We start from the raw sequence: 72,089 nt of genomic DNA, 5'->3' as shown, positions 1-72,089 counted from the left end.
TTCAGTGCACAAACACAGTTTAAATATGTGTGTGTTAGCTAGCAAAACATAGTTTAAGTATAGATGCTGTCAGAAGATTTGAATGTGTTAGGTAAATTATGTAAATGCTGTTGCTATCTGTTAGAATAGTGATGGTGACCATATGTGGAATTAACAGGAAACACAAGCTTGTAACCTGCCAAGATTATCTTTGATATGAGGACATGCCACCTTTTGAAGGATGGCTTGTTGTTTGCAGACCTACTACCTTGTTTTCCTTTTTGGGCTATTTAATATTATCACAAATTGATTTCTGAGTCATGCAAGTGTACCACATTTAAAGTATCCATTACATGCCATGAGTTCAAAGTCTCAAAAGAAATGAAACATGCACAGTGATCAAATTGGGCCTTGTTTCGTGGGCTGTTATGAATCTGTCGCAACCTCCCGAGTGAAAGATGGCTGCTTGAATTATTCATAAATGTGTTTAAATGCTTATCTCAGCACATCTCTATCGCAGCGCAAATCAAATGGCACAAAGAACGTAAAGCTCTTAATATATAATTAGTGAAAATAACATTCACTGAGAAGAATTTTAACGATTGAAGAGGTGAAGGTCCTGGAAGAAGAATTGAAGAAGCCACCAAACATCATTTGCTAGCATGTGACTAAAGTGCTTTCCCAACTGGTGAATTCTAACTTTGTTAGTGCATGGTTTCAAGGAAATGTCTCACTAAAACTATTTATTTGTCCACGTTTGAGTGAGCTCTTTCATCTTGTTCTCCTTATCTTCTATATAGTTTGCTGACATGATGCGCCTGCAGTCATATACTACGTTTTCTCCCATATTCTACCAACCAAACCTGGTTCTGTGAGCTGTAGCTATTGGTTTTGAGAGTGATATGTTCTGTCAGTATGTTAGAATCTTGTCACTTGATTTGCTGATGTTCCTTAGTCTTTTTGTTTACCCCCACCCTGTCAGTCTGAGAAGTCTGGCAAAGTAGGGAGCAGGTGACAGCAAATAGTGTCACTGATTTTCAATGGAGCATTGCAGATATTCATTCTTCCCTCCAGAATACTTTAAGCCCATGTTGATCTCGCAAAGTCAATCAAGGAAACCTAAATCATATTTCTGGGCCTACATGAAGAGTTCGGTCAGTTTCCTTTCTCCAAATGCGGGCGTCCAGATTAATTAAATAGTTGCTGTACCAAGTCATCCGGGTCAATCAGAGTGTTGTGATTCCAAACAAATATACCTGAGGTATTAGAGAGAATTTTGTAGAGATGCAGTCATCAATGCACAAATTTCTTCAAAAGCAAAGGCCATAAATGCAGCATTCATCACATGACATTGGCATACTAAATATTGTGGTGACAGAGATAAGATAGTTGACCACAGTAACTAAATGGTATAAGCATGGCTGATTACATGAGGCATTGAAATGATTAATGATAAGAGGTTGACTAACTATTGCATGTTCCTGGTGCCCCACATGTATATTAACCCAAATAACTTGATTTTGTCTTGAGTTGTGTTGATACCATCCCTATTTTCATTGTTGGAAATTAGATGGAGTGAATTGGATTACCAATAATGCCTATACAGGTACATACTTTTTATTGTAGATTTCCCAGTGGCAAATGATTGGTTACTAACTGACATCCCCATTGCTTAAAAGTGCATAGTGTTTTCACATTGTCAATTTGGTTCAGTTGCTAGCACTCTTACCTCTGACTCAGAGGTAATTGTGGGTTCAAGTCATTCCAGTTCATTATCAGATGCGTTGGCCTTTAGATGTTAAGTTGGGAATCCATCTACCTGTTCAGGTGGACATTAAAGATCCCATCAAACAAGTCCAGGGAGTTTCTGCCATTGTCCTGGCCAGCATGCTTCCTACGATAAATATATCACCAGAAAACAGATTAATTGTCAATCATCTCACTGTTTGTGGGACAACATTTACACACTTTTCAGAAGTATTTCACTGTGTGAAGTACCTGTGGCAATATGATAAGCTGCTATATCAATATAAGGCTATTATTCATACATTAGGTAACATAGCAAGAGGACGAAGCTGAATGCAACTGTCACAAATTTGAGCCAAGTAACTGCTGACAACACAAAGATGTGCTGAATTGTTCTGAAGTAGTACTGAGCGAGGCAGATCTTTCCCATAGCCTAGCATATTCTGAGTAGTGATGCATATCTCTACATTGAAATTATGTAGACACAGAACAGAATTGCAGGTAGGAGGATATTCCATGGGTGGTGGTAAGTGAGGCTTTGCTGCTGTTATTCCTTGGTGGTTGATTCTTAATTGCCCTCTGAAATGGCCTAGCAAGCCACTCAGTTGTAAAATCTCGCTACGAAAAGTCATAATAAGAATAAAACCGGACGGACCACCCGGCATCGGACCACTAGGCACCGGACACGACAACGGCAAAACACCTAGCCCAGTCGACCCTGCAAGGTCCTCCTTATTAACATCTGGGGACTTGTGCCAAAATTGGGAGAGCTGTCCCACAGACTAGTCAAGCAACAGCCTGACATAGCCATACTCACAGAATCATATCTTTCAGCCAACGTCCCAGACTCTTCCATCACCATCCCTGGGTATGTCCTGTCCCACCGGCAGGACAGACCCACCAGAGGTGGCGGTACAGTGATATACAGTCAGGAGGGAGTGGCCCTGGGAGTCCTCAACATTGACTCTGGACCCCATGAAATCTCATGGCATCAGGTCAAACATGGGCAAGGAAACCTCCTGCTGATTACCACCTACCGTCCTCCCTCAGCTGATGAATCAGTCCTCCTCCATGTTGAACACCACTTGGAGGAAGCACTGAGGGTAGCAAGGGCACAAAATGTACTCTGGGTGGGGGACTTCAATGTCCATCACCAAGAGTGGCTCGGTAGCACCACTACTGACCGAGCTGGCCGAGTCCTGAAGGACATAGCTGCTAGACTGGGCCTGCGGCAGGTGGTGAGCGAACCAACATGAGGGAAAAACTTACTTGACCTCGTCCTCACCAATCTACCTGTCGCAAATGCATCTGTCCATGACAGTATTGGTAGGAGTGACCACCGCACAGTCCTCGTGGAGATGAAATCCCGTCTTCGCACTGAGGACACCATCCAACGTGTTGTGTGGCACTACCACCGTGCTAAATGGGATAGATTCAGAACAGATCTAGCAGCTCAAAACTGGGCATCCATGAGGCGCTGTGGGCCATCAGCAGCAGCAGAATTGTATTCCAGCACAATCTGTAACCTCATGGCCCGGCATATTCCTCACTCTACCATTACCAACAAGCCAGGGGATCAACTCTGGTTCAATGAGGAGTGTAGAAGAGCATGCCAGGAGCAGCACCAGGCGTACCTAAAAATGAGGTGCCAACCTGGTGAAGCTACAACTCAGGACTACATGCATGCTAAACAGCGGAAGCAACATGCTATATACAGAGCTAAGCGATTCCACAACCAACGGATCAGATCAAAGCTCTGCAGTCCTGCCACATCCAGTCGTAAATGGTGGTGGACAATTAAACAACTAACGGGAGGAGGAGGCTCTGCAAACATCCCCATTCTCAATGATGGCGGAGTCCAGCACGTGAGTGCAAAAGACAAGGCTGAAGCGTTTGCAACCATCTTCAGCCAGCCGAGTGGATAATCCATCTCAGCCTCCTCCCGATATCCCCACCATCACGGAAGCCAGTCTTCGGCCAATTCGATTCACTCCACGTGATATCAAGAAACGGCTGAGTGCACTGGATACAGCAAAGGCTATGGGCTCCGACAACATCCCAGCTGTAGTGCTGAAGACTTGTGCTCCAGAACTAGCTGCGCCTCTAGCCAAGCTGTTCCAGTACAGCTACAACACTGGCATCCACCCGACAATGTGGAAAATTGCCCAGGTATGTCCTGTCCACAAAAAGCAGGACAAATCCAATCCGGCCAATTACCGCCCCATCAGTCTACTCTCAATCATCAGCAAAGTGATGGAAGGTGTCGTCGACAGTGCTATCAAGCGGCACTTACTCACCAATAACCTGCTCACCGATGCTCAGTTTGGGTTCCGCCAGGACCACTCGGCTCCAGACCTCATTACAGCCTTGGTCCAAACATGGACAAAAGAGCTGAATTCCAGAGGTGAGGTGAGAGTGACTGCCCTTGACATCAAGGCAGCATTTGACCGAGTGTGGCACCAAGGAGCCCTAGTAAAATTGAAGTCAATGGGAATCAGGGGGAAAACTCTCCAGTGGCTGGAGTCATACCTAGCACAAAGGAAGATGGTAGTGGTTGTTGGAGGCCAATCATCTCAGCCCCAGGGCATTGCTGCAGGAGTTCCTCAGGACAGTGTCCTAGGCCCAACCATCTTCAGCTGCTTCATCAATGACCTTCCCTCCATCATAAGGTCAGAAATGGGGATGTTTGCTGATGACTGCACAGTGTTCAGTTCCATTCGCAACCCCTCAGATAATGAAGCAGTCCGAGCCTGCATGCAGCAAGACCTGGACAACATCCAGGCTTGGGCTCATAAGTGGCAAGTAACATTCGCGCCAGATAAGTGCCAGGCAATGACCATCTCCAACAAGAGAGAGTCTAACCACCTCCCCTTGACATTCAACGGCATTACCATCGCCGAATCCCCCACCATCAACATCCTGGGGGTCACCATTGACCAGAAACTTAACTGGACCAGCCATATAAATACCGTGGCTACGAGAGCAGGTCAGAGGCTGGGTATTCTGCGGCGAGTGACTCACCTCCTGACTCCCCAAAGCCTTTCCACCATCTACAAGGCACAAGTCAGGAGTGTGATGGAATACTCTCCACTTGCCTGGATGAGTGCAGCTCCAACAACACTCAAGAAGCTCGACACCATCCAAGATGAAGCAGCCCGCTTGATTGGCACCCCATCCACCACCCTAAACATTCACTCCCTTCACCACCGGCGCACTGTGGCTGCAGTGTGCACCATCCACAGGATGCACTGCAGCAACTCGCCAAGGCTTCTTCGACAGCACCTCCCAAACCCGCGACCTCTACCACCTAGAAGGACAAGGGCAGCAGGCGCATGGGAACAACACCACCTGCACGTTCCCCTCCAAGTCACACACCATCCCGACTTGGAAATATATCGCCGTTCCTTCATTGTCGCTGGGTCAAAATCCTGGAACTCCCTTCCTAACAGCACTGTGGGAGAACCTTCACCGCACGGACTGCAGCGGTTCAAGAAGGCGGCTCACCACCACCTTCTCGAGGGCAATTAGGGATGGGCAATAAATGCCGGCCTTGCCAGCGACGCCCACATCCCGTGAACGAATAAAAAAATTTTTTTTTTAAATTCCTTGGTGACCTTTTGGGTTGGTACAAACTGTTGAGGTACAACTCAAACAGCTCTCATGTTCATGACATAGTTGTTGTGATGGTGACTTAAGTCCTTGGGAGACTTCTTTCATCATAACTTTGTGGTTAACTGACAGCCCAAATATTGTAGAGCATGGAAGTTTGGTTCTGGCATGGAGTGGGCCATCTTTATCTAATCATATATTTGCATTGCACTGAGTTTCGGATCATTGCAATGGTATTTCACTGAAAGCAAACTCTGGATTCCTTACAATTCCTTATGTAATCTGGGTGGAGACTATTTAGTGTTGTGTTGAATTTAATTATCATAGATTTTGTTGTTTTTTACATTAAAATTTTACTGTGCTATTGAATCAATTTGAAATTTAATTGGCTGTAGGGAACATTAAGTAATTGAGTACATTGAGACACTTAAAAGGGTAGATTTTAACTCGAGGGATGGAATGCCCGGCTGTTCCTGGCAGCAGGAGATCCAGTTTAGTTTGAGGGCCTGGCCTCATTACCATGCTGCTGGTGAGCTGAATGCCCGGCTGTTCCTGGCAGCAGGAGATCCAGTTCAGTTTGAGGGCCTGGTCTCATTACCATGCTGCTGGTGAGCTGAACGCCCCAAATGGATGTCCGGACCATCACAATATCGGGATGTCGGGCAGCAGCAGGCAGGAGGGGGTTCGGGAAGGCCAGGCAGACCGGAAAGTTGGGGGAGTGGTGGGGGGGGAGAAGGCAGGGACCAGGGGATGTCTAAGGTTTCATTGTGGGGCCCTCTTGCTCCACAAGGAAACTAGAACAAAATAAAACCACTTACCTCTTTGGGTGTCTTCTAGCCCCGTCTCTTCTTGCCACCAGGTTGCCCTAGCAGGGAAGCCACAATGGTAGGCTTCCAGTTAAAATGTTAGTTGGGCCTTGATAACATCATCGGAGCTTGATCTGCATATTTAAAGAAGGACGTCCGTTGGCTTCTGGTGGGTGTCCGTCTCGCCTACTCAGAACAGCAGATTAAGATCGAAATCTGTGAGAAGGCAGTCGGATCAATTTCAGTTAAGTCCCATGGGTCATTTTAACTGCCCAGCTGCCCCCAGGCAGGCGGGGTTAAAATCGGCCCTGATGCCTCTTGCACAAATTAAAACACTGCTGCAGAGAGGGAACTCACAGGGACTCATTTTACTGGCACTGATGTCAGGATTTGAATCAAAAAAAACATTAACCAAATATTTTAAGTAAAATCAGTATCTCATCAAAGTAAATTCTCTGATTTTCTTGCTGCTGCTTCTGTAAGCAATTAAGTTTTTATTGCACAACTAGCAAGGCGTGGGAGCCAAGCAGACCCATAGCAATATGGAAGAATTTGTGAGTAAATTCACTGTATGCTTGTAATGAAATTAGTGTTTAAATAATATATTTGCACTATAGCTCCAAGTCTAAATTTATCCTACATCCTTCCTCTGGCTCACTCATCAATTATACAAGTTTTTTTAAATTGTAATTAAGATCCTGTATGTCTTTTCTCTGCCTTCCTTACTCCTTTCACTCTTTGATAGCATTGGTTTCATTCTGGAAGCTTTAAAGGTTGACTGAAAAATGTTATTTGCCATGTTGAAAAATAGAACACTAATTGAAATTTGAACCGTTTTTCTCTGTTTATTCTGTCCATTTTTCCTTCTGTATTTCAGTTTCACATTCCAAATTTGATAGGGTGGCAATTTCTGTATTTCACAAATGACTTTACAAATATTTTAAGTTCACTAAACACCGTTTGATTAACTTTACAGGATCTAAAATGTCAAGTCAAGATCTGGATGGTTGCAACTGTGAGGAAATGAGAAACCCATGTGAAAATTGTTACCTTGAGTCATTGGAGAGTGTGTTTCAGTAATAAATCGGTTAACAGAAGTTTGAATAAAGAGGACCATCTGATTAGTAATCTTACAAGGTTGACGCAATATTCTTAAAAAAAAACAAAACCGGCACGAATGTTTCCAAAACATAAACCAAAACTAAGAACAAATGAAACACCAGAAATAAATGTGTTGCTGAGCAATGCTTTCTATTATAAGTATGTAATTGTACTGCTGGAAACTTAAGTTACACACGCTGTTTATTTGCTGCCAAATAAAATTTCTCCATTCCCTCCATCTTGGAATTTAGGGATTTTCTAACCTGAGAAGTTGATTCACTGATTGGACATCCTCTTGCTTCTCTGTGTCTGGAAATTCTAACTGCCTCACTGATAATAAACAGTTGAATAATGTGCATAACTATACTGAAAACACGATAAAACTAGTCAAAACATGTTGCCGTGTCTGAGTTGTTTTTAGCCTCCAGCCATATTTATTTTGTTTACTGTCTTATGAAGTTATATTTTTCTCTGCTTTACCATTGCATTGCTCTTCAGTTATGTCATGAACCAATCGCAAAACCTTTACCGGCTGAGAGCATTGAGGCAACCTGGGCTGCTGACTTCTCCTGGGGCTGTTGGCAATGCCACTCTGCGATCACTCAAAAATAGTGGTGATTCAGCCAGATGAGTTGGCTTTTCCATCTTCCCGTGAGATGGAGTGCCATAAGGTGAAGCATCTCATCGGCCTGACAGAGAACTAAGAGAACTCACCCAACTGAGCTGGAGAGACAAGCAAATCCTTGTAATTAGGAATGGTGACTCAGTGTTATAAGATTCCTTTTATATCATTGTGGTAATGGGCTCAATGACAAAAATTGCCAGTCACATATGCAATCAATTTTAGCACTTCTTGACAAGGATGCGAGATGGATGCTTCATTGAGCTGGAATGTATCCCATTAAGGGGAAGAACAATCGATTGGGCCCAATTTTCATAAAACTCATTAAATTAAAAAAAGGAATTTGCATTTATTCATGTAGTATCCTCATTACATGCCCTATTGATCCATAAGGCTAAACATATCACTCAAGACTTGAATGGTACAGGTTAAAACTACTATTCCAATTTATTTACAAATTAATAATTTATGATAACAAATAAAGCAGCACGATAAAGTCCAACAAAACATCTCACAGCCTTTCTTATGTTGTTAGAGGTGGAACAATTTATAAGGTTGAAATAGTTAAGTTTTCTCTTGGTATTTGATAAGCAGAATGGAGTCTCAAGATTATTTCCTTCAGACAGGGGAGTACAAATCAAACATGTGAGCCCCAAATGTTCACAGAATTCAGCCACTATACCTAAACTGCTGAACACCATAAACTTTTGTATCTTATGGCCTTTATTCTTTGACAAGGCTATCCAATCAATAATGATGAAACGCACAATAGCGCAGATTCCCATAATAAATTGCAATATGCAATGACTACGACGTGGACTCATGAGAAGCTAAACACATGGGGCCTGATTTTAGCAGGCCTGCGGGTTTCCGGCGGGTTGGGTTTCGGGTGCGTGGCCTCCGCGCCCGGTGAAATTAGTGGGTTGCCCGCGCGATCGTAGCAGGCAATCCACTAATAGGAATCACTTACCTACTCCTCCGGGGTCCGCGCTGCTGGTCTGCGCGTCGGGCGGGCTGCGCATGCGCAGTACGATCTGTCAGCTGGAGGCTCTCTCGTTAAAGGGGCAGTCCTCCACTGACAGATACTGCAACCAATGGAACAAATTACAGCATGGAGCAGCCCAGGGGTAGGCTGCTCCCAGTTTAATGATGCCTCACCCCAGGTATCATCAGATGGGGTGAGGGGGAGGACAGAGATCTTCCACCCGGCGGGCGGGAGGAAGCGGCCTGCCTCTGCCACCAAGAAGGCCTGGCTCGAGGTGGCAGAGGGGGTCACCTGCACCACCAACATATCGCCCACCTGCATACAGTGCAGGAGGCGCTCCAATGACCGCAGTAGGTCAGCCACAGTGAGAACACTTACTCTTTCCCCTACACTCCGTCTGCCACAACACCGCCCCCACCCCACATCTCCTTCGGCACCGCCAACACTACTCTGTCACATCACCCCTCATACCCACTCAAACCCCATCCTCATCTTACCTGCACCTACTCACCTCGCCAGTACTCATCCCGCCACTACCACTCAACCCAATCCTCATACAATCTCATGGCTCTATCTCATACTCACCCTCTCGTGCATCTCTTTCACGGCCAGCCTCACTCAACCTGCCACTACCTGTGCTGCAGCCACAGGACATGCATCACATATGTGCAGTAGGCAGCGTAAGGCAAACGTGTCATGAGCATGAAGGGGATGCACAAGGGTGTTTGAGGGTTTGTCATAGTTGTTACTTATATTGAATTTCTGACCAACGCACATTACATATATTGGCACCACTACTGCCATGTCTCCGCGAATCCTGTCTGTTGTGTGCAATAATGCCCGCTCCTGGGTATCACTATGAGGACCCACCACTGATGCCACCCATTGTGTTACTGCAGAGTAGGTGCAGGTGTATTTGCAGGGCTCTTCCGCGCAGATGAATGAGAGACATCGGCGGTGTACCCGGCTGCACCCTGGAAGGATGCGGTGGAGAAGTTGTGGAGGGCAGTGGTGACTTTGGCAGCGACAGGTAAGCAGATGGTGCTGGGGCCAGCCAGGAGCAGCTCGGCATGAAAGAGCCTGCAGATCTCCACGACAACATGTCGAGTGAATCTGCGCCTCCGTGTGCACTGCTGCTCGGAGAGGTCCGGGGAGCTGCGCCTCGGTCTGTGGACCCTGTGGTGAGGGTAGTGCCCTCTGCGACGCGTCTCTCTCTGCGGTAGCCCTCCCTCCTGCTGTACAGGTGGATGTGTCACAGCACTCTGTTGTGGAGCTCCACGTGTCAGAGGTGGACGGCGTGGATGGCGAGGCTGGTGATGTTGTTCGCCCTCCGAGGGGGTCATGACTGCAGCTATGGCGGCCCCCATCCGCAAGATGTACATCTGAGGGGGTCCGCAAGGTAGGCACATGTCTCCGGACCCCGGGGTGAGTGTGCAGGTTGGTCACTTTGACCGTCCGGAGGGGGGTGGTGGAGGCCACACTTTGTCCCAAGTTACAGAGCGGCCTCCTGCAATGGGTGAGGGTCTCCCCCCCCCACCCCCCCCCCCCCCCACCTGTCAAATGAACCTTTGCAGCTGCCACAGGCTGACAGCTGCAACACGTCCAGTTCAACTCGGACTGTTTCCCCCAGTGTGGGAAACAGTCCCATGTTTCCCCAAAATCACACACAGTCCCTTAATCAGGTCAGTTAATGACCTGAACAAGCGAAATAAATAACCTCAAGTGGCATCCCGCTGGCTTTAATTGCCTGCGGGATTCCCACCAGCGGGGGCCACGCACGCACCCCCGCACGTCATCGGGGAACCCGGAAGTGGGCGGGATCGTGGCGCGATCCGGTCACGTGACTGGATATCGGGATTTTCGGGGCCCCCCTGCTGGAAACCCACAGGAAACCCGACGGTAAAATCGAGCCCATGCTGTCTGGATTCCAAGCACCCTATCACCTCTTCCATTTCCAATTCACCTACAGTACACAATCTAATTCACATCTACATTAAAAGGTTCTGTGGTTGTAAGTCAGGAAAAGTGTCTCTGAGCAGTCATTTTTAAAATGTAATGGGGGCCATTTTTGAGGAGTGCCCAAAATGGGCCTAACAGTCGGTGTGAGGTGCAGGCCATCTTGAGGCTCGGGCCACATTGGCATGCTGCCGGCGAGCAATCCTGCTCCTCCTGGCTCCACATTCAGGACCTTTAAGGATCTTCACTTAGGCCGCGCGTAGACTTGGTTTTCCTGAAGACAGCCTGCCTAGTGCCGGCTACGTTCGTGCGAAACCAATTTTGGGGGGCCTCAAACAGGCGTTAGGCCCCTCATTTGCATATGTAAAAGGCCTAACCCCTGGACGCCTATCTTGTTGCGTATACCAATATGGCGGGCAGCTCACTTCTGGCATGTGTTTCCTGCCCGCCATTTTGGAGGTTTAGGCGCCCATTTAGCGCCCAAAAAACGGGTGTGGCACCATCAAATTTCTACACCATTATATTTTATTATAGTCTTTTTAAAATTTGGATCCAAGTATAACTCACCCTTTGTTTCTCTGATACCTTTTCATATCCCCAGTACTATACACAGTGCCCTAAACCTCATTCCTTCATTTTAAAATCTATTAATAAAATATTGAACCCATTTGGTCCTTCTTTGTGAAAGTACTTAGCAGATCTGAACTCTACCTGCTGGTCTCCCTCTGACCATCCCACTTTAATGAACGGTCCTACCAAAAACACTCAACTATTTCCTTTCAGATGCTGATTGACCTGCCTTGCATTTCCAGAATTCCTGACTTCTTCTTGTTTCCAATTTGAGAGGCTGCGTTTCCATGAAGATTTACCCTGAATGTCAAAGATTTTTGGCTACAGTTATAAGAACTAATCAGGTATGTGACAAGCCCATACAATTAAACCTAGCTTCGCATTTATTTTAATTAAGACCACTAAAATCAGACACCGGTCGCTAGGTTGTCAACATAGATTACTGAAAAAGTATTGATGAAATACATAACCCTCATGGATTCTTGATTTCTCTCGCAGGCACTGGAAAGAAATGATTAAACCTTTGATCTGTTATGTTGATTATTGATAAAAGCCTTAGAACCAGTACATCTCAAAGTCTTTTCAAAATCATTAATAAAATGACATGTACTTCAAAAGATTCAACCCCACAACAAGCTTACATTTTGAAGAATAATTTTACCCTGAGAGTAGATACCTTTTATAGTAACAGAAATAGTAATGAAATATCACAAAGTAGAATCTGACTCCACAGTTCCTGCTGTAGTTTTAAATGACTAGATATTTTTTGTCTAATGGACGCTTCTCCGGATATTTAGATCAAGCAGGCTGATAAGTCATTGCCAGCAACTATGAATGGAAATCATTGGTGCCTCAGAATAACTGTGTCCAAACATGAACTGATTAATCACTCCACATAAACAGCATGCGAAAATAGTATGTAACCTCGCCCTTTTAGCTACTGTAGAGTCTTGCATCGATATCCAACTCTAACCCTTGCTACAGATTAGGAATCAAAACTCATACTATTCAGGAGCAAAGTAATCAATACACTTAAACTGAAATCATTTATTAAATCAAGTTTTATCAGAAATAATACCAATAACAAACTTATTTGAAAGAGCAGGGGAGTGGGACTAATTCGATAACTCTTTCAAAGAGCCAGCACGGGCATGATGGGCCGAATGGTTTCCTTCTGTGCTGTAAGATTCTATGATAAAGCTAAATCAATGACAAACATTTTTCATAAGTTATAATTTAATATCAGGCTAGTTAAGTTTATTGCTGGATTGGGAAAAATGGAAACTTTCAGTTTAAAAACTTGATAAATTGTCACAATGTCACAGCAAAAACAAAATGGAATCTCTGCTGGTGGAAAGCATCTTTGGCTTTTGGACTAAGTGCAGATTTTACACGTGGACTCTAATGTCAAGGTGAAATACTCAGTCGCTCTCTCCTTCCCACTCTTCAGCAACCATCCTGTTGTCCCACACACTAATTTTAATTGCTGTTATCTGTAATTAACTATCTTCTCTGGTCAGTTAACAATTGGCTGAGAAACAGGTGAAAATATATCCCGGTGTAGGCCTTTTTTTGGGGGTGGGGGTGGGGGTGGTAGGTTTGGGAGCAGGACCTTGCTCTTCACTTCCTCCTCCGTCTCCACCTGGGAAGGAGGAACCTCGAGAGCAGAACCACTTAATACATATCCTGGGCCACAAGCAAGCCTCGCAATTACTTTTGACAATATTAGCATGAAAGCTCAATGGGTTTTTGCCTCTCTCTCTGCGTTTTTAACAGGGGCATTAATCCATTTATTTCCAAATCTCCAGCTCGCAGAATTCCAACAGAACAACAACAACTTGACTTTATACAAGAACATAAGAAATAGGAGCAGGAGTAGGCCACATGGGCACTCTAGCCTGCTTCGCCATTCAATAAGATCACGGCTGATCTTCGACCTCAACTCCGCTTTCCCGCTCCATCCCCATAATATAGCATCTTTAACGTAGTAAAAAAATCCCAAGACGCTTCACAAGAGCGTTATCAGACACAATTTGACACCGAGCCACATAGAGATATTAGGATAGATGACCAAAAGCTTGGTCAAAGAGGTAGGTCTTAAGGAACATCTTAAAGGAGGAGGAGAAAGAGACGGAGAGAAACCAGTAAGTAGGAAATATGGGGTAGATTTTTACAAATGAGCACTCTGGGAATGTGGCTTACCACGACCGGACTGTGTATCAAGAAATTGGACACACGGACCAGCGTGCTCCATGTGGCTTTCCGCTCATTAAAGATGGAAAATCATACAAGGCACATTGACCTCCACACCTGAATCCCCAGTATATGCGCTGCCGTTATGTGGAGCCCTGTGCTGGGGAAGCAAATTTGTAAAACCTGCCCTTAAAAGTGCAACTAGAAACAAAACCAGAAAATACTAGAAATATGCAGTAGGTCAGACAACATCTGTGAAGAGAAAAGAAGGGTTAATTTTTTAGGCATGTGCCCTTCATCAGAACTGAAAATGAAATGATAAGCTTGCGTTTTGGTAAGGTTGAAAAAAAAATAGAAAGAGAAAAGGGCTGGAAGGAGAAAGAACAGATATACCAATCACAGAGAGGGAGTTAATGGGTCAAATGACTATAAACTCGTTAATAGAAAACCGTTAGATCATTATAAAAGATCATGGCCTCGATTTTAACTCCCCCTGCCCAGAGGAAACCTTTTAAAATTTATCGACTTGGAGTGGGCGTGTGTCAGCATGCACATGTAGAGCTCTCTGATGGCAGCCGGAATGTACTTCACAGAGCCGAGCAACCAGCAGGATGACTGTGTCTTACCAGCTGTGAACTGCACTTAACAGCCTTTAGTTATAGACCAGTAATGCGAGGACCAAAGGTATCTAGATCTATAGTGAGGTGATTACGAATTGGGATTCATACTTGGTGGCTCTGGCATTTGTTGTCTTTAAAAGCTTCAAATAAATTATAAAAATGATTAGCAAGCCCCAACAACAACAATAATAATACACTGAGAGAGTCCTTCAAAAGAAAATGTTAAATGTGTATAATTTTATGTAAATCTTGAAAGCTGGCTACCAAAAGCTGGAATGCCAACTGATTGCTTCATTCAATGGTTCATTGCAACAATAAAATAATAATTCTGATAAGGACCTTCCACAATTCAGAAACAAGTCCCATGCTAAATTTCACAACTTTTGAGTGCGGCTCCTCTCCCACTGTGCATCTCAGTTGTATAAAATGGATGCACAACAGTTCAACGGGTCTAGCTTGCGTTAGCCCAATCCACTGACACTTTGGTGCAATACCCAAAAATCAGGTGTGCCATCCTATCTACCAAATTTTCCTCTCCTGTCACTCCGCTGTGCCGTTGCTTAACACCCGGGTAAAAAGACAAAAATCTACCGCTTTGGATATAATTCACTTACTGAGCAAGGTTAGTCCCTGGCATGAGGATTAATAAAGTAAGCCAGTGTTGGAAGTATATTAAAAATGGAGGAACACTTGCTGGATTGTACACTGCACCTCCAAACCTGCCCTCACCATTCTCCTCCACAGATGCACTGCCACCTCCTCCTAATTAAGACAGCTAACTCGACAAGTCTGGTCCACAGCAAGTCCTAGTTCGCCCTCTGTGGTTGTGTACTGCTTTAGCCTGTCAGCAGAATATGAAGATGTCAGCAACTACCCGAGTGCCCCAAACAGCACTGCTGTGCCCCAATCCACCTTTTGCCATGCCAGGCCATTGCAAAGTAGTTTGCATGCCATTACTGCTAGCATTGCTATAGGTGAGCTGAACTTTGAACTAGGAATTATTGTGCTCCACTAGAATTGTGCCCTACTTCTATTATGTCCAAAAAGGATTCATGTTCTCTGCATGTTATCTGCCTAGCATTTCAATGAATGTAGGCAGGAGATGAACAGTTAGATTGACTCTATCCATTCTATGGACAAGGTAAAATGGGTTCACTTAACCTTGGCACTTCATGATGCCACTGAACTTCTTATGCATTTGCTTGGACTTGGAAAACTGCAGTCACTTGCTCTACAGCCTCCATCTTCACTGCTTGGACCTTTGCTTTAACAAGTCAATAGCCTTCGGTTCTAAAGAGGGTTACTACAAACACTAGTAGAGAACTCCCTTTAATGGCGAGCAGCAGCCCTTTAAGAGCTGGTCAATTTTGTCACTGCCAGTCAATAGGCATACATGCCTGGCTCTTTGCATGGGGAGCATATTGAAATTAAGAGTAGGGACTTGCCCTGCAAAATTCAGCCAGCTCTCCCCAGAGTCTGCACCATGGGCCCGATTTGTCCTTCTCACAAAATTGGGGCTGATCGAATAAATTTTAACTATCATATGTAAATGTTTGAATATTCAAATATGACCATTTCATCCAGGTTTAGGTATTATTTACCGAGATACTATTTTTTTATGTAGTTATTGTTTCCACTTAATAAAAGGTTAATGATGGTTCTGTCTTGCTTGATTAGCAGATCAATCTACTCTCACTCACTTGCAGTGAGATGCACTCATTTTGGATTAAAATGGAAAGATTGGAGGAGCTGAGAAGGTTAAGGAGAGACCTAATAGAGGTATTTGAAATGATGAGGGGTTTTGATAGAGCAAGTAGGGAGAAACTGTTTCCTCTGGCAAGTGGGTCGGTAACCAGAGGTCATGGATTTAAAATAATTGGCAAAAGAACTAGAGGGGAAATGAGTAAATTTTTTTTCACAGGGTTGTTAAGATCAGGAATGCACTACCTGAAGGGTGGTGGAAATAGATTCCATCGGAACTTTCAAAAGGCAATTGGACATGTACTTGAAGAGGACTAATTTGCAGGGTTATGGGGGAAAAGCTGGTGTGTGGGACTAAATTGGATAACTCTTTCAAAGAGCCGGCATAGTCATGATGGGCTGAATGGCCACTGTGCTGTAAGAGTCTATGATTTTAATGTGTCTCACTCTTAAAAACAAACACAGCTCTATTTAGTTAAATTGCTCCACAATCTGTCTCACTCACTTTTATCATAAATCTCATTCCTACTATTTCTACCATGTTAACAGCCCTGTTTATTGCTTTCCTTGTTATGCCGATTACAATGCTCTGTGGAAATCAGTCATTATTTTCATCTGCATGGCTGCTTATAATTAAATTGCAAGATTTCAATGCAATATTTTACAGAAACAGTTTGGAAGCTATTCCGAAGTTGAAGTTTGTAGTAAGGTGCGTTGTGTGGTGTTGCATTCTTGACAGTATTCACCCAAGACGAGGTAGGCCCTACAAAAGTCAATTTTGTCTTTTTTAAGGACATAAGAACATTAACTGACCAAAAAATACAATTTAAAAAAAAAATGTTTTTCCAAACATTTCAGAGGAAAAACAGAACAGCAAGGTTCCACCTCAGCACACCCTAGGGCTGCACATTTTAAGTACCAGCTCAGGCCATAAAATTTACTCTTGGCCTTGGTACAGCATTTATCACTTCCATATGATTAGAGGCACTGTTATTTAGTGAGCCAGCTCCACACAAGTTGAGTTTGTGAGAATAAAGACCCTGCAAGGCTTTGTTTTTCTCTTACCTTCACTGGACTAGGAAGAACCTTGGTCCCTAAACCTCTCCTGAATGGACTAAATCTACAGACTTGATCTAATCCATAAACCTGACATTCTGAAGATCAAATCTCAGACAACAGGTATGGAACATCATTTGTATTCATCTACTGATAGGTGAAGGTACTTTATTTATGCCAGCAACTAGTCTATACCAGTCTTCTAGAAACTGCAGTGATACTTATGCTCAACCAAAAATATTTCTCTGTGCAATTGGGTGCTACCTAATTTTGCTATTGCATAATTTTAACATAAATAGGCAGTTGTAGTCATGGTTACTTCTCATTCACAAAAATTCTTCAAGCAGGGAGAAACTGTTTCCACTGGCAGGAGGGTCGGTAACCAAAGGACACAGATTTAAGTTAATTGGCAAAAAAGCCAGGGGGGGAGATGAGGAGATATTTTTTGCTCAGCGAGTTGTTATGATCTGGAATGCACTGCCTGAAAGGGTGGTGGAAGCAGATTCAATAGTAACTTTCAAAAGGGAATTGGATAAATACTTAAAAAGGAAAAATTTGCAGGGGGCTATGGGGAAAGAGCCAGGGAGTGGGTCTAATTGGTAGCTCTTTCAGAGAGCAGATACAGGCACAATGGGTTGAATGGTCTCTTTCTGCACTGTATGATTCTATGAGCAACGAATTAGACAATTAAACAATGAATGGCCCATGATTGACTTTTGAGGGTAGTTAGGATGCCTTGTTTCCATATGTGTTATCCAAATTTGTTGCAATATACTGGCTGTAGCTCTCCATTTATGATGTTCCACCTGGTCCCCAGATATCTAGATGTTCACACACTAAAATATTAGAGATGTTCTTGTCCTTTTTCTAAATTTTCAAGTTCATTGTAACATATTAAAAGAGCAACATCTATTACAATTAATAATGGAAGGTGAGGAACAAGTTAACTTATAGTCAGTAGGATCATAAGAAACACTGTAACGTGTCTTTGAGCAAAGATTTCCTCTGTGAATTAGGTGTAGCAAAATCATAAATCTGTACCTTTTTATAAACACATTTGATTTTACTACACAGCACACAGAAGAAATCTTAGCTGAATACAAGGAGTATATTTATAATATTTGGCCTGACTTTACATTTCATTATTTCTTGTTTTTTTTGTCTCGTGCTCGCTCTTGTGTACACACATAGCTTTTTTAAAAAAAAACTTCTTAATCAAATCAGTCCAAAAATAAAGTCGAGCCTGCTAAGGTGTCTCTCGCTGGAACTGCCGCAATCAGATAGCTGTTGGAGCGGTGTGACATGTTCGAGCGATGTCTTATCACTCCATCTCTGGCGTTGCTCACAATATTCAGTTTTGAAGTTAGCTTCAAGCCTCTTGCAACTTAATGATGCACAGAAACACATGGCAGATGGATGAGACAGAGCTTTCACAGTACAGGGACTCCAGGTCGGATATTTGGATACTGTTTTGATTAGGTTCAGGTTCCTAAACAATTCCTCTGACTCACTGATATCTTTTGCTGTTTGCTATTTCTGTCCCAGGAAACTGTTGTTAACCAGAGTCCAAATTCCTATCTGCTGCGCGTGTTCAGAAAATAAATGAACAAAAGCATTTGATTCTGGAGAAGCAATGGAACCCCATGTGCAATAGGTCAGGATAAGCAAAAGAATTAAGATATAAGTTTATATAGAAAAGGTGCAGATGCTGAGACCGTTTCCCCTGGCTGGAAAGTCTGGAACTAGGGGTTATAATCTCAAGATAAGGGCTCGGCCATTTAGGACCAAGATGAGGAAAAATTTCTTCATTGAGAGGGTTGTGAATCTTTGGAATTCTCTACCTCCCCCACATCCAGAGGGCTGTGGATGCTCAGTCGTTGAGTATATTCACGACTGAGATCGATAGATTTTTGGACTGTAAGGGAATCAGGGGATATGGGGATAGGGCAGGAAAGTGGAGTTGAGGTAGAAAATCAGCCATGATCTTATTGAACGGCAGAACAAGCTCGAGGGGCTGTATGGCCTTTCTTATGTTCTTATGCTCTTAAAAGGAAGATTGAAACATGGAGGTAATGAGTGGAGATCTGCCACTTCCCACAGGTGATAGAGAGTCAGGCTGGGTCAATCATACACCCCTCCTAGCAGCCAACCTGACTTGTAGCACTGGGAAAATGGCTGAACACAAACAAGCAGGAGAACCCCCACAGAAATTCATCCCCCAAGACTTTTTCTTAAAGGGGTACATATTCTAAAAACTTCCTCTTAAAGACGTATTTCATATCCAACCGAATTATTGACTCCTAAATAGTTTAAATATTTCTTATGGTCACCTGGAGATATCTTGTTCATATTTATACCATGTGTGGACTGTAAGATGCTTGTAACATGAGAAAGATCCTACATTCACGTCAACTTTTTATTTTGAAACATTCATGTAACAAATTTTAAAATTCAACAACTTTTAAACCAGAATAAAGAATTTTTTTTATCAAATGAACACCGACTGCACTGCTATATAGGACAGCCTCTATTATTTAAAAAACACACACATTTTAATGAGCCAGCTTTGAGCTACAGAAGGATGTTTGAATGTTATAGTATGAGAGCATAATCCAAATAATCGGCCTGTTATGAGTTCTTCATGTGGGCAGAAATAGGCACACTGCCGAATGCTTTGTGGTGAAAACATACCTTTGCTGTCTAGACTGCACACTTGATTACTATTTGATGCTTTGACTAAGAAAGTAGTTATTTTTAGTGAAACAATTCTTCAGGATACTGAGTGGAACAATTCTCAACTGTGAGGTGGATGGACAAACCAAACACTGCCGAGAAACTGAAGACTTTCGCAACCAGTTTAACAAAGGTTGCTACGCTGCTACTGCTCCAGATTAATACTTAGCATGATCATGTGTTGTTTCTGGGTGTTATTTTCTCTCCTTTCCCTGTTGGGTTCTCTGTGCAGTGATGATCAAAGAATCCGGGAATTGACTTACATGTTGACTAAATTGGATAGCTCTTTCAAAAACCTGGTACAGGCATGATGGGCTGAATGGCCTCCTTCTGTGCTATAATATTCTATGTTAAACTTGTATAGAACCTTGGTTAGACCACACTTGGAGAACTGTGCACAGTTCTGGTATCTATATTATAAAAAGAATATTGAGGCGTTTGGAGAAGGTGCAAAAAGATTCACTGGGATTATATCAGAACTGAGAGAATATACTTATCAGGAAAGGCTGAACAGGCTGGGGCTCTTCTAGAAAAGAGAAGACTGAGGGGTGACCTGATAGAGGTAATTAAGCTAATGAAAGGGTTTGATAAGGTAGACGTAGAGAAAATGTTTCCACTTGTGGGGTAATCCAAAACTTGAGTTCATAAACATAAGATAGTCACTAATAAATCCAATAGGGAATTCAGGAGAAACTTCTTTACCCAAAGATTGGTAAGAATGTGGAATGTGCTACTACAAGGAGTAGTTGAAACAAATAGCATAGATGCATTTAAGGGGGAGCTAGATAAGCACATGAGGGAGGGAGGAAGGAATAGAAGGATATGCTGATAAGGTGAGATGAACAGTGGTGGGAGGAGGTTCATGTGGAGCAAAAATGCCGGCATAGACCAGTTGGGCCGAATGGCCTGTTTCTATGCTGTAGACTATGTAACTCTGGTTTTATGTGATTTTGCCAATGCTTCTCTGATGCCAGCACTGAAGAGGCACATGAGACTATGCCAGGGAAGAATCTCCATCTGATTTCCACCTATCTCCCTTACATTCAGTGCTTTCTCAAAGTGACATGGCTGAAATTGGGAATTCCACAGTCTGGAGGTTCCTGAGTACAGATCCAATCACTACTCTGTGGAACGTATGCTGGGACTTCAACTTCTCACCCCACTTTATTCCCTTTCATAGATTCTTTGTGTTAAATGTTAAATATTTCACTGCACAATACATTGGCTTTGCCCCACAATGACACTGCAACACAAGTTACAAGCTGGTATGCAATTTTGTATAATCTGATTTCAATTGCCACAAATTCAACAAAAGTTCCCTATATGGAGTGGATATAGCAACATGTCAAGAAAAATAAAGCTGAGTCCGTTGCATATTCTAGAAAGGGCCTTGTACATCAGTGAGTTCTTTTGGCCCTTTTGGCTCCCTTTTGCTATTGAACTAGTTATAATAACACTCCTCTGTGACGTGATATTGTTTTGCAGTGTATAAAGAATGTAAAGGCGTTGATAGGTTCACATTCTTCTTAAAACTACGTTTCTTTCTGGTGAAGGGATTAAACCTAAAAGCTCTGGCCCCGGCAATTGTTATGCTTCCCATATGGGGTCAGGTTTCTAGTCTGTCCTGCAGTTACGAAGACTGATGCTAAAAAAAACACAAAGCCCAGGCTTTCCTTTGAAAAAGAAGCTTGTTTTTTCAGTGTGTTGAATTTCTTAAATGCAAATTCTTGGATTCCAAAATACAAAAAAAAATTCCAAAATATAAGGACCATGAGTATTACTAATAATCCATGGGTGGCCCAGTATTGGAGCTCGTATATTGCCTACATATCAAGCATCTGGTCATGGTATTAAATTTCAAGGCTTCCAGCCACTGTTGGCCATGAATTCTGTCAATCTTTAATTTGGTTGCTCGAGGGAGCATCTTGCCATCTGAATGTTCTGTTTGTTTTTTTGAGAGGGAGGAAGAGGCTTAAGTCAGCAATGTCTTATTCTCTGCCAATATCACAGCAAAAGATTTTAAACATGTCTCTTCCAAGTTCTTTGTCAGAGAATTTGAAGAGAACCCAAAACAGTGAACACATCAATTTGGATGAATGTAACCTACAAAAAACGTAAACAGTAGGAAAAAAATCGGCTGGTCCTTCCGTACCAAATGATTACATAGAATGACATGGAATGTACAGCACAAAAACAAGCCATTCGGCCCAAATGATTCATGCTGGTGTTTATACTCCACATGAGCCTCCTCCCGCCCCTCTCATCAGACAGATCAAAGTTTAGGTCAGCGTCTAGTGATGCCTTGTGATTCCTGATTAGAAAAATACAGCTGGATCTCATCAGTGAAAGCTCCCAGGGACGAGGGAAAAGCTCAGTTTGCTATGTAGGGTTCATATTATCCCAGGTTCCGAAGTACAAAATCTGTTAAAGTTCAAAATTGTACAAAATCATATTTATATTAATTGAGTTCAAAATATTAAAGTTCTTATCAATGAGCTTTACTCAATTTCGAAGCAGATGCATTCTCAACTTTGAACTCTCATTCATGAATCTAATGTGATTTTAGAAGGAAAACCACATCCAATAAAGTTAATTAAGTAAAACTATTTATTTTCCTGCAGCTTTATTTGTCCTATAAGAGACTAGATTTTCTTTATGGTTGACAAACTTTTTTTTGAGTTTTTTTTGCTTACTCACAGGATTTCAATTGTGCACAAAGTTTAAGCTGATGTTAAGCTAATTAATCAAAAGCAAAATCATTTCATTATTCTGCTCCTGTGTCATGCCTCTTCTGTTCATGCAGCATCGCATACATGTGAAGGTTCATTGAATAAGGGACACATTTGTCACACCAGTACTGCAGCACTGCTGGGTTTACGAAACAGACGCATAGAAAAGCCCTGTGATTCCCATGAACTGTATACTCTTTCTCACAAGTTAAATGAACCCAATAATGCGCCGCTCTGGGGCGATAGTCTGCTTATTTCGTGGAGATTAAAGTTTGTTAAAAATATGGGAAATAAAACAATAAGTGGTTTTTGGACTAGAAACCCCATTGAGTTGATCTGTGGTAATGACTTTCACACAGGTATAACTTAATTTTCACTTAACATACATAAAATGTTGATGTAATGGACAGCAAAACATTAACATGGCCATCCAAAGGGTAAGATAGCTCACTGAAACAAGGGCTGGTGCCATTCAGGAAGCATTTTATTGTAGCCTGGGTTTATCCAAGTGAGAAGGCCAAGGTCAAATCTTGAATGGTATATGGCTTCATTCCAGGATAAAGCCCAACAATTATATTATCCTTCAGCATTCCTTATCAAAACATATTTCTGTATGTCATTTAGCCTGGAATGTACATTTATCAGACAAATATTGACTTACAATACTTATCTCAAGATAATTCCATGCCCATTCTTGATAACCCATCACCCTCCCCACCAGTGGCCAACGAAGGGACAGTCTAGACATGCAGATAAGCACAGTATTCACTGCAGATTGTATTTTATACAGAAAAAAAACGTAAGATTATATTTTCCTCTCTGATTTTTAAAAAATATGTGCTCAATGTCCTAACACTTAAATATAAAATGGTTTCATTAGGATGTTTTCCAGGCCTTGAAATTCCACTTCGCTATACCTAGCCTTGGAACCTGTGTATGTTTTTGCCAGTGGTGCCTGATGTTATGTGATCTCTCTCTTTTGTGTAATGCAAAAAAATAAGCTGCCACCCTGCCATAAATATACATTTTTTTTAATATGCCAAAGGCTGCACAGATACACCAAGGTCAAGTAGCAGTTTATATCAAGTGAAAAAATAACAAAGTTCATGGGTTTTTTCCTATCTTGCTGCTCTGATTCCCCTTATGGTTCAGCGAATTTACTTAGTGAGTAGCTGAGCTGTACAGAACAGGAAAGAGCCCAAGTTTGATCCCTTATGTGTGCTGTGCTAGCTAATTGCAGCTGGGGCTGTGGTAGGGATGGTATAATTAGCTTCAATGTCCCTAGTTTAGTGAGCGTATAATCAGTTAGGGTTTCCTAATCATTATCCAACGCCCCTTGGTTTAGTTGTGGTGCCCTCTGCTCATGCTTATTGGCGGCCTCACATGAATAATGGTCAGATTGCCAAAGTACTGAAGGACATCCAACAACATTAGAACTGAATTCCAGCGAGAAATCTCCTCAGAAAAAGAGAGGAGGCAAAGGGAGAAAAATTCAGGAGAGAAAATATAGACTTGCTCCCTTATTGGCTTCTGGCTTTTCGGTCTGTTAGTAATTTTTTATTTTACCCGATCAGTTCCTCCCTTTCCTTGCCCCCCTCATCACTGCTGTGTTCCAGCCTCTTTCTCCATGCTTCCTGTATCTCGGAGTCCAAGAGGTGGATGTTCACTTTCAATGGGGGTGGATGACTGCCGGTAGCAGATTGGCTGCCCGCTATACCAGCCGAAGATTTTCCCTTTCATAGAATCATAGAAGTTACAACATGGAAACAGGCCCTTCGGCCCAACATGTCCATGTCGCCCAGTTTATACCACTAAGCTAGTCCCAATTGCCTGCACTTGGCCCATATCCCTCTATACCCATCTTACCCATGTAACTGTCCAAATGCTTTTAAAAGACAAAATTGTACACGCCTCTACTACTGCCTCTGGCAGCTCGTTCCAGACACTCACCACCCTTTGAGTGAAAAAATTGCCCCTCTGGACCCTTTTGTATCTCTCCCCTCTCACCTTAAATCTATGCTCCCTCGTTATAGACTCCCCTACCTTTGGGAAAAGATTTTGACTATCTACCTTATCTACGCCCCTCATTATTTTATAAGCTGCCACCCTGCCATAAATATACTTTTTTTTTTAATATGCCAAAGGCTGCACAGATACACCAAGGTCAAGTAGCCTTGGTGTATCTGTGCAGCCATAAGATCATAAGATCACCCCTTAACCTCCTACTCTCCAGGGAAAAAAGTCCCAGTCTATCTAACCTCTCCCTATAAGTCAAACCATCAAGTCCCGGTAGCATCCTAGTAAATCTTTTCTGCACTCTTTCTAGTTTAATAATATCCTTTCTATATTAGGGTGACCAGAACTGTACACAGTATTCCAAGTGTGGCCTTACTAATGTCTTGTACAACTTCAACAAGACATCCCAACTCCTGTATTCAATGTTCTGACCAATGAAACCAAGCATGCCGAATGCCTTCTTCACCACCCTATCCACCTGTGACTCCACTTTCAAGGAGCTATGAACCTGTACTCCTAGATCTCTTTGTTCCATAACTCTCCCCAACACCCTACCATTAAGGGAGTAGGTCCTGGCCCGATTCGATCTACCAAAATGCATCACCTCACATTTATCTAAATTAAACTCCATCTGCCATTCATCGGCCCACTGGCCCAATTTATCAAGATCCCGTTGCAATCCTAGATAACCTTCTTCACTGTCCACAATGCCACCAATCTTGATGTCATCTGCAAACTTACTAACCATGCCTCCTAAATTCTCATCCAAATCATTAATATAAATAACAAATAACAGCGGACCCAGCACTGATCCCTGAGGCACACCGCTGGTCACAGGCCTCCATTTCACAGGATACCGGCAGTTTTCCACCACCACAGAAAGTGGAAAATCTACCAATGGAAAGGATAGCCGGCCGCAGTGTATAACGGCCGACTGACCCGCTACCGGCAGCTTTCTGTCACCGCTGAATTTGAAAATCTACTCCCCCTTTCTAGTTCTGCAGCTTTGATTGCTTCTCAAGCTCCTTTTCCCTCTTTTTGTTGTCTTCAATCCTGCAGTTTTCCAATCTCTCCTTTCCTCTCCATTTCCCTTCGTCTTATGGGTATCTCTTTCTCGGGTCCCATTGATCTTTATTCTTTCAGGTCAGAGAAAAATGAATCAAACTAGGATAAATATTACATGCATAAAAATGACCACGGAAAAGAATATAAATTTTAAAAAATCTTTAATATTTGAATGAAAACTTTTCCTGATGCCTTGGATGGCCCAGTGTTGCTGAAGAATCCTGTATGAGGAGATCAAATAGAGTCCCATTATTAGAATTAAGCAAAGATCCAACAAAGTTCCTTTAATCTGTCAAGGTAATACGAAGCCTGAAAACTGTTTTAAGTAGTATGGTTAGGAAATTATAGTTGTTGCTGCGAATAGTCAGTGTCAATTGTGTTAAACTACTGAGCAAAGTAAAAGTAGACCTGCAATTATAGACACTGAAGTGTATGGTTTACATTGGGTGTTTCTCTTGTATTATCATTTAAAGACCACAAATGTTAATTTGAGGCTTAAGTTCTCCAAACTATTCATGTTTCTCACAAAACAGAAACATTGTTTACTGGGAACTGCTCAATGATACAGTTCAAATAGTGCATTCATAGAGGAACTGGGAAATGCAATATGTAATTTTTAGGAGCTGCCTCGTGATGTGAAATGAGCAATGTTATCTTAATTTATGAAAAACAATGACTCTACTGTATGAGGGTTCATGCCCTCTCCCATCTCAGATGTTTGTGTGAGAATAAAAGCGAATTTTATACTGCAACCTCTGTCTTCCATAAATTCATGTTATACTTCAAGGTCCATTATTGAAATCAATTGTGTTACAGTACTTCCACCAGTTACACACTTAGTCACAATCTTCCAATTAATTGTATACGAATGCTACATTGTGACTGTTCTACTACATAAGAACATAAGAAATAGGAGCAGGAGTAGGCTATACGGCCCCTTGAGCCTGCTCTGCCATTCAATAAGATTACAGCTGATCTTTGGCCTCAACCCCACTTTCCCACTGATGAGGGCGACGACGGCCATCGCCCATCCCTTCAGATAAACTAGGATTACTTCTTATACACACGTAATCTTCTTGATTGTATAAAACCACCTTTTGCATAAGTTCGACATTCACATTGATTACCACTTGCTTGCTTATTTGTAATTTTTAAAGATTCTTTGGTGAATTTTGTGCTCGTCAATGCAAGGGAAAGCCTTGGGACCTGGAGGACTTTCCCATTTTGAGCACCCAGACTCAGCATCAGACAATCTCAAGTCAGGTACAACATGGTTAATCCAGAATGAATGCCTCTCTACTCTGCCCCACTACTGTATTTCAGGCCCCATTCTCAGAAAAGCAACCTCTACTGCACCAGAAAGATAACTTCTATTTTCCATACCATTATGTCCTTGTGGCGGCCCTAAGTGAGCTTCCCAAATAGTCCCAATTTAATGCGGTATTGCAGAACAGTTTTTGTGCTGTTGGCATATGCCCATTAGGAACTGGATGGAGACCACCCAAACTCATTTCATGTATGCTCATCACAGGTTTACATATTTCCTCCCAACCCTGATATTGGTTGGAACAGGGAACAAATCAAAGCCACACTGTGCTGGACAGGACATAAGGATGTACCATCCCTTTTTCCTGCAGCCATAAAATTACTTGAGAAGTGACGTGCATTATTGTCATAGCATTCTGTATTGTTTTCCATAAATTGGGAATTACATTGAGGTATACAGGAGTCAAATGTTAGGCTGACTGGTCATTCATTTTGAAGGAATTTGATCTTTAGATAGAAGTCTCCCGGCCAACATTGTGTAATTGAGATGGAGGTACTGACTATGTGATCTAATACACAGGAAACTATGGGGTAGAAATTCATCTGGGGTAGTAGTGCAAAATGGGCAATAGCAAATTGGCAGTTGGTTTTGCACCAGCACACCAGATGAAGTTATCCCCCTAAATACTCATTCCCTTGTGTTTCACATAGCAGCAAATGTTAAAACTGAAACATACTATAGGCAAGTGCCAGGCAATGAATCATGCGACTCATTAAATATTATATACAAGTTTGGCTGGATGAGAGCATTAAATTTAATAAATTGTTGGCATTAGAAGTTCCAACTCACCATTTTTTTTTGCTCACATTCTCATAATTTTAAAATAACCACAATCTGTCTTGTGTTGGTGCGTGGGCCTGTACAGGAAGAGGGTAATGAGCAGAGCAAGGGGCACGATTAACACTGGAGTGCTGAAATGTGCTTTGCTGCTGATGGAAATTAATTGACATTCTTAAAGTTAATAATTAACATCTCCACATCATGAGACGCAGCAGCAGAGTGGAAAAATTGACTTCTATTTTTTAAAAATATCATGCTTTACGTTTTGGAAAATTTTGGACAACTCACGCAAAAACAGGGCTGATCTGGTTCGAAACCAGGCCGATGAGAAACCAAAGCCCCATTTACTCTCTCTCTCTTCCTCCCACCCCCCACCCCCCTGCTCACTCACTCATTCTGTATTTTTCACTTTATTTCTATTTCTGTGCAACTGCTATACTAAACTCACACTTTCTTGTGCTTGACACTTCAATCACACCTCCTTTCTCCTGCCCTACTTACCATTCACGTTGTCAGATCACTGAGAACTTTCATTTGTTATGGCACTTTTAAAGAAGTAAACATCCCAGGGTGTATCACAGAGAAGCAGGCAACAAGCAGTAGGAGGAGAAAAAGTAGGGGAGGTGACCACGAGAAAGGTCAAAGATTTTGAGGAGACTTCTGAGGAGAGAAGTAGCAAGATGGGGGTGGGTTCAGGGAGAAAATTCCACAATGTACGGATGAGGTGGCTGAAAGTTCTGTTACCAGATGGTGGAGCGGAAGGATGGTCAATGCATAGGTCAGAAATGTGGAAAGTGAACTGGGACATAAGGCTGGAGGGGGCTGCAGAGAGAGAGTGAGGTGAGGGCACAGAGGGATTTGAAAAAGAGGTTGAAGATTTTGAATTCAATGCATTGGGGGATGGGGAGCCAGTGGAGATCGGCAAGAACAAGGGTGATGGGCTACTGGGACTTAGTGCAGGATGAGATGTGGGTGCAGGACTTTTGGACCATTTCGAGTTTATATTGGGTAAAGCTTGAAAGGTTGGAAGGAAATCATTGAAGAAGTCAGGTCTAGAGGTGGATACACCTGCACATGAACTCCAACAGTCTTTAATACTCCACCATTGTGTAATTGCACATGCATCCAGCAGAAGGAAGCCTAGTTATAGATGTAATGTTGGCCCTCATTGGATAAGGCCCTGGCTGAGATACAGAGGGACGTGTGCTTTTCATGGAATAACATGGAGACTAATCTTGTTAAAGGAATGAATTCTCTTCAATTTTGTGAGAATCCAGGTACGTACACACACACACACACACACACACACACACACACACTGCCAACCCCACTCCTGTGATGGCCCATCAGTGCTGCTGGAGCTTCCACCACTACTTCAGCATTATTTTACGCACAATTCAAACTTTCTCCTCTATTTTATGTTTGAATGAACTGATGATCACTAAATGAAATGTCACTTTTATTCAAGAAAACGAGAAGAGATTGAGGGATGTGGTGGGAAGGGTGAGTACACGTGGCTGACCAATGGAAAAGGGACAGGCTTGTTTGGGCCTACTAGCCTTCTCCTGTTCTGAAATATTTTTATGTTGGAGGTGGCATAAGTAACTTAGTGTATATATGAATATAATAACGATATTAAAATATAATGGGTGATTTCCTATTCCCTGCAGAAAGTAGCACTTGCAGGGTTTGCAGGTCAGAACACCATAGGCACAAAGCCCAACTTTTTCAGTCCGTTGAAATCATGTGCCCGCAATTTCCTGACCTACCCTGCCTTGGGATCAGCAGATCACGGAATCGCCCCTATTGTTCACTGTGTTAAAAGGAGAATTCAACTCTATTTTACATGTAGTTTTAAACCTGCAGTCAGATCTTTAAAGATGGCAAATAAATTAAACATGAGTGTGGAAAGAAGATCCTTCAAATAAATCATTTTTTTTCAATGAATGCTTGTAACTAAAGATTTGAGGGCCCAATGGGTATGAAATAACAGACCTCTGTAAACCTATAGTAACATCATCAAAGCTTTTAGCGGCTGACCCACTTGGCCATATAATGAAGGATGTTCAATCCAAGCTTCACCCAGTTACTGTAGATTAAACTAATATTTATTCAGTGATGACTGTCACAGAATTATTTTTATAACCTGTGCGGTAAACACCATTGGAGCTGTCTTGCTGTTAATACAGGTTGGCTTTCGCACTTTCTAGATCTCTTAATATTTCTGTTATCACACCGAGTGTAGCCTACCCTCATTCTCCAGAATTTTTCTGCTCCGTCCTTCCTCTTTTTCCCCTGTTTTTAAACTGTGTTCAGTTTCCTCATTCCAATCCTCAATGTTCAATGGCTGAATTTGACACATAGCAATATTAACATGAGTTTACGGACCATTATTGTCATTGTTCAGCTTGGCCTTTTAACAGAAAGGGGACACTCCAAGCAGGATTCTGGACCCTTGTTTTATCCTTTCCTCTCTTAAAAATGCTGATTATGCTCAAGTGCAATCCTACCAATCACTCTCTAGCGTCTTGCTCATCTGATGTATTCTTCATATTTGAACTTAAAGATAGTGAGCGTTAGCAGGCCGATTCATCATGGGAGCATCAAAGCTTAGTTCACTTCTGTCCTTACTCATTTCACACATATGCACAGTTTCCATCAGGGGTTACCAGATAACAGTCCTGAGTGCAAACTTTGGCTGATTTTACCCTCCCATGCCCAGAGGCACTGAAGCTAACTGTTCCAGCCCTACTTCACCCTGGCTAATACAAGCTAATTTCATACAAACCTGGAACCTTCCTGGTCTGTATGGGCTGATGCTATACTTCATAGAGTAGCTACCAATGGACCCATTGGAGAAGCTTGTTTGATATTCCCTGTACTGCCATAAAACAAATTATATTATGTGTGGGGGAAGGGACCGGACAAATATTTGTTCATCTAATGTTTTCATTTCTCTTGCAAAAGAACGATACGATGGTAGTTTTTATTATTTGGGTACAACAGGATTTCATAAACAGTTTGTGACTGCTAAACATGGGCCTCGCATGTATCCCTGTAACTGTGTGACTTTCCTTGAAAGTTTGATTGTACTGCAGTGCTGCTCACAGATTGCAAGTGGGATTTTCTATTTGCATAATATATAAACTGCAGAAAAAAGGAAGTGTTACTGGAAATTTGATATACTGAATCGTTTAAAGGAATAGCATCTCAGTAAACACTGTGAATCAATCGCTTAAAGGGGGGTCGGAGAGGAATTTTCCAGCTTTTTCCAGAATTGGCTTGAGTTGATTTATTTTTTGCCTCTCCCAGGAGATTACATGGTTCCGGGTGGGTGGGGCATGTATGTATTGTGATGCATAAGGCGTCACAACTGTGTGGGGCATGGCTGGATGGGCCAGTAGGTCTTTTCCTAAAAGTCATTTTCATATATTCATGTGTATAAGTTGTGACCTCTTTTTACAGAGAAGGAACTCTTGGAACAATATAGGTGGGGATTGCAATTCTGTGTATTTACAAACTCTATAAACATAAAAAAAATCGACGTTTTGCAACATTTGCTTTACTGAACTGTTTTAAAATAAAATTAAAAAACAAAATAAAGAATTTTAAATTGAAGTTATTTTAACAGAGTAACAGGAATTCAGGAGCACTGAACTGAGCCCAAGTTTGACACTGAGCCACATGAGATATCAGGACAGGTGACCAAAAGCTTGGTCAAAGAGGTAGGTTTTAAGGAGCGTCTTAAAGGAACAGAGAGTGGTAGAGAGGCGGAGAGGTTTATGGAGGGAATTCCAGAGCTTAGGGCCTAGGCAGCTAAAGGCACTGCCGCCAATGGTGGAGCGATGAAAATCGGGGATGCGCAAAAGGCCAGAACTGGAGGAGCGCAGAGATCTCGGAGGGTTGTTGGGCTGGAGGAGGTTACAGAGAGCGGGAGGGGCGAGGCCATGGCGTCAGTCACCTGCAAGAGAAGGGAGGGAAGAATACGAGGGTGGACATAAAAATATGTAAAACAAATAAAATATCTCAAATTTAAATCATGGGCATGATTTTAACTCGGAAAAATGGGCAGGTTGGGGGCAGTAAAAATTTTAAAAATCTAAAACCCGCCCCCAACTCGCCCATTCCAGTTTTAACGGAGGCGGGACGAGGGGCAGGCAACCAACCCGCTCTTAGGAGGCGGGTTGGTCACTAAAAGCCTTCAAGGAGGCTGTGGGCCTCCACTTGAACAGATTCCTGGGCCTTCTACTTCATGCCACGTGAGAGGAGGCGAGAAGGCCTGAAACAGCAGGTAAGTGCCTTTTTAGCGCAGCTTATAGGCCTGGAGGAGCAGGAATGCTTCCCCCAGGCCCAACAAGCCTACCTGCAGCGACCACCCCCACAATCTCCAAAGCCCCCCCCCCACGATCTATGACCCCCCACCCCCTCACGATCTATGACCCCCCCCCCTCACGATCTATGACCCCCCCCACGATCTATGACCCCCCCACGATGTACGACCCCTACGATGACCACTGACCCCCACGATGACCCCCGATTTCCCCCCCCCACCAATGACCACCGATGACTGAGCCGTGCGATGACTGATCCTCCCTAGTGACCCCCTGTTCACATCCTCTCCCTCCCTATTCACATCCTCGCTGCTCTCCCGTCCGACTGAGAGCCAGCCTGTCAATCAGACTGGCCTATCGGGCAGGAAACATACAAATAAAAAGACGTCCTTAGAACAAAATCGTAAGGACATCCGGGAAACCTGTACTTTCGGGTTTCCCGTTGGGAATTCCACTCCCCCGCCCCCTTCCAGGCTCCCTGTTAAAATCATGCCCCATGATTTGTATGGCATTGTGTAAATGGGAAATGTTAGTGATTTGAAGTGTTAATGAAAGGGTTGTAAATTGGGCATTAGGCTTGTATAAGCAGCAACAACTTATAGAGGTGCTGAAATCCTGGCTTTCTTTTCTTTCAGTCACCATGAGTGGAGCTGTTCAGCTCTTCCTGTCCTGTTTGGTGGCTTTCATGCTCTGCCAGGCTAAGCCCTTCAAGCAGTCCAGCTTCTTTGACTTTGTGGCAGAGGACCAAGGATCTGCATCCGGACCTGCTCCTGAGCATCCCATCGCTCGTCGATACACGTGCCCGCCCAGGTGTATCTGCCGCATGAATGTGGTGCAGTGTTCCAATTTAGGTAAGGAAAGTTCAAACTATTTTTTACGAGAAGAAAGCAGAATTGCGAGTGCACATGGCTGTTGTTACAATCGGTTCTCTTCCAAAATAAAAGGAGTTCATTCAGAAAAATCCCCTGCTTTGAGAATACAGATACATTTGGAAACAAAATGTTTTCCTTGGACATTGTGGGAAATGAAGGGTCCTTCAGTTCCCTATACATCTCAAATTTCATTCTTTTTTCTCCCTATGCTTCTCCTTCTCTCTCCTGAAGGCGCTGTCTCAGGCTAGGGTACAGTTTAGTCTCCTCCAGTATCTTGCCCAACGGTCCGCACTCCCGTTATCGGCAAGAATTTTTGTGGGAGCTAAACTGCAATTGAGTGTTTTTAATTGATTTTTCACAGACTTTAGATTCTTGATCCAGCAGGATAAGGAGTTATTATCTGGATGCCTAGTAAAATGGTAGAATTTACTATCTATGCAGGTCTGATATTTAGCTTTGGGTCAAATAACCAGTGGGAATAGAGCTTTGGGTGATGTGGAGCAAAGGAGTGAGAATACCAGCACGTTTTTCCAAGAATACCCCATTTTTAAAATAGAAAAATGTGGGTGTTATCAATGCATGCTGGGCATGTGATTGGGTAATTCAAACAGACTAGTCAGTAGCTAAAAACATCACTGTATCAGACTAAGTACAGGATTGGGGGAATTATCTGCCAATATCCATTTTTCACTGGTGAGTTCCAATCTGTTATGATGAGTAATTCAGGTTTTAACAATACTCCAACCTGCTGCAACACCCATTCTTGTGGTTCTGCATTAGTTTCGCACATTGACAGTTTGTGTTGCACATGTAGAAATTTAAAAAAAGAACTTGCATTTATGAAGCATCTTTCATGACCTCAGAATGTCCCAAAGCGCTTTGCAGCCAATGGTGTACTTTTTTAAGTGTAGTCACTGTTGTAATTTAGGAGTGAAATGAAACCCATACTTAGAAAGCTCCAAACAATACTGAGATCTCAAGGAATCAGCATTTCTTATTAAAATAACTACTAGAACTGTGAGAGATACAGTTCACATCAGTCCATACTTGGTTAAAATCTAGATCAAAGAAACTCTTATTTAATCTTGTGAGATATTAAATAACTCTTCAGGAAGTCATGCTTATAAGGACAGTTAAAGGGCAGCTACATTCTCACTATTTCCACTGTCCATGATAAGCATGCAGCTGTTGGCGGAGGGTCAGAATGCGGTGAACATCACATGGCACTCAGGTTACAGTAGATTCTCAATGGTCCACACTCCCGTTATCTGCAAGAATTTTTGTGGGAGCTAAACTGCAATTGAGTGTTTTTAATTGATTTTGACATGTGGGTCACTATTGTGTGCATCACATCATTAGTTCAGAGTTATGGCAGATGACCATCGACTATCTGGAATCTACAGCCAAAACCAAAGTAACATGGGTCCGTGCTAGTGTTTGTACCTTTGTTAATATTTTTTAAAACTACCTGGTAGTGTATTTAAGAGGGATTTTTCCAACCCTTGATCTGGTGAGTATGAATCTGTCTTGTTTGGTGTTTCAATAAGACAGCATCTAGCCCTTCTCTGGTGGTCTACTTGTGAAGTACATATGCATCTCTCTTCTCTGACAGTGTTTGTTAGCCAAGGAGCTAGGTGGGGGAAGGGCTATGATCATTAAGATCCTGCAGGATTTTTCCCCCCAAAACATTCGTTTAATACCCAAAGAAAGAATCACCAGACTTGATGAGGAATAAAATGGATGTATTTCACGATGAGGAATAAAATGGATGTATTTCACAATCATTTTTGAAGCATGTTCAAGAAAAGTTCTTCAAGGTGAGTTATTTTAGGAAAGAAAGAACTTGTATTTCTACAGCTCCTTCTTACTAGGGATATCCTAAAGCACTCCACTAGAAATTATTTTTAGAACTGCAGTCTCTGTTGCTATGTATGGGAGTATGGCAGCCATGTTGCACATAGCACAGTCCCACAAGCACAATGAGATGAATGACCAGATAATCTACTTTGGTGCTGTTGGTAGAGGGAAGAATATTAGGCGAGACACCAGGAAAGCTCTCTGTGCGATAGGATTTTTAACGTCCACCTGAACAGGCAGAAGGGGCATCGGCTTAATGTCTCAACCAAAAGAAGGCACCTCCAACAGTGCAGCACTTCCTCAATCCTGCACTGAAGCGTGAGTCTAGCTTACATTCCAAGGTCTGCAATGGGGTTTGAACCTTCTGCCTCAAAGACAAGTCTGCAACCAACTGAGCCAAAAAAAATTCATGGTGATGGCCCTGGAAGCTCTTAACATTAGATACTTTAGTCCGTCTAATATGTGGTACCATCAACAGTACTGCCATACACATCTAGAACAAAATTGTGCAGCTACTTTGACCGGTCTGACTCAGACCTTAAGCCGTTACAAGCAAATTTGAGGTGATTACTGTTGCGGACACTCTGCTGGGACTACTGGAGTCCATAACAATAGTATTAAAACTAGACTTGACATTACTGGCTGTAATGGGGAAGGGCTAATTGAAAAGGGATTTGTCTTGTTTGTCAACTTGTGACTTGGTGAGCAGTGAGTATAGGGCTAAATGGAATTCATTTGTTCCCATTGAAAAGACGTATCAAGGAAATGGTGTATGACATTTGTACAATCGAATCAGTAAATTGTATTGCATTTTCATAGGGTCCTTCAGTTAATCAGCAACAGATTTTCTGAAATGGTAAACCTTGAGAACTTTATAGTTGGAAAAAATGAGCAAAGTAAGCAATATCATAACAGTAGTCATTATAACAAATGACCTTGGAGGGAAGTAACAGTGGCTGTACTGGGTAATTTCCCTTTTAAACCAAAAAAACTAGTCATATTGTACAGTGAACATAATTACTATGATTGCCAAAGTCAAGCAGTGCCAACTTCATACTATTTTGAAGAAAATAAGGAAAATGACTAATTGTGGGAGAATACATAGCTTTAAAAATATGTAAAACGATCATCTTAATGTTATCTGAAATCCTGTTTATCCGGAAAGCAGAATTAGCTGACGATGGATGTGATCCAAATTAAACTCTTTTTACTTGACCCTTCATTTTGCTTTAGAATGGCTCTGTATAGCCTAACCACTGACAAAAGTTAGTATGGGAACTTTGTATTTAGATAGACAGACAAACAGAATATAAAAAGATTCTTTTTCTGTCTAGTTCATAAAACATCTAGTCTGCAAAAGCACCAACTTTCTGTGACTTTGTTAACTGGCTCAGCTGCGGCAATGATTTTTTGGGGCATTAAGATTAAAGTTTCAAGCCTCAGCTGAAATCTAATACTGAGTTAATGTTAATCTCCATCTTTTTGAAGTAAAATAATGAAGGATTTTCATTGACATTTTTCTCATGCTTCTAACTTCCCTCTATGCTTCTGTTATCAGTCAAGAAGGTGGGGCAGTCTAGACTATAAACGTCTCTATGACCACGATTAGCTCCATACTAGTTTTGATTAACAGATATTGCTGTTGGGTGAGGCAGACTTCAGGGGCTCGATTTTACCAACGGGTTCCGGGTGCGTTCCCGGCAGGGGGGGCGTCGAAAATCGCGATATCCAGGTGCGTCACCGGATCGCGCCTCGATCCCGCCCACTTCCGGGTTCCACGCTGACGTGCGGGGGTGCGTGCGCAGACCCCGCCGGTGGGAATCCCGCAGGCAATTAAAGCCAGCGGGATGCCACTTGAGTGTATTTACCTTGCTTGTTGAGGTCATTAAATGACCTGATTCAGCTGTCATAACAGGAAGTGTGGGATTTTACCTTCAACTCAGACTGTTTCACACACTGGGGGAAACAGTCTCACTCCAACCGGACGTGTTGCAGCCAGCAGCCTGTGGCAGCTGCCAAGGTGCACTCCACAGGGGTGGGGAGAGCCCTCACCCACGCAGGAGGCCACCGCATCACATAGGGCAACCCCTGCCCTCCACCACCCCCCGCCAAGCCAGAGGACAAACCGACGTGAAACCGCAGCCCCAGTGCGAGGAACCACCTACCTACCCTGCACAACCCCTCAGACCAACACCTGCCAGATGGGTGGTGCGTTGACATCCTCGGAGGACGAACAGCATGACCAGCCCCAGCAGTCCACGCCGTCCGCCTCAGCAACGTGGAGCCCCCCAACACAGTGCTGTGGCACACCCACCTGTACAGCAGGAGGGAGGGCAACCGCAGAGAGAGATGTGTCGCAGGAGGCACTACCCTCCGCACAGGGTCTACAGACCGAGGCTCAGCTTCATGGACCTCTCCGAGGAGCAGTGCATACGGCGGCTCAGAGTCAATCGCCAGGTAGTCGCCGACATCTGCAGCCTCCTTAACGACGAGCTGCTCCCGGATGGACCAAGCAGCATCTTCTTACCTGTCGCCGTCAAAGTCACCACTGCCCTCAACTTCTTCGCATCCGGATCCTTCCAGGGTGCCACCGGGGACATCACCGGGGTCTGTCAGTTGTCTGCACACAAGTGCATAAGGCAGGTCACCGATGGGTTGTTCCGCAGGGCCTCGCACTACATCAACTTCGCCATGGACGAGCGTAGCCAGATGGAGAGGGCGGTTGGATTCCATGCCATGGCTGGCTTCCCACGGGTACAGGGTGTAATCGACTGCACCCACATCGCAATACGGGCACCTCCACATGAGCCAGGGCTGTTCATCAACAGGAAGGGATATCACTCCATGAACGCGCAGCTCATCTGTGACCACCGCCAGAGATTCCTACACGTGTGCGCCAGATACCCCGGCAGCTGCCACGATGCCTTCGTCCTCAGGGAGTCCATCTTCCACGCACCCAACGCCGGCAACGGCTGGCTCCTCGGCGATAAGGGGCTTCCCCTACACACGTGGCTCATGACGCCTCTGAGGAACCCCATCACCGAGCCGGAGCGTCGGTACAATGACAGCCACACTGCTACCAGGTCTACAATTGAGCAGACCATAGGGCTGCTCAAGATGCGCTTCAGGTGCCTTGATCGTTCTGGGGGAGCGCTCCAATACACACCATTCAGAGTGGGACGAATCATAGTTGTCTGCTGTGCCCTGCACAACATGGCCCAACAGAGAGGGGTGCCGCTGGAGGAGGCCCCATCCACACCCGCCCCCCACATTGAGGACGAGGAGGTGGAGGAGGAGGGGGACGCGCCAGAGGATGATGTACGACCCATGCGCCGAACCACGACTCACCGGGATGCTCGCCGGGCCAGGGAGGCATTCATACGTCAACGGTTCTCCTAGAGTCAGACACTGCGAGGCGTTCGCATCTTCTCACCTGCTCATGCGAGGGGCCATACCAGCCCCCTCCACTGAAGAGTGTTGCCAGTACTCCTGCACCCACAGCAGTGTGCCCAATGGGCGGCAGCAGGTGTCCGCCGTCATGATGGGCTGCACGGAATGCACCTATTGCACAGGCCGCGGAAGAATGGACGAGAGGTGGCAGGAGTGGTGAGAACGATAGTGTTTAATATGTGCAAGGTGCAATACTATAAACAAAAAGTGTACAAATTAACAGACACCCTGGTGCATTCCCTTTGCGCTTATAACGCCTTTGGATTTCTTTTCCGGGTACCCCTACGTGGTGCTACCCCTGTGGCTCCAGCAGAGGTAGTGGCAGGTTGCTCCTGTTCTTGCCTTGACCGGGTAGATGCTTTGGGCGGACGGCCCCTGGGTTTCGGTGCCCATGAGGGCACCTCCACAGACTGCTCCTCCTGCACCTGTGCAGGGGCAGACTCGGCCACCTGGAGAGGAGGCACCATTGCGGGTACTGGTTGAGAGGGGGGCAACGGGTGGGACGTGGGGGCACCTTGAGAAGCGCCCCCGCTTCCATGTCCCCGGTCGCCATCATCCCTCTCGTGGCCTCGGCCCACATCACCCCTTCCACCCTGCTGGATGACAGTTTGGATGGCATGTGTGAGGCCTTGCAAGGCCACCCCTAGTGTATCCGTCAGCCTGTTTATGGCGGCGGAATGTTGCTCACCCTGAATCCGAACAGCCGTTGTCAGGGCCTGCACGGACTCGATGTGGAGCTGTGCGTGACGCTCGAGGGAGGCCAGCCTGTCCTCCACCGCAGACGCTCCCGCACCTACCCGCGACACGATGTCGCCGGTACCCTCCTGTGCCTGCGCCACCAATGCCCGCATGCAGGAGTTGGACTCCTCCATCGCCTGCGCAATTGTGGACAATGCGCGCGGCACCTCTCCCAGTACCTCGGCAATTAGCTGGTGCCCCTCGACGACTCTCCTTTTGACTGGTGGCCCCCTGGGTTCAGCATCTGGGTCCGGCTGAGCAGAGCCTGGAGATGAGTGCTCCCACCGACGCGGACCCTCCGCAGCTGCCCCTGCCACCAGGGTCTGCTCATGCTCACACGTGCGCGGTGAATCACCAAGTGCTACCCCAACTAGTTGGAGAGGGGGACCCACCGAGGTGCGTGTCTCTGCGCTGGTGGATGGTTGGCTCATATGTGACGATGCACCCTCAGAGACCGGCATGTCCTCTGAGGAATCGCCCTCCTCAACCACAGCGCTCGCAGACGGCCCTGCAAGAGAACAGAGGGCACTATGAGGCATGTGCACAAACGTTACGGTGCGCCTGATGGCAGGTGATGATACGGTCACTCGCGATCATGAGTGTTGGTTGTCAGCTTTCCCTTACCGGCCGTTTCTGCAGCGACAGACTCGCCATCCGCAACAGAGAGGCAATGTTGCGTGCCGGCGAGGTCGAGCGCCTCCACCTCTGCATCCGTCAGATCAACCACGTGCGGCGGGCCACCTCCGGTGCGGGCCCTTTCTCTGTTGTTCTTGCATCTCTTCTCCTGTCAAGGCAAAACACAGATGCGTGAGTGGGTGCGTATTGCATAGTGAGACGCATCAAGCATCAGTGTGGGTGGGTTGAGCGTGGGGCAGATGGATGGGAGGATGCGTGTGCCACATGCCCATCCCATTGCATGGGGATTGGGGTGTGTGGTAGTGTTTGGGTGGGGACAGGGACGGTGGGTACTTGCGGGCACGGCGAGGATGGTGAGTGAGTGGCTGTGAGGATTGCTGCGGGAGCGCTGTGGTGGCTCTGCAGGAGGGGTTGTGATCTGTTTGGCGTGATGGTGGGGACGGGTTGTGGGAGGGTGCGTTGGTGTACTCACCTTGCCGGACCTAGTGAGGTCATTGAACCGCTTGCGGCACTGCTCCCATGTCCTGGGGGTGTTGGCCCTGCTGCTGACCGCCGCCGCCACCTCTGCCCATGCCTTCCTGGTGGCGGAGCCAGGGCACTTGCGTCCGTCCGCAGGGAACAGCGTGTCCCTCCTCCTCCTCACGCCCTCCAGCATCAGCTGCAGCGCGAGGTCCGAGAAGCGTGGCGCAGCCTTGCCCCTGGGTTGCGCCATCCTGTGTTGCCTCTTGATTGCAGCAGGAGGGGTTTTGGGGGACTGCCCCTTTAAGTGGAGCTCCTACATCGCGTAAACGGTAGTGCGCATGCGCAGTCCGCCGGCACGCAGCTGGGGAGCGGAGAACCCGGAAGCAGGGCTTAATGTGATTAATTATCCCGCGATCGCGCGGGGGGGCGCGCTCAATTAGCCGTCCGCGTTTTCCACGCTCCCGGAGGACCACCCGCTGGGAACCCACAGGCCTGCTAAAATCGGGCCCCAGTTGTTTTTTCCACCCTTTAATAAATGGATCAACTACTTTTGTTCCTTCTTTCATAGTTAACAAAATGTCACAATTGTAAAAGAGAAACGTACGCACTAGACCAAACTTAAATGCAAACTCAACATTTCTAGTTACAATTTCAGTCATTGACTTGTATTTCTCTCCTACTTTCTTATAGAAAACCCAGCTTGGAACATTGTACTTGTAGGGGTTTCGTTACTCCTTATTCGTCCAATTCATTTTGGGCGGTACTATTCAGGAGATGTCATGGTGTCTGAGCTGGAACCAATTTATTCATGAACAAGAAAAATTCTCTAACATTCACCAGTCCTTTGGAATGGAAAATGGCAAGCCATCAAATCAGAGGTTGAGTGAATGGAGAATTAAGGAGCCAGTAAAACATTTCACAAATAAAAATTTAGCATGCATTTGCGTTTTCAATAAAACATCATAGGGTAGAAATTGGGCCTCATTGTGTCTGTTTCACGGGCGTAAAATGGACGCAACGAGGTCCAATTTCGGGGACCAATGTCCCGCGCCCAAAGGACGCCCGAAAGACATTCAACGCAATATTGGCTCAGGTCAATGGGGCCTGATTTCCAATTTCAGGCCAGCTTCGGGCCTTCCAGGTGGTGCATGCACTCCATGTGCGGAGGCCCATTTCAGGCCTCAAAATTGACCTGGCGGAATTTCAGCCCTGTGTTTGTTTATCTGTTATTGTAATTTTTCTTTTGAATGTATGTACATTTACAAGCATATTTCCATCATGTAACAAAACTCTGTTGAAAGTTATAAAGCAAAACTAGGTCATGTGTCACTAACATCACTGTGGCCTGTTACCCAGAATACAATGGATGAGAATGTACAATATCAGTACAATGTTGAGAAAGGATCTTGGCTCAGAAGATCAGGGTGTAGAATTAGTTTGGGTGGAGCTAAGAAACAGCAAGGGGCAGAAAACGTTAGTGGGAGTTGTTTATAGACCACCAAACAGTAATGGCATGGTATAAAGCAGGAAATTGGAAGTGCACGTAACAAGGGTAATACGGTAATCATGGGGGACTTTAATCTACATATAGATTGGGCAAACCAAATTAGCACCAATACTGTGGAGGACGAATTCCTGGAATGTAGACGAGATGGTTTTCTAGATCAGTATGTTGAGGAACCAACCAGGGAACAGGCTATTTTAGATCTAGTATTGTGCAATGAGAAAGGGTTAATTAATAATCTTGTTATAAAGGAGCCCTTAGGGAGTGACCATAATATGATGGAATTCTTCATTAAGTATGAAAGTGATATAGTTCAATCCGAAACTAGGGTCTTAAATCTAAACAAAGGAAACTACGAAGGTATGAGGTGCAAGTTGGCTGTGGTTGATTGGGGAACTACATTAAAAGGTTTGACGGTAGACAGACAATGGCTAGCATTTAAAGAATTAATACATAATTTGCAACAAATATATATTCCTTTTAAGGCACAAAAACCCAACAGGAAAAGTGGTCCAACAGTGGCTAAAAAGAGAAATTTAAAGATAGTATTAAATCAAAGGAAGAGGCATATGAGGTTGCCAGAGAAAGCAGTAAGCCTGACAATTGGGATCATTTTGGAATTCAGCAAAGGAGGACCAAGGAATTGATAAAGAAAGGGAAAATAGAATATGAGAGTAAACTAGTGAGAAACGTAAAAATGGACTGTAAAAGCTTCTATAGGTATGGAAAATGGAAAAGACTAGTGAAGTCAAATGTGGGTCCCTTACAGACAGACGGGAGAATTTATAATGGGGAATAAGGAAATGGCAGAGGAAGTAAATAATTACTTTGTGGGTAATTTTCAACCCCAAGAACGTTTGGGTTGGGGGCAGGTGGGAGTTGAAAATAGTTGTTTTTTTGGGTCGCAACCGCAACATTTTTGGACTTTGCATTCCCAGTGGGAAGCCTGTACTTTTACGCGTCGACGTTAAACCCAGAAATAAAGCCGAGTTGCAGTCGCGACCCAAAAAACAACTATTTTCAACTCCCACCCGCCCCCAACCCACCCGTTCTTGGAGGTTAAAATCACCCACTTTGTGTCTGACTTCACGGAAGAAGACACAAAAGACCTTCCAGAAACACTAGAGAGCCAAGGGTCTGGCAAGAATGAGGAACTGAAAGAAATTAGTATTAGTAAAAAAATAGTACTAGAGAAATTAATGGGACTGAAAGTCAATAAATCCCAAGGACCTGAAGATCTACAACCCAGGGTTTTGAAAGAGGTGGCTATAGAGATAGTGGATGCATTGGTTGTCATCTTCCAAAAAAATTCTATAGACTCTGGAACGGTTCCTGCAGATTGGAGGGTAGGAAAAGTAACCCCAGAGAAAAAAAACAGGGAACTACAGATTTGTTAGCCTGACATCAGTAGTAGGGAAAATGCTAGAATCTGTTATAAAGGATGTGATAATAGGACACTTAGAAAATAATATTAGGATTTGGCAGAGTCAACATGGATTTATGAAAGGGAAATCATGTTTGACAAACCTATTGGAGTTCTTTGAGGATGTAACTAGTAGAATTGATAAGGGGGAACCAGTGGATGTGGTGTATTTTGATTTTCAGAAGGCTTTCGATAAGGTCCCACATAGGAGGTTGGTGAACAAAGTTAGAGCACATGGAATTGGGGGTAATATACTGGTATGGATTGAGAATTGTTTAACAGACAGAAAACAGTCTTCAGGTTGGCAGACTGTGACTAGTGGGGTACCGCAGGGATTGGTGCTTGGGCCCCAGCTATTCACAATCTATATCAGTGATTTGGATGAGGGCACCAAATGTAATATTTCCAAGTTTATTTCCAAGGTGGGAATGTGAGTTGTGAGGAGGATGCAAAGAGGCTTCAAGGGGATATAGACAGGCTAAGTGAGTGGGCAAGAACATGGCAGATGGAATATAATGTGGAAAAATGTGAAGTTATCCACTTTGGTAGGAAAAACAGAAATGCAGAGTATTTTTTCAATGGTGAGAGATTGGGAAATGTTGATGTTCAAAGGGACCTGGGTGTCCTTGTACATGAGTCACTGAAAGCTAACATGCAGGTGCAGCAAGCAATTAGGAAGGCAAATGGTATGTTGGCCTTTATTACAAGAGGATTTGAGTACAGGAGTAAAGATGTCTCACTGCAATTACATAGGGCCTTGGTGAGACCACACCTGGAGTATTGTGTACAATTTTGGTCTCCTTACCTAAGAGAGGATATACTTCCAATAGAGGGAGTGTTATGAAGGTTCACCAGACTGATTACTGGGATGGTGGGATTGTCATATGAGGACAGATTGAATAGACTAGGCCTGTATTCTCTAGAGTTTAGAAGAATGAGAGGTGATCTCATTGACACATACAAAATTCTTACAAGGCTCGACAAAGTAGATGCAGGGAGGATGTTTCCCCTGGGTGGGGAGTCTAGAACCGGGGGTCACAGTCTCAGAATAAGGGGTAGGCCATTTAGGACTGAGATGGGGAGAAATTTCTTCACTCAGGGTGGTGAACCTTTGGAATTCTCTACCCCAGCGGGCTGTGGAGGCTCAGTCATTGAGTACACTCAAAAGAGAGATCGATAGATTTCTAGATATTAAAGGCATCAAGAGATATGGGGATACTGCAGGAAAATGGCGTTGAGATAGAAGATCAGCCATTATCTTGTTGAATGGCAGAGCAGGCTCGAGGGGCCGGAAGGCCTACTCCTGCTCCTATTTCTTATGTTCTTATTTATGATGTAATGGCAGCCCTGTAGTCAAATAATATGTGCAATTTCAAATGTAAATTAAATTCAGCCAGAAGTTAATATCCTTAGAGCTTATCAATGAATCTACCCTTGATACAGGAGCTAACATGCTTCAAGTACGGTATATAGGGCCAAAAATTGAAATTGTTTAAGATAGCCTTTTGTCTGCTGTAGGTCTCACCAAAGTACCTGCATACATTCTACCTGAGACTACTTTGCTGGATCTTCAGAATAACAAGATCAGAGAGCTAAAGGAAAATGACTTCAAAAATCTGAAGAACCTTCTGGTGAGTAAACTGGCCAAAAGATTCCCATTGATTAAAATGAGCCTGGTATTTTACAGTGTAATTTTCCATCAAGAAACAGCTGTAAACAATCTTAATGTTCATTCGGGTTATGTCAGTTTTTGTTTGTATTCAACTGTGTAAAGCTTCTGTTCTCTGAAATTACTAAAAGTCCACACTGATTTACTGGATATAGAGCTCAAAAATACCAATCCCAAAATCTGTATCCTTTATATTATTTCCTAGAACCATAGGAGTTTACCCCACAGAAGGAGGCCATTTAGTCCACTGTGGCTTAGCTAGCTCTTTGCTAGAGCAATTCAAAACTAATCCCATTGCCCTGCTCTTTCCCCATACCCTTTATTTTCCCCTGGTTCAAATATTTATCCAATTTTCCCTTAAAAAATGCAATAGTCTCCACCTCAACCATTTCCCGTGGTAAAGAATTTCATGCTCCAACAGTTCTCTGCAAAAAGACATTTCTCCTAATCTTTCTTCTCATTCTCTTAGTGATATTTTTAAATTGATGACCAACCATCACTAACTACCAAGTCAGATGAAAACCCTCTTTCATTTTAAAAACCTCTAATAATTCTCCTCCTAGCCTTCTCTGCTCCATTGGAGTAGTCCCAGTATCTCAAGTTTCTCCTCATAACTATAGTTTCCCATTCCCGATATCATCCTGGTGAATCTAGGCTTTAATGTCCTTTCTATGATGGGAAAAAAAACTGCTCACAGTACTCTAACTGCCTTGTGCTTCCCCCCAGTTCCCTAAAGGCTTATCATGACTTCTTTACTCATATACTCTATGCTCTATTTATAAAACCCGAAATGCTATTAGTATTTTTTGTTGCTTTACCTACTTGCACTTGCACTTTCAGGGAATTCTGTATTTGAAACTCTAGACCTCTCTGTTCATCCATACCCTTCAACACTTTCCCATTGAGTGGATACTCCCATTCCTTGTTTTTCCTCCCAAAGTGTATCGCCTCACACTTCTCCACATTAAATTGCATTTGCGATTGTCTGCTCATTCCGCTAATCTGTCTGTTTTCTGGAAGTCTTTTGCAGTTATCCTCATGTTTGCCATACCCCCTACCTTGGCGTCACCAGCAAATTTTGATATCATGCTTCTTATGTTCACAATAACAAATTATCTAATTATACCAAGAACAAAAGTGGATCCGTCACTGATCCCTAGGGTCTATTCTAATGCAAGCAATATATATTGTATTAACCCTAATCCTTTGCTTTCTCTCCATCTACCAACTTTCTATGCATACTGCTACATTACCTCTTGTGTCATATACCTGAATTTTTGTAACAAGCCTCCTGTGAGACGCCTTATTTGAACGCCTTCTGAAAATTTATATACATTACATCTACTGCATTCCTTTATCTATCCAATCAGTCACTTCTTCAAAAGAAACTATTGGCCATTTAGGACCAAGATAAGGAAAAATGTCTTCAATCAGAGGGTTGTGAATCTTTGGAATTCTCTACCCCAGAGGGCTGTGGATACTCAGTCGTTGAGTATATTCAAGACTGAGATCGATAGATTTTTGGACACTAAGGGAATCAAGGGATATGGGGATAGGGCGGGAAGGTGGAGTTGAAGTAGAAGATCAGCCATGATCTTATTGAATGGCAGAGCAGGCTCGAGGGGCTATATGGCCTACTCCTGCTCCTATTTCTATGTTCTTATAAATATTACTTGTTTTTAACAAATCCATGCCGATTGTCCTTAATTAACCCGTACATTTCTAAAAGCTAACTAATTTTATTTATGGATACCAAAAGTTTGTCTGCTATTAACATTAGAATAACTCCCTTACAGTTACCTGAATTATCCTTCTCTCCCTTCTTGAACAGATGATGTGGCGATGCCGGTGATGGACTGGGGTTGACAATTGTAAACAATTTTACAACACCAAGTTATATTCCAACAAATTTATTTTAAAATAAATTTGTTGGACTATAACTTGGTGTTGTAAAATTGTTTACAATTCTTGAACAGAGGTGTTACACTGGCTTACCCTAAAGTATTCCAGCATAATTTTCATATCTAAACTGAACTGAAAAATTGTGGTCAGAGCCTCTGCTATCTCAACAACTTGCATTTATATAGTGCTTTTAACATAGAAAAAGTGCCCAAAAGCACTTCACAGAGGTAAACTGAATAGTGGACATTACGCTAAAGATGGAGATATTAGGAGGCAGGACCAAAAGTTTAGTTCAAAAGGTGGGTTTTAAGGAAGGTTTTAAAGGAGGAGAGGGAGGTGCAAATGTTTACAGAGGGAATTACAGATGTGGGGTTAAAGATGGGTCAAAATTCTGGGACTCCTTACCGAACAGCATTGTGAGAGTACTTTCACCATGTGGACTGCAGCCATTCAAGATGAAGACCCACTACCTTCTCAAGGAAAGAACTTGCATTTTTATAACTCCTCTCACTCCAAAAGCACTTCACAGCCTATGAAGTACTAGTCACTGAGTAAGGAGATCTTCATCCTTTAAATCTGTGCTGGATTCAAGATCAGGCCCAGAGATAAAAGGTCCGTATGCTAATTCAGTGCACCGCCCAGTCACCGGTTTCCTATTTTCAAACAACAAACTTTGTGCAATTACAATGGAACAAAAAGCAGTAAAAAAAAAATGAAACGATTCAAAAGGTTTCTTTTGAGTTGATGACTCAAACAGGAAATGGCAAGATTTAACTTCCTTGTGATGTCACAAGGAAATGAAGAAAGATGCATGGAGTAACAGTTCTCCAAACACTTAGGTTAGCTGCTTGATCCTTTATCAATTGTCCACAAATAAAAATGACTATTATATGAAGTGGCCTTTCACATTATATATAATTATTAACATTCTCTTTTAAAAACACTGATGTTGTTTGCATCTATCGGAATAGGAACTACTACAGCTAACCTGAAAGTTTTTGTGAAATATTTGTCTAATTGTAACTACATATATGAATAGACTAAATGCTGCATTGCATTGTACAAGCAAATTCAGTAAAAAAAAAACATATTTATACTGAACAGCATTTGTATGGAGCAGAAGCTTTTTTTTAATTGTCCTTTCATTCTGGGGTAAGTATCAGCCATGATTCAGTTGGTAGCACTCTCGCCTATGAGTCAGAGGCTGTGGTTTCAATTCCCACTCCAAGGACTTGAGCACATGATCTAGGCTGACACTTCAGTACAGTACTGAGGGAGGTGCCATGTTCAGATGAGACATTAAACTGAGGCCCCATCAGCCCTCTCAGGTGGATGTAAAAGATTCCATGGCACTATTTCGAAAAAGAGTAGGGGAGTTCTGGTCAACATTTGTCCTCAACCAACATCATTAAAATAGATTATCTGATCATTATAACATCGCTGTTTGTGGGACCTTGCTGTGCACAAATTGGCCACTGCGATTCCTACATTGCAACAGTGACTACACTTCAAAAGTACTTCATTGACTGTAAAGTGCTTTGGAATGTCCTGAGGCCCTGAAAGGCGCTATATAAAATGCAAGTTCATTCTTTCTTCTGTAATTTTTGTAAGTATATACTGAAGGCATGCGCATGATTTTCTGATATTCACTGGCAACGGATGAGGTCCCTTCTGCCACTGCACACTCAGAAAATTACGCCCTTGTCTGTTTCTGAATACTCAATTCATTTTCTGTTTGTTTGTTTCTAATTTAATTTAGATGTTAATTCTTGTGAACAACAGGCTGCAAAAGATCCATCCCATGGCCTTTTCCTTTCTCCACAATCTCAGAAGGTTATACCTTTCCAAGAATCTAATCAGTAACGTTCCAGAGAACATGCCAAAGACTCTCCTTGAACTCCATATATGTGACAACAAAATAAACTATGTGAAAAAGAAACCCTTTGACGGAATGTCCAACATGTTTGCTCTCGGTATGAAAAGTTCTGAATCTCGCACGTATTCATTTCGTGTGAATGTCTTTGGTTTAATGAGATGCTAATTCATCATTTAGAAAATACATCGTCAATATTAAAGTGTTCCAGAAGATTTAATTTTTAGGAAAGACCCATAAATTAAAGATAATTGCAAATGTCAGTGAATTATGTTACACTTTAACATGAGTGAAAAATCCTGGATTTTCATTTTACTGCCTTGTCGCAAATTTTTAAGCATCTTTTTAAACTCAATCCTCTGCCTCATTGATCAAATTTCTAGTTAAAAAATGTAAAATACTGTTATTAATGTCAATATTATCAGTCATGCCGCCAGTAAAATTGCTTATCCTGTCCATAGAATTAACCCATTCAGATATATGTTGGGGGCATTTTGGACATCTTTCCCTGTTGATCCTCTCACTAGAATGAATCATTCCTAACAGCCTGACAATAGGTTTCGAAGCAGCACTGAAATCTTGGTGACTCTTTTCAAAAAAAAATTATTTTACGTATGTGTTGAAAAAGGTTCTCCATTTATTTTTAGATTTTTAAATCCCCTTCTCTTCATCTTGGCCTGGTTCTTGCAGTACTGCATGATTACTTTTACAGTGAACTTGAAGGTTTTCACCACTTATCTTAAGTAGACTCCATCTACTGCTTTATTCTGCCTGTGTTGGGGGTGGGTGCTGGTGGGTCATTTTTGTTGGGCAAGTGGCTTGTGGTGGTTAAGGCAGTCATTCTCATGATTACAACTAATTCTTGCTTAGATACTTTTTTTCTGAAGTATTTGTGTTGCCTTGCTGGTTGATTTGGCAAGTAAAGTTTTTTTCCCCTTCAAAGTGTCGTTCAATTTGCAACCTGAGAAATATGCTTCAATATGTTTTTCTTCTATTGACACATTTTAACTTGTAGGAATTTGATTTGGTCCATGTTGGTTTACATAACGGTTCGTTCAGTCCCGCACGAAGTTGATAATCTCTCAGCTAGCTGCTGGGGTGTCAGAGTCAGACAGAAATGAATAGGTCGATCGCAAGGATTACTACTGATTTATAAGATCAGGTACTCCATGAAATCCTGTGGCTCCAGTCCTAATGGAACCATTGAATAGTCATCAATGGAATGCACCCAACTAGCTTGTATAATGTTAATTGTAATTTTAGATTGATATCTTAGAAATTCTGGACAGTTATGTTCTTGATCACCTACCTCGCTTCAGAAATAAAATGATTTGGATTGAACTCATGATTGTGCGAATTGCACCTAGTCTATTGGAAAGAAGGGGCTCAGTATGCTGCATTATATTTTCTCAAAAAGCATATGGAAGCCAAGGTTTTATAAGCAATGCTAAATCTATAAAAATTGTGTCCAGTTTTGCATGCCCTGCTTTAAGAAGGATGTTAAGTCCCTGGAGAGGATACAGAAGAACTCCCTTCCTAACAGCACTGTGGGAGAACCTTCACCACACGGACTGCAGCGGTTCAAGAAGGCGGCTCACCACCACCTTCTCAAGGGCAATTAGGGATGGGCAATAAATGCCAGCCTCGCCAGCGACGCCCACATCCCATGAACCAATAATAAAAAAAAGAGATTTATTATGATCAGATCAGGGATGAGAGGCTTTAGTTGTGAAGAAAGGCTAGAGAAACTGGGGTTCTTTTCCTTAGAGCAGAGAAGTGTAAGAGGAAATCTGATTGAATTGTTCAAATTTGAGGTAAATAGGTCACTGGTCACTGATTGGTAAATCAGTAACTGGAGGGCATAAATGGAGACTGTTTTATTATGCAGAGAGTTGTTAAGGCGTGGAATGCACTACCAGAAATACTGTTGGAAGGAGAATCTAAATTAGCTTTTAAAAGGGAAGTTGATAGATATTTGAAAAAGAAAACATTTCAAAGGGTAAGGGGAATGCAAGCAAGTGTTTCCCTCTTTCAGAGAGCCAGCACAGGCAAAATGGCCCAGGTGGTCGTCTGCTGAGCTGTAAAATTCAAAGTGGTATTTGAAATAGTTTCAAAACTTTTTAAAAAAACATTTCCAATGAAAAGCTTTTCTTTCCTAACAAATGTTTCCAACCCATACAGAATTGAGTAGAAATCCACTGATGCCAAAAGGGGTTGCAAAAGGGGCCTTTCAAGGGTTGAAAACGCTGTCATATCTTCGGATTACTGAGACAGGACTTTCTGAAATTCCGAAAGGTGAGGTCTGTTGGATATCTCACTGCTCAGACTAATCAGTAATATTTTAAAAGTAAATTGGTCAATGGACCAAGAGTTGACTATTTCCAATTACATGATTGAATTAAATCTTTCATATTTAAAACTCTTACTTTTAACTACTGTCTTACTTTTAACTAATGTAAGAGAAGGGCACTGTGTAAGTCATTAATTAACTCTTAATATGCTCTCGCTCCTCACTTTGACTTGTTTTCAAGACCTGCCAAGTTCAATATCAGAGATACACCTTGACCGGAATAAAATTATCAAAGTGGAAGTGGACGATTTCAAAAACCTCAACACTTTGGTCAGGTACAGTATACATCATCTCTGAAATGCAACGTTTGAAAACTATTTCTGCAGATGCTGGAAATCTGAAATAAAAACAGAAAATGCTGGAAACACTCAGCAGGTCAGACAGCATCCGTGGAGAGAGAATCAGAGTTAACATTTCGGGCCGATAACCTTTCATCAGAATTTAACCCCTTGAGAGCTATTTTCTTTCTACATTAAAATTAATACTAGTGGCTAATTAGCTCCTTTGCATATTTCTTTCTACATTAAAATTAATACTAGCAAGCAAGTGGCTCATTTGCATATTTCTTCAAACAATCTTTAAAAGAAATGGAAAGATAACCAGTCATTTGGAATGTACAGGGAAACTCTGAAGTAGTACATTTTGGTAGGAAGAATGAGACGAGGCAGTATAAACTGAATGGTACAATTTTAAAGGGGGTGCACATACATAAATCTTTGAAGGTGGCAGGACAAGTTGAGAAGGCTGTTAAAAAAGCATATGGGATCCTGGGCTTTATTAATAGAGGCATAGAGTACAAAAGCAAGGAAGTTATGCTAAACCATTATAATGTGGAGATGCCGGTGATGGACTGGGGTTGACAAAAGTAAGGAATCTTACAACACCAGGTTATAGTCCAACTGTTTTATTTGAAAATCACAAGCTTTCGGAGGCTTTCTCCTTCGTCAGGTGAGCAAGTGTGGGATTCCATGGAAGGTTACCGCATTTATAGTCAGAGAACAATAACTGGTGATTACAGATAATCTTTCCAACTGCCCGTTGTCAAGGCAATCAAAGTGTTCAGACAGAGTGATGTTACCTACAGGACCACCGAATACACAAACGGCCATAACAAAAGACAGAGAGAGAGAGAGAGAGAGAGAAACATCCGAAAGGAAGAGAAAGACAGAGAATGGCCCGTTATATAAAAAACAGATAACTTTTTTTCGCTGGTGGGGTTACGTGTAGCGTGACATGAACCCAAGATCCCGGTTGAGGCCGTCCTCATGGGTGCGGAACTTGGCTATCAATTTCTGTTCGATTTTGCGTTGTCGTGTGTCTCGAAGGCCGCCTTGGAGAACGCTTACCCGAAGATCGGTGGCTGAATGTCCTTGACTGCTGAAGTGTTCCCCGACTGGGAGGGAACCCTCCTGTCTGGCGATTGTTGCGCAGTGTCTGTTTATCCGTTGTCGCAGTGTCTGCATGGTCTCGCCAATGTACCATGCTCCGGGGCATCCTTTCCTGCAACATATGAGGTAGACAACGTTGCCGAGTCACAGGAGTATGAACCATGTACCTGGTGGGTGGTGTCCTCTCGTGTGATGGTGGTGTCTGTGTCGATGATCTGGCATGTCTTGCAGAGGTTGCCGTGGCAGGGTTGTGTGGTGTCGTGGACGCTGTTCTCCTGAAAGCTGGGTAATTTGCTGCAAACGATGGTCTGTTTGAGGTTGGGTGGCTGTTTGAAGGCGAGTAGTAGAGGTATGGGGATGGCCATAGCGAGGTGTTCGTCGTCATTGATGACATGTTGAAGGCTGCGGAGAACATGGCGTAGTTTCTCCGCTCCGGGGAAGAACTGGACGATGAAGGGTACTCTGTTGGTTGCGTCCCATGTTAGTCTTCTGAGGAGGTCTATGTGATTTTTCGCTGTGGCCCGTCGGAACTGTCGATCGACGAGTCGAGCGTCATATCCCGTTCATACGAGGGCGTCTTTCAGCGTCTGTAGGTGTCCGTCGCGTTCCTCCTCGTCTGAGCAGATCCTGTGTATTCGCAGGGCCTGTCCATAGGGGATGGCCTCTTTGACGTGGTTAGGGTGGGAGCTGGAAAAGTGGAGCATCGTGAGGTTGTCTGTGGGCTTGCGGTAGAGTGAGGTGCTGAGGTGCCCGTCTTTGATGGAGATTCGTGTGTCCAAGAAAGAAACTGATTCTGAGGAGTAGTCCATGGTGAGCTTGATGGTGGGATGGAACTTGTTGATGTTATCGTGTAGTCTCTTCAGTGATTCTTCGCCATGGGGCCATAGGAAGAAAATATCGTCTATGTATCTGGTGTATAGTGTTGGTTGGAGGTCCTGTGCAGTGAAGAGGTCCTGCTCGAACTTGTGCATGAAAATGTTGGCGTATTGGGGTGCGAATTTGGAGCCCATGGCTGTTCCGTGTGTTTGGGTAAAGAACTGGTTGTCGAAGGTGAAGACATTGTGATCCAGGATGAAGCAGATGAGTTGTAGGATGGCGTCTGGGGATTGGCTGTTGTTGGTGTTGAGTACTGAGGCTGTTGCAGCGATGCCGTCATCGTGGGGGATACTGGTGTAGAGTGCTGAGACGTCCATTGTGGTGAGAAGTGTTCCTGGTTCAACTGGTCCGTGGGTGCTTAGTTTTTGTAGGAAGTCTGTAGTGTCGTGACAGAAGCTGGGGGTTCCCTGTACGATGGGTTTCAGGATGCCCTCGATGTATCCAGAGAGGTTCTCACACAGGGTTCCGTTGCCTGATACGATAGGACGTCCGGGTGTGTTGGCTTTGTGTATCTTTGGGAGGCAGTAGAAGTCTCCCACGCGGGGAGTACGTGGGATGACAGCGTGTAGGATGCTTTGAAGTTCTGGATCGAAGGTCTTGATCAGTTTGTTGAGCTGGTGGGTGTGTTCCTTGGTCGGATCTGCGGGTAACCGTCTGTAGTGTTCCTGGTTGTCCAGTTGTCGGTATGCTTCTTTGCAATAGTCCGTTCTGTTCTGTATGACGATGGCTCCTCCTTTGTCCACTGGTTTGATGACGATGTTGCGGTTGGTCTTGAGAGCATCGATGGTGTTGCGTTGAGCTCGGGTGACATTCTGGACTGTCTTGTGAGTGCGGCTGATGAATCTGCCATTGACGCATTTCCTGACAGCTTGAGCATACATGTCAAGCTTAGGGCAGCGACCCTCCAGAGGAATCCAGTTTGACTCTTTCTTCTTCGGTTGCTGTACCGCGGATCCCTCTGTCTGCTGTTCCGGATCGTTGATTGTCTCATTGGGTTCACTGCTGAAATCTTGGGATTTGTGGAAGAATTCCCGGAGTCTCATTCTCCTGATGAATTCCTCTGTGTCCGCCATGAGACCAATGGGGTCCATTTTGGTGGTGGGGCAGAAATTGAGCCCTCAGCTGAGAACTTCGATTTCGTCTGGTTGAAGGGTGTGGTCGGATAAATTGACGATAGACTTCCCTGTGGTTGCAACCATGGTACCGGGGGAGGCTTGGTTGATGCTGGTGGTGATGCCGAGTTTCTCAAGGTTCCTGCTCTTGGTTTTCATGTATGCGGCGTAGTTCCGTTGCCTCGTCTGTTTGACGGTGTCTCGTAGCTGGTCTGCTGTGTTCTGAGTACAGGTTGAGAGTATGGACTCTATCTTGGTTTCAAGGTTGCGGCGTCTGCTGTAGAGTTGGTGTACGAGATGGTTGCGGAGTGTGCGAGAGGTACGACGGCAGAGTCTCTCACTCCTCGCCTCTCACACCTCCACTACTCGCCTTCAAACAGCCACCTAACCTCAAACAGACCATCGCTCGCAGCAAATTACCCAGCTTTCAGGAGAACAGCGTCCACGACACCACACAACCCTGCCACGGCAACCTCTGCAAGACATGCCAGATCATCGACACAGACACCACCATCACACGAGAGGACACTACCCACCAGGTACATGGTTCATACTCCTGTGACTCGGCCAACGTTGTCTACCTCATATGTTGCAGGAAAGGATGCCCCGGAGCATGGTACATTGGCGAGACCATGCAGACACTGCGACAATGGATGAACGGACACCGCGCAACAATTGCCAGACAGGAGGGTTCCCTCCCAGTTGGGGAACACTTCAGTAGTCAAGGACATTCAGCCACCGATCTTCGGGTAAGCGTTCTCCAAGGCGGCCTTCAAGACACACGACAACGCTAAATCGTCGAACAGAAATTGATAGCTAAGTTCCGCACCCATGAGGACGGCCTCAACCGGGATCTTGGGTTCATGTCACTCTACACGTAACCCCACCAGCGAAAAAAAGTTATCTGTTTTTAACACAACGGGTCATTCTCTGTCTTTCTCTTCCTTTTGGATGTTTCTCTCTCTCTCTCTGTCTGTCTTTTGTTATGGCCGTTTGTGTATTCGGTGGTCCTGTAGGTAACATCACTCTGTCTGAACACTTTGATTGCCTTGACAACGGGCAGTTGGAAAGATTATCTGTAATCACCAAGTATTGTTCTCTGACTATAAATGCGGTAACCTTCCATGGAATCCCACACTTGCTCACCAAACCTTTATAAAACACTGGTTAAGCCTCAGCTGCAGTATTGTGTCCAATTCTGGGCACCACCCTTTAGGAAAAATGTTAAGGCCTTAGAGAGGGTGCAGAAGGGATTTATTAGAATGGTATCAGGGATAAGGGACTTCAGTTATGTGGCGAGACTGGAGAAGCTGGGGTTGTTCTCCTTAGAACAGAGAAGGTTAAGGGGAGAGTTGATGGTGGTTTCAAAATCATGAACGGTTTTGACAAAGTAAAGAAGGAGAAACAGTTTCCAGTGGCAGAAGGATCGATAACTAAAGGATACAGATTTAAGGTAATTGGCAAAAGAGCCAGAGGCGACGTGAGGAAACATTTTTTTACGCAGCGAGTTGTTATGATCTGGAAAGGGTGGTGGAAGCAGATTCAATAGTAACTTTCAAAAGGGAATTAGATAAATACTTGAAGGGAAAACATTTACAGGGCAACGGTGAAAGAGCAGGGGGATGGGACTAATTGGATAGCTCTTTCAAAGAGCCGACCCAGGCACGATGAGTTGAATGACGAGCTCCTGCGCTGTACCAGCTATGATACTATGACAACCAGTCATTTGGAATGTACAGAGAAACTCCCCCACAAATGGAACATACCTTAAAGAAGGAGCAATCACACTCAAAAACAAAAAAAATAGCTGCACATTTCTTCCCAGGTTCCAACTTGCAGCCTGGAGTGCAATTAAACTCTGATCTCCCCTTTCACAATTCCCTCACCAAACAGTTAAACTCAAGTTTTCGTAATGTGTCTCTGCTCATATTTACAAAGAAAAATCGAGGTACCAGTGCAAAAGTTGGGCACCATTTCTAGAGATAGTGAAATATTTACTTGCGTCTACTCTTCTGTTCTTTTCAGCTTTAGTCATGCTGTCAGAGAGCTATGAAAAGATCTAGCAGTACGATTAATAGCTGAGGTTTACCCAGTCAGCTATAGAATGTTTCAGGCATGTGTTCCAGTCCATTCTGATGGTTTGACAAATTAAAAAATAATTAGAATGATCAGGCATCCCAAAAGGAAATTCCTGAAATTGATTGCACTGTTTGTCCCAACTTGGGATGTTCACTTCTCCTGAATTTCGCAGTAATTATATAACAATTTCTAAATATTAGTCTGAGGTGCACTTTTTTTGCCCATTCTCCTTTGCTTCTTTCATGGGGTGTGGTTTCATGAGTCCCAGCGGCCCTCTGATACTGCGCCTGGGGCATTCCTCATGTGTGAGCCCGAACATGTTATGTAAGGACAGAACTTGGATGTTCGGCAGTGGTTCTTTTCCCAGCGAATAGTGGGCCTGCGGAACAGGTTGCCAGCTAATATGGTGAACGCTGATTCGCTGTATTCCTACAAGCGAGAGCTGGGCCTGTTTCTGGCTGGGGCAGAGATCACCTCGTATAAGAGTTAAGTATCCCGTTACTTAAATCGGGGCCAATGTGATGTCCTGGACTAGTTTTGACCGCTTAAAGGTGGGGGGGCGGGGGGTGCTGGAGAGGAATTTTCCAGTTCTGTTTTTCTCTAATTGGCCTGGCCTTTTTATCTGGTTTACTGCTTCTTGCAGGAGATTACATGGTGGGTGGGGAGTGTATGCACCGTGATGCACCAGGCACCACAACTGTATGGGACAGTAGGTCTTTACCTGTCCGTCATTTTCATATGTTCATAGAGAGTAAGTATTAGCAAACTGTACAACCGTGGAAGGCATTACAGTCTAGCCTGATCCTGTATCGCACCCACTTTTCAATGTGTGCCAATCAGGATTGGCAGCCCTATCTGTCCTTTGTCCCCCACCCTAGTCCTGAGATAAAGCATTTATCAACTGAGTGATTGATAGAAGGAACCCTGGACGAATGCTGTTTAGAAGTGTGCATGTGGATTTGAGGTAAACACATTGGCTCTGAAAATCTATGGTGGAGTGCATCACGGCACAAGTGCCAAGCTGTGCTCTCTGGGAATCTCTACCGCTCACCTTGGTGGACTTTCCAAGGTCGGGCATAGGTTCCTTAATTTGCTTACCTATGGTATATGCCTGCACCAGTGGCGCTCATCCAGGGCGCCAACCATACTGAGAAGGCTGATGGTTGTGGGATAAATGGAATTACTGGGATTCCCCCTGAAGGAACATTAATATTCCACCAGTGGTCCCTTTTGTTATGAGACAGCATTGAAACTTTTTTTTAAACTGAGCTTCCCCTTAAGGGGTCCAGACCCCGATCCTGCCTGGACCCTTAAGTGGGCCCCATTTCCATGTAGGGATGCCTGGTCTACCAAGTATACCCCAAACATTCACCCCCTTCGCCACCGGCGCACAGTGGCTGCAGTGTGCACCATCCACAGGATGCACTGCAAAAACTCACCAAGGCTTCTTCGACAGAACCTCCCGAACCCGCGACCTCTACCACCTAGAAGGACAAGGGCAGCAGGTACATGGGAACACCACCACCTTACACGTTCCCCTTCAAGTCACACACCATCCTGACTTGGAAATATATCGCCGTTCCTTCATCGTCGCTGGGTCAAAATCCTGGAACTCCCTTCATAACAGCACTGTGGGAGAACCTTCACCACACGGACTGCAGTGGTTCAAGAAGGCGGCTCACCACCACCTTCTGAAGAGCAATTAGGGATGGGCAATAAATGCCGGCCTCGCCAGCGATGCCCACATCCCACGAACTAATTAAAAAAAACCTCCACCAATGCTACGCCTGGTACAATTAAAGACGGGAATGCAAGGAACTCCCAACATAGGAAGTCCCATCCACTCCTACATCAATGGCCTTTTGTGGGGTGGGTGATTGGTCCATCCCCTTAATACCATTCAAGATACTCAGACTTAAGACCAGGTCCTAGCCTAATTTCTGATTCTTAGGGTGCTCCCACGGAAGTTACAGTGGGAGTACATTGGAATGGTCATGGATGTTCATTGTGCCTTTTTTTTCTAAATCTCACTAACATCAATAGGATATAACATCAACTATAACTTGCATTTATGTGGTGCCTTTAACGTGGTAAAAATGTCCCAAGACGCTTCACATGCACGTAATCAGACAAAAAAATTGATATACATATCTGAAAGGATGTAAATTGTTTCGAAGAGACTGTATTGGGAGAAAAGGAGGTGGCGCGGCAGTATATATAAACTCCAGCATTGAGGCGCAAGTGAGAGAGAATATAAAAAACAAAACAGCAGACACAGAATCACTTTGGGTTGAATTAATAGCTGGCATCTGAGGTAAACTATTACTGGAGGAATGCTATAGGACCCCAGATCAGGTGAAAGCCTTGATCTGGAATTGTGGGATGAGATAAAGAAGACAACTAGTAAGGGACCAAGTATAATAGTTGGAGATTGCAACTTACTAGAAATTGACAGGGACAATAATGTTGATTGCCATGATTAGTCAACAACTCCATTATCATTGTATCATGCGACTACCAGGATGGTATAAGGTGAACTAGATGGACATTGGCCTTTTTTATGTTCCTATGTAACTTTAGTTCTTCATCTCCCACTTAATGAATGCTTGGGAGTTGGGGGTTACATAATTTTCTAGTGACAGTGTGTGCTGCAGGGATAGAACAAGAAAAGAGAAATTGAAGTGAATAGTAGATGGAGATGGTTGACATGGAGCTCCCAAAATGTTTCCATTAAGCAGCTGAGCCGCACAGGCCAGGAAGATCCCGGGTTTGATGTCCATTCTGTGCTGAGTTATCTGATTCAGCTGGGGTGGTTGGTGCTAGAGACACTGGAGGTGTCCTTACCACATCTGGATTAGGAGGGGAAAATTGGCCAGGATTCCCATTCCTGATCTTCATCCGGCCACTCCTGACGGAAGTGTGTACATGTGGATATCGGGTAAAGGCAGGACCATGATCAGCTGTGATACTCATTGTATCTGGATTCACAAATGAAAAGTGGCTATGTGGATGAAGTACTGGAGTGCAACTACTGGCTATGAAGCCATACTCCAGCAAAGAGTCAGTGCCTTGGGGAGGGGGGGTGAAATATGAGGTAAGGCATGTGCAGTTCAGTATTAACAGTGCTCTGTTGTTTTCCAATCATGATGAGGTTTGCTGTATTATCACAGCAGATGTTAACAGAGGGAACTAGGCTTAATGCAGATGTTGGGATCCATTCATTTTTGACACGCAAAGTTGTGATTTTGCTGAGCCAAGATTGACATGGTGAAAAAAGCAGATGTTCTCCAGAAAATCACTATTATACATGTGGGAGGTTCTGTACACGCACAGCTGTGATCTGGAAATTTTTTCCAAGTTCAAGAGGTCAACCATCGGCAGCAGTTATGCACGCACCAAGCTCCAAATACAAAACAAATATGATCTTATTTAAATTCAGCTGCTCAGAATTTGGCTTGGCCCCAGAATTCTTTGGATTTGGCACTTTGGATTATACGGGGGTCAACATTCCTGAAGTCCCTCTCTGCTGGTGTAAGTGCAGCAGAGTTGAACTCCCGGCCGCTCCCATACACACTGATTGTGCCCTTTCAGGCACTAGCGGCCCATCCCAACCATGAAGTTGACCTTCCCAGGTCCTGGGGACAGGGTCAACTTCATGGTTGGGATAGGCCGCTAGTGCCTGAAAGGGCACAATCGGTGACACTGACCCCGACAGAGGCCTGCAAAATTGAAGCCCACTCCATGCCATTTCAAGGGTGGAAGAGAGTCCCGGAAAAGGAGACTTTTGCTTTTCTTCGGCTCCCAATGAAGCCGGTAAGGCTTCCCCTGAAGATAACCAATCCTCTTTGGGTTGGTTATCTTTGCTTGGAAAAGGTTTGTGGCCTTTCAGCCAGCCTTTGTGGAACCCACAACAGCTTTCAGCTGCGTGAGTTCCCAATGAGGCCTTATGAGGGCGTCCTGGACGAAATTTCCCATGGTCCCCCAGACATGCCCCCATGATGTAAGGGCAGGTAGGAGGTCCGCCCACACCTCCCCACCAAAATTTAAAGGGGCACAGTGCAGTCGCAGAAAAACCAGGTTCCATCACATTCCTTATCAGAAGTATTCTTTTCCATTCTACCCCAACCCAGGAATTTGGGGCCCTATATCATTAGGTGAATGTTCCATTCAGTTTAATGGCAGGATGTTGGGGTCACTTTGCAGGGATGGACTAGCTCCCCTGAAAGACCACAGGATTCTTTAGGATTCCCATGGATAAAGGGGAGCGCTGATAATACAGTGCTATGGAACCATTCACAGGGGTACTCCCAATTTCCCATATGGCCAATCTGCCCCCTCACTTTTTGTACGAGAGTTCTGTTCAGTTTTAGCAGCATTATATTGCTCAGAGCTCCTTATAGTTCTCATATTTTCTTTTTACTATTTGCAGGTTAAGGCTGAGTTCCAACAAAATCAGATATTTTGCTAATAAGACTCTCAGTCACATGCCAAAGCTCCAGGATCTCCACTTGGACAACAACAGATTGTTTGCCATTCCTCCAGGCTTACCCCAGCACAAAAACATCATGGTAAGGTGCTGACGTACAGGAGAAGAAATGGGTGATGTTAGTATGTGAAACCAGTCGTTACCTTACGTTGAAATGAGACAGTGAGGGAAATGAGGTCTTGATACATTGGCTCTTCTGTCCGCTTATGGAAGATTGAAAAGATGGAAAGAAACTGGCTGTCTCCTTCTAAACAGAAAACTAATTTGTTAACACGACTTGTCATTCTCAGAGACAGATTTCTTGACTGGGTTAAAGCTCCTGTCTGCCGCTGTGATCAAGTAAGATTGGGCTTAGATGGGGTGACCTGCGTGCAGTTGCTTTTTCAATCTTGGAATCTTAATAGGTTGGGAACTGGTCAGTATTTTCATGGGAGAACCTCTGGGACCATCAAACCCTATAGCTTCTTATGAGAACATTTAAATTGAATTCTTTAGTACCACAGTCATCGAGGAGAGTAACACAATCATTTTAATGGATGATTGCAGGACTTGGATACAACAAATTAATAAATAATTGTTAAACGTTTGATTTTCAGAAGGACTAGTGGGGGGAAGGCAAATTCTTCCCAGGGTCTATGCCATGGCGATCGCGGAAAGTGGCGGTAACACAGGGGGGAAAGAAAGAATATCCGCCGGGCACCTGGGCCCTTTTGCACACGGAGGGCGGAGAAGGGGTGGGCAGCAGCAATCCTGATGGGGGTTGGGAGGAGGGCAATCCCAGTCATGAGGAGGCAGTGGGCCTCACCATCACATTTTCATATCATTTCTGCCGTGGTTCCACACGATTTCGGGTGGGATCGCGGAGGAAATTCCCTCCTCAGGTCTCAAGAACTTTGGTTCACAGCTGCTCCAAAGGTTTAGTTGGTGACTGAATGATTCAGTATGGAACTAAACTAAACAGGCCTGGAAGATCCTTGAGCTATGTGGCATTAGTTGATCTCAGCCAGGGCAGTTCTAAGGGTGCTACAATTTGTCTCGGCATCTGTGGGCTAAAGGAAGAGGAAATATCGGCCAAAGATCCCACCCCCCGATTGCTAGCCAATGATTCCTGCTGGAAAGCCTCATCATGCTGAATAGCCTGCAGACATTATGTAGGCTCATTGGTCAAGAATGACCACTTAGGTAGGATACAAGAGGGAAAGCAGGGCCTGTGGAACCATGTCCCAGCCTTTAGGAGAGGATGGAAAAAACTGAAGAAGAAAACCTTTGATTGCATTGCCCAAAAACACAAACAAAAAATGAATGACTTCAGGCAAAGTTGGGAAAACAAGAATTTTAAGGTGATTACTGACTTGTTTGTTGCTCCTGACTCACTTGCGAAGTTTGTGACAAGAAATATCAGTAATATTGAAAATCAGCTCACTTCCCTGGTGTACTTAGAAACATAAAAACAGGCCTGTTCTGCCATTCAATTAGATCATGGCCGTTCTGTATCTCAACACTTTATCCCTTGATACTCTTACCCAACAAAAATCTATCGATCTCAGACTTAAAAATTTCAATTGACCCAGCATCCACAGCCTTTTGGGGGATTGAGTTCCAGATTTCCACTACCCTTTGTTTGTAAAAGTGCTTCCTGATTTCACTCCTATATGGAATGTCAAGATTATGCCCCCTTGTTCTGGATTCCTTCACCAGAGTAAATGGTTTCTCTGTAGCTACCCTTTATCATTTTAAAGACTTTAATTAGATCACCCCTTAGCCTTCTAAACTCAAGGGAATACAAACCAAATTACAACATGTCCTCATAATGTGACTCTATAAGCCCTGGTGAATCTGCGTTGTACCCCTCCAAGGCCAATATATCTTTCCTGAGGTTCAGTGCCCAAAACTGAGCGCAGTACTCCAGATGGGGTTTGACCAAGGCTTTATGCAACTGAATTATCAGTTCCTTACTTTTTTAAGATCACCCCTCAACCTTCTAAATTCGAGGGAATACAAGCCAAGTTTATGCCCTGGTATCATTCTGCTTTCCCAGGGTTTTCCACCAAGTGAACTGATTGAAGGAGAGGATGAAAAATGTCACCCGTGTAGATTGCTGTCAGCCGTGCTGTTTTGTTGGAAAATCCAGACTATAACCTTGCCTTTTCAACACATAAAAAATACTTCTCTTCGGCTTCAAAACTTCCTGGAATCTCTTGCCTCATGAACAAAACAGATAATCGTTATTTTCCTTTTTATAGGAATCAAAAATCTGTGGAAAGTTTCATAACATAGGTATAACGTTTTATAGCACAACTACAGACTACAAGCTGGCCACAATAAATGCCTCGAATGAATGATGGCATCCGGATGATGAAAACATTCACTATCCCAAGCTGGATTTCTTCATCATATCGTTCGAGCCACTTGGCAGTGGATGTTGCTTGTGAATAAATGATTTGCCTTCCTCTTCCAAAGTTCATTCAGCCGACATTAATTAATCCATCTAAGGAGATCCTAACAGCCCCCCGTTGTGGTATCCAATTGTTTCTTAAATGATTCCATTGCTCGTGCCTCCATTACTCTGTCTGGAAGTTTATTCTACAAATTGATCACTTTATGTGTGCAGAAGAATTTCTTGATTCATTCCTAAAATTACCTTAAGTTATTTTAAACCTGTGACTCATCATTCTACTCCCACAGTTTGAAGTAATATTCTGGGTTAACTTTTCCTATACTTTTTTAACAAAACCTCTAGAAGATTACCTTTCAGGTGCTTCCTTTCCAGCCTGAAAAACCAAAGTTCCTTTAGTCTTTCCTTGTAACTCAGACCCCTGACACTGGACATCTGCCCTTGTGGCATTGCCTCCGGTGCTTGAATGTGTGTCTCATTACTTGACGACCAGAACTCAACGCGACATTCAAGATGGGGTCTGACCAGAGCGCACTACAGTTTGATCATCTCCTCCCCTGACTTGTATGCTACTGTTTTGGTTATGTAGTTCAGCATAGTATTAGCTTTGTTAATTACTACTCTGCCTTGGTTGCACATGGTTAGTGTCAAGTCTATTAAGACTTCTTGGACGTTCAGCTTCGTCCTCAGTTATTTCAACAACATTTGTGGAATATGCATGTGGTCAAGTTTTCCATCCTATGTGTAGCACTTTACACTTGATGTGCTTACACTTGATTATACTGACAAAGTACAGTGAAAGGATTGTCACTTTATTTCACAACCCCTACAAATGCAATTAACACTGAGCTCTGCTTTTACGTATTTTGTTGGAAGTAACATGTTATGTTCAGAATTCATTGTTTTTTTTTCTGATACCAATTGCAGGCTCTCTATCTCAATGACAACCAGATAGCTCATATAAAAGACAGCGACTTTTGCCCTAAGATTGATGATCCAAAGAAGAGCTCATACAGCAGGATCAGCCTGTATGGGAATCCTATTCCATACTGGGAAATTGAACCTGGAGTCTTCCGCTGTGCTTTAGACTGGATATTTATCCAACTGGAGCGACCCAACTAAGGCCTCGTTATCAATATAACGCAATTGACTGAACCTGGTGCCAGATACCAAACTCCAGACCATTTACTTCCATCTGTACAGTCGACTTCCTTAAATGAACTGCTGAATAGTGAATATATTTGCTGAGTGAATATAAAGTAAAAAAAATAGCAGCAACATTTTCTTTCTACACTCACTACATTCACTCTGCTACTACTTTAAGTGGGTGTTTTTTCCACCTTTTTTTTATACGTTTGCCATTTCTTGAGCCAAAACTATACACAGGCATGTTCTGCGTCATGTACTGCAATATGCACAAATAACATGAGTTCATAAGAGAACAGGTCTCGATCAAGCTTTTCATTGCAGTTTGCATAATAAAAATGTAACAATGTTCAAATTGATATATTGATATTATTTGGTGGTAAACAGTCTATTCAATGTACCAGAAGCCACGCGTTTATTTAGTTATCAGTAACATTCCTTAAGTGGCAACACTAGGTGCACGACGCTCCAGAATTTCTCGGGATGTACGGACTGGGGCAGCAGCGATGCATGCAAGAGCATTGCTACAATGCAGATTCTGGGCCGATGATAACAGCTGACTCTTGTATGGTACTGCATGCTCCTATGCGGGAAAGTTGTAAGTGCCAAAGATTTGAATAAAATCAAATGAATTTATACAGCATTTTGGCACCGTTGAATGTAAAGTAATGTATAAGTGCTGAAGATGGTGAAAAGGAGGGGTTATTTCCTCATGCTTGGAATCAGTAGAATAAAGTACAACTGAAGACAGTAAAATCTGCTGAATTATCTAAGCAGAGCTGGATGGGTTCTTGAATACGAAGGAGTTAAGAGGTAGGAACAAGATGAGGAAATTATAAATGGGCCGGAATTTGCTGGAGCAGGGCATCTCACGGCGTGCCTGTTTAGCTAGACTCTTTCCTGCACCCTTCATAGAATCATAGAATGGTTACTATATGGAAGGAGGCCATTCGGCCTGTCGAGTCCATGCCGGTTCTCTGCAAGAGCAATCCATCTAGTCCCACTTCCCCGCCCTTCAGCTCAAAAATGTCTTGCCCTGTAAGTTGCTGGCAGTGCGAGCTGATAAGGGCGTGGTGAGGGCAACAGGGACATCTGGGACCTTGGTGAATAACGGGACCAATGAGTTAAAGGATTGAGAAATAAACAGAGGAAGGACTGAGAAGCAGGGTGTATTAGAGTGGGTGAATTCAATGTCAAATCAGGTACAGGAAGAGAAATAAAGAGAGAGAGAGAAAAGGAAAAGAAAGAAAAAAATGTAATAATTTAAAATTTGATATTTTTTAAATCTCCAACAACAATTCACTACCTGAAGGAATGAGACTCCACATTTTTAATTGTTCACTTTCTGGGCCAGAGAGTTTGATTGGCAGTCATTAACAATTATCATGTTGTTAAAAGGATACTTACGCTATTAATTACTAGACTTAACTCCCTGTGGCGAGTTTAATGGGCAGTTAATGGGCAAATACAACAAATTCATTAAAGTCATGGGGAGGTTAAGGGCGAAATGCCATTTTTGCGAAGCTAATGGCGGAGCAGAGCAAATTGTCCAGCGACTTGTGGCGAGTCACAATTCACGGGGTATCTCTTCCTTGCCACAAGTGGCTGGCCGATTTGCACATTAATAACGGCGCGCCATACACACACCATTATTTTTTCAGCAAATTCCAGCACCACATTTTGTTCCGATTTGAATATAAATCCAGATTATAGATAGGGACACACATGTAGGTGTTTGGTAAGAAATATGAGCGATCCTGTTGAGTGTGTCACTTGTTGGATAAATATATCCAACGAACACCCTTCTACTTTGGCAAATAATAGAAGACGTTGTTGATCAGTGGCATCAAATTTAAAAATAATAAGAGGAAAATAGCAAGTTTTCCTAATGGACTAATTTGATCCAGATGCAAAGCAATGTGCATACAGGACAAATCAATTTTTGTACAGAAAGATGTACTGTCTCTGCATGCCCTACAGCATTGAAAATAGCATTTTCAACTCTCCAGATGGTTCAGCAAGTGATTGGAAAAGATTTAGGTTCGATCCCTGCTGTGTTCTGAGTTAGTTGATCTCAGGCAGGGTGACTGGGGATTCTATAGACTGCCCCTGAACAAAGAAGAGGGAAAAACTAGCTCCTCATCACTATTTGGCAACCCCTAGCTGGAAGTACAGTTAAGTGGATGTTGGGTGGAAACAGGATTCAGCTGAACTTCAATGTCCGCCGCAGTTGAATGGCCTGCTGCTAGTCGCTGTCAAGGCTCACAATTGAATCATGGAAACATCAGTGAGGTACTAGAGAGCGCCCGTGGAGCTGTACCCCTGCAGGGACAATGCTTGCGGGAGTAGAGGGGAGGGAGAGAAAAAGAAAGTCGCAATGGTAAGAAATTTATATTGTGCCCTGATATAAACTGTATGACCAGGTAAAATTGTCATAAATGTCATCTGACAGGCCGGAGAGTGTAACTGCTAAAGAGAAAAAAAGGACCTCGACTGGGAATTTCCTCGGAGCTGGTCCCCCTGTAACTAAAAACCCTATTTACACGTGAAGATGGCGTTTCCGCTGCACCTCACACAGAGTTACGGCAGCAGAGTGGGACCAGCTCCAAGAACTTTATATAGCATCTTATCACGTCTCTTAGAAACATCTCAAAGCATGTCGTGTACGATGAACTACTTTTGAAATGCAGCGACTGTTATGCAGGATGTAGTATTAGCACAGTCAGTTAAGAATGGCGCCGGAACAGCAGAGATTGAAAAATATACTCCAATGTGATTTATAGAGTGTGATTCTCTATTCTTAGAAAGTGTTGTTTTTACACAGTGGAATACTTACATCTAACACTTCACAGCCTTGAGATATCCAGATGAGACTATAACCTAAAAATTACAGCTGGTGATGCAGCTTGTCAAAGATTTAACACTTTTGCATGACGTTCTTTATTTCTGCTATTGTAATGCAAGTCCATTTATTTTAACTTGGCTAATGCCTCTACTAAATAATAGACAGACGAAGGTCACATGAATGCCGTAAGTGTTCATCAGCTATTATCACATATAATTTCTGGACCATATCATCAAAGGAGAAAAGCTCCGTGACAAATGTCATAAAATTGTGTGAAAACTCTCCTTAAACTGGGAAGCAAAACCAAATTAAATCAACTAGAGCAAATGAACTCTTTGCATGTTGCTTCCTGCAGTGTTCACATGCATAAAGATTGATTCACCTCAGGAAATATAGAGTCAGTGAGGGTGATCTTAGGCAAATGCGGGTGCGTTGGGGGCAAGTGGGCTCCGAAAACCGCACAAATCAAATTCAGGTTCAGAAGCAGGCTCCAACCCGGCGACTTCCGAATTTCCCAGGGACCCGTCCGTGTGCGGGTGACCCGGAAACGGAAGTCCCACCGGTAATTAAAGTCGGCGGGATGACAGTTAAAGAGCCAAATTTACCTCGTTGAGGTACTTAAGGCACTTTACCTGTGACAGTTGAAGGTATTAGAAAGATTTTTAACTTACCTGGGCGGCTTGCCCACCGCTTCAGATTCACGCCTAGTGAAACCAGGCATGAAGGGCCGGATCAGGGAAAAAGAAATTAAATAAATTAAATAAAAAACCACGCAATGAAATGAAAACACTAAATGCACATACCTTTGAAATCTGCTCCGATGTCTCCCGCTCCGATGTCCCCCTCTTCACCCTCCCGATCTCGTCCCTCCCAATCTTCCCCTCTCCCCCCACCCCAATCTCCCCCCGGGTCTTCCAGTCCAGTGCCGGATCTTCTATTCTCCCCCACCCCGGTCTTCCGTTCCAGCGCCGGATGACGTCTTGCGCACTCTCTTCCTCGCCACCCCCTCACGTTGCAGCTCCTGATGGCAGCCAGCCTGTCAATAAAGTTAGCTGCTGGCCGCAAAACCCGGAGAGGACGTTAACCACTATCAATCAACGTGCGATCGTGTCAGAAACATGGTCCATGTGGGTTTGCCACGCGCCCAATCGCCCGTCCACTGCCAATCCCGCCTCCCTGCTAATATCGGGGCCAGTATTACTGTAAACCCAGGACTCTGTGAAAACAAGCAGGTGCCAGTTCAAAACTCAATCAAGCAAAGCAACTTTCAGATCTGGACTAGCTTTAAATTAATCTGTATTTCTTTGGGTAGATTTTCACTTTCCACCATGGCAGGAAATGACTGATAACAGTTTGGTTGCCCGTTATTCACTGGCCAGATTTTCTTGTCCATACTTCAATAGAAAGAGAAATTGGGTGAGATAAATGCGGAGCAGCCAATCCGCCAACGTCCATTTTCCACCACTGATGAAAGTGGATTGGGTCTTTGTTTTTTTTAAACTGAGCCAACAGGCTCCTTGCCAAGTTCAAGAGGAGAATTCCACTGTGTCCTTAAAAGTCACTATGAAACACATTCTGAGTGTTGAACTTTGTCACTCAAGAACTGTACCGGTCTTTTTGCACCGTGTCCAGGCAAAGGAAACTTGGAATGTTCTGGAAGGTTTCTGACGCTGTTCTAATTGGGTACATGTTTGCATGTCTGCATATTTTTAAAATTCTATTCTATAATACTTTACAGTGTTGTTTCAAGATAAAATTTTAGAAAAAGGAAAAAATTCTAAAGTAATTGAAAGAAATGAGCTTAACAGAAAATTGGGGGGAAATTCCTTCCATCATAATGACTACAAAACAGTTTGCATAAGGTGATGGTCATTGTCCATTTATTATGAGAATTCACAGAGAACTTGAGTCAGTTTCATCCAGTTTCATATTTGCAACTTCAGGATATATAAGGTGTTATACAATTCAGGATATTTATTGGGAATGAGCCAGTAGTCTCTAGAATCATTGTACATGGAAGATAAATAAGCTTTCACTGTGGTCAGTGGTTAACACGGGCTGAACCCTATAGGACACATTCTAAATCAAGGGCCTCACAATTTACAAGATGTGGGGATTTTATGTGATCCTTTGTTGTAAAACTTGAAGGGGTCCATATAAAAGAGGTTGCCTAAACACTGGTTATTCTGTCTTTCATCTTTCAGTTTAGATTTTGCCTCCTTTCCCCTCTGATTCTGCTTGTACTATACACCACACCCTATTCAGAAGGGCAGCCAGGTGACCCGTTGCCTCAGTCTGTCAATATTGCAACTGGACACTGGAGATTCTTCCTGTGGGGAAGCCCCTGGCTTCAGTTGATGTCCTGAACCTGATGTGTGAAACTGAGGACTCAGCATGTTGGAAATGACTGCTGTGAACAAATATCTTATCAATGCTGAGCACAACACACTGGTGCTGCAACACAATATGCCTTTGTACCTCAGAACTCGCTCCATTGAAACATCAAACACAGATTTCACTTTAACAGAAGGATTTTGACCAATCATACCTTGCACCACATCCTCCATGACCTTGCTTTGATTTGTCAAACAATAGTTAATATTTTTGCAAATTATTATTCATTTGGAAAATTACAGTGCATGATTGAACTGAGTTACTGGCACCTCTATGGCACTTCATGTTCAAGCACCAAGAAGTCCGTGTAAAAGGACAATTACAGTTCTGCAACCCTTCTCAGCTTACATATGTCCAGCAGAAAATTGGGCAAATGTATTATAACACAGTGTCAAAATCATTGGCATTTACAATAACTAGGAACAGGAGTAGGCCATTTAGCCCCTCGAGCCTGTTCCAAATTCAATGGGATCATGGCTGATCTGTGAACTAACTCCATACACCCGCCTTAGCCCCATATCCCTTAATACCTTTGGTTAACAAAAATCTATCAATCTCAGATTTAAAATTAACAATTGAGCTAGCATCAACTGCCGTTTGCAGAAGAGAGTTCCAAACTTCTACCACCCTTTGCATGTAGAAGTGTTTCCTAACTTCACTCCTGAAAGTCCTGGCTCTAATTTTTAGGCTATGTCCCCTAGTCCTAGATTCCGCAACCAGCAGAAATAGGTTAGATAGAGAGAAACTATCAATTCCCCTTAATATCTTGAAAAATTTGATCAAATCACCCCTTAATCTTCTAAATTCCAGGGAATACAACCCTAGTTTGTGTAACCTTGCCTCATAATTTAACCCTTCGAGTACAGGTATCATTCTACTAAATCTACGCTGCACTCCCTCCAAGGCCAATATATCCTTCCTAAGTTGCGGTGCCCAGAACTGAACATAATACTCCAGGTGTGGACTAACCAGGGCTTTGTATTGCTGTAGCATAACTTCTACCTCCTTGTATTCTATTCCTCTAGATATAAAGGCCAACATTCCATTAGCCTTTTTGATTATTTTCTGTACCTGTCCATGACATTTTAATGATCTAAATCTCTTTGGATCTCCATTATTTCGAGCTTTTTACCATTTATATACTCTGATCTATCATTTTTAGGCCCGAAGTGGATGACCTCACATCTGCCTATATTGAAATCCATTTGCCACAGTTTTGTCCATTCACTTAATCTATTAATATATCTGTGTAATTTTGTGCTTCCATCTACACTGCTTACAATGCTGCCTATCTGTGTCATCGGCAAACTTGGATATGTGGCCCTTTATCTCGTTTTCTAAGTCATTAATAAATACAGTGAATAGTTGAGGCCCCGACACAGATCCCTGTGGGACACCACTAGTCACATCCTTTCAATTTGATTACCTGCCCATTATCCCTGTTCACTGTGTCCTGCCGCTCAGCCAATTTCCTAACCAGGTCAATAATTTGCCTTCAATTCCATGAGTTTCAACTTTAGCTAACAGTCTCCTATGAGGGACTTTGTCAAATGCCTTCTGGGAGTCCATATAAACAACACCCATAGACATTCCTCTGTCCGCTACTTTAGTCACCTCTTCAAAAATTCAATCAGGTTTGTCAGTCATGACCTACCCTTTACAAATTCACGCTGGCTCTTTCTGATCAGCTGAAAATTTTCAAGGTGTTCAGTCACTCTATCCTTAATTATAGACTCTAGTAATTTCCCAAGAGCAGATGTTAGGCTACCTGGTCTATAATTCCCTGGTTTCCCTCCCACCTTTCTTAAATAGCAGAATGACGTGCAATTTTCCTGAATGGAGAGAACTTTGGAAGATTATAGTTAATATATCTGCAATGTTCTTGCCCTCTAAAATCCTGGGATGGAAACCATCTGGTCCTGGGGATTTGTTACTCTTTAGTGCCGTTATTTTCTTCATTACTGTTAATTTGTTTACATTAATCATGGTAAGTCCCCGTCCCTGATACAAAATTAGTTTCCTTGGGGTGTTGGCATGCTATCCTCTTCTTCTATGTAAAATAATTGTTTAACATATCCGCCATTTCCTTATTTTCATTTACAATATCATCAATATCAGTTATTAAGGGGCCCACATTACTCTTGGCCACCCTCTTCTTCCTAATATAATTGTAAAAATTTTTGATGTTGATTTTGAAATCTCTTGCAAGTTTCTTTTCATACTTCCTTACTATCTGTTTTGACACCCCTTGCTGTTCTTTGTATCTCTCCCAGTCGCCAGGATCTGTGCTATTTTTTGCATTTTTGTATGCTTTCTCTTTTAGTTTTATGTTGTCCCTTACCTCTTTTGTCATTCATGGCTTTTTTTTGGTAAGTAGAGCTCTTGCCCCTTAGGGGTTTAAACTGGTTCTGTATCACGTTAAATTCTTTTTTGAACTCTTCCCACTGACCTTCTGTCGTTTTACCCATTAACAGATTTGCTCAGTTCTCTGTGGACAATCTCTGTCTCATCCCATTGAAGTCGGCCTTACCTATATTTAGAATCTTAGTATCTGATACAGGTTTCTTCCTTTCAAACGCATGGTTGAACTCGATCATATTATGATCGCTATTAGATAAATATTCACGCACCGTTAGGCTGTTAACTAAATCTGGCTCATTACTCATTATTCAATCTAATATGGCCTGTCCCCTTGTTGGTTCTAGGA

General features: G+C 43.5%; 1 protein-coding gene across 1 annotated transcript; it reads left to right on the top strand.

Moving 5' to 3' along the window:
- Positions 1–16,892: 16,892 nt before the first annotated feature.
- On the top strand, positions 16,893–64,779 carry LOC137344723 (decorin-like). Its single transcript, XM_068007855.1, has 8 exons — positions 16,893–17,067; positions 32,561–32,776; positions 44,386–44,498; positions 48,198–48,411; positions 50,493–50,606; positions 50,843–50,936; positions 60,546–60,684; positions 63,925–64,779. Exons 2-8 carry the CDS (start codon positions 32,566–32,568, stop codon positions 64,117–64,119), a joined length of 1,080 nt encoding a protein of 359 aa, XP_067863956.1. The 5' UTR covers positions 16,893–17,067; positions 32,561–32,565; the 3' UTR covers positions 64,120–64,779.
- The last annotated feature ends 7,310 nt before the right edge of the window (positions 64,780–72,089 follow it).

Source organism: Heptranchias perlo, chromosome 27 (genome assembly GCF_035084215.1).
Source record: "Heptranchias perlo isolate sHepPer1 chromosome 27, sHepPer1.hap1, whole genome shotgun sequence".
Classification (NCBI taxonomy): domain Eukaryota; kingdom Metazoa; phylum Chordata; class Chondrichthyes; order Hexanchiformes; family Hexanchidae; genus Heptranchias; species Heptranchias perlo.
Note: the sequence above shows the minus strand (reverse complement) of the source record. Positions and strands in the feature narration are given on the sequence as shown.

Excerpts from the sequence above, each read along its gene's own strand:
- LOC137344723 (XM_068007855.1), top strand. The coding sequence starts at position 32,566 with ATGAGTGGAGCTGTTCAGCTCTTCCTGTCCTGTTTGGTGGCTTTCATG. Across the intron at positions 44,499-48,197 it reads AAAATCTGAAGAACCTTCTG|ATGTTAATTCTTGTGAACAA; the intron begins GTGAGTAAACTG and ends AATTTAATTTAG. Across the intron at positions 48,412-50,492 it reads GTCCAACATGTTTGCTCTCG|AATTGAGTAGAAATCCACTG; the intron begins GTATGAAAAGTT and ends CAACCCATACAG.